The 72,089-nt window shown below is 36.9% G+C and overlaps 2 protein-coding genes across 2 annotated transcripts; one reads left to right on the forward strand and one right to left on the reverse strand.

Moving 5' to 3' along the window:
• Positions 1–15,735: 15,735 nt before the first annotated feature.
• On the reverse strand, positions 15,736–23,880 carry LOC107785023 (UPF0481 protein At3g47200-like). The gene is made up of 5 exons (XM_075226915.1): positions 23,785–23,880; positions 23,597–23,666; positions 22,647–22,727; positions 18,593–18,682; positions 15,736–17,326 (listed from the first exon to the last, which is right to left on the reverse strand). The coding sequence occupies exons 3-5, from the start codon at positions 22,701–22,703 to the stop codon at positions 15,905–15,907; spliced, it is 1,569 nt and encodes a 522-aa protein (XP_075083016.1). The 5' UTR covers positions 22,704–22,727; positions 23,597–23,666; positions 23,785–23,880; the 3' UTR covers positions 15,736–15,904.
• Positions 23,881–58,219: 34,339 nt separating this feature from the next.
• Positions 58,220–62,445, forward strand: LOC107785024 (putative late blight resistance protein homolog R1A-3). The gene is made up of 3 exons (XM_016606243.2): positions 58,220–58,788; positions 59,465–61,837; positions 62,172–62,445. Exons 1-2 carry the CDS (start codon positions 58,360–58,362, stop codon positions 61,820–61,822), a joined length of 2,787 nt encoding a protein of 928 aa, XP_016461729.2. The 5' UTR covers positions 58,220–58,359; the 3' UTR covers positions 61,823–61,837; positions 62,172–62,445.
• The last annotated feature ends 9,644 nt before the right edge of the window (positions 62,446–72,089 follow it).

A 72,089-nucleotide genomic window follows, 5' to 3' on the forward strand; every position in this document is an offset into this window, starting at 1 on the left:
TATTTGATATCGGAATTGGATAATTTATATATTGTTGAACTTGTAGCAGAACGGGTGTTCGGATTTTGCGAGTTTTTTGGGATTTGAGTTGTGGGTCCCACTGTCGAATATTTTAATGAATTTCAAATTTTTATACGAAAAATTAGTAAATTCATATGGAATTAATTCTTATGATTCGTATTGAGTATATTGAATTGTTTATGAATAGATTTGAAGCTTTTGGAGACAAATTTAAAAGGAAAAGTTGTGGTCGAGTAATTGATTGGAATTTGCAAAGCGAGGTAAGTGTCGTGGTTAACCTTGACTTGAGGGAATAGAACCCTTAAATTATTTGTTATGTGAATTGTATGTGAACGACGTATAGGTGAGGTGACGAGTGTCTATACGTCGTTAAATTAATTATTTGCCTGCTTACTTGAAAAATCATAAATTATTTTTAATCATGAATTAATTATTATAATAATTATTTTTCTCCTATTCTTTTGTCAAATATTATTTCTAGAATTCCTGCATTAAGTGTTACATGCTATTTGAATTATGTGCCTTATTTATTATTTGACATTTAGCATATTAAATATTAAACTGCATATTTTCTATCTGATTTTCATAATAATTTGCTATTTGCCTTTGTTTGTTTCATAATTAAATCATAATTATTGTATGCTTGTTGTCTTATAATTTTATATTAATTGTTGCATTTATTTGGAAAATTTCTTCTAAAAGAATTGGTAAACGGATATATTGGAGGATCTGGTTGCACGCCGCAACAGACTTAATAAAAGTCCATATTGGAGGATCGGGTTGCATACCGCAACTGACTTATTAAAAGTCCACATTGAAGGATCGGGTTGAACGCCGCAACAGACTTATTTAAAAGTCGATATATATATATATATATATATATATATATATATATATATATATATATATATATATATATATATATATATGGGGGATCGGGTTACACGCTGCAACAGACTTGATTAAAATGAATATATTGGAGGAGCGGGTTGCACGCCGCAATGGAATTGAATGTAAATATATTGTGAGAGCGGGTTGCAAGCCGCAACAGAATTGAATGTGAATATATTGTGAGAGCGGGTTGCACGCTGCAACGAAAATTGATGGAAATAATAATTGGTTATGACTGCTGAGTTGGCTTCAATTATTATAAATGAGTTACCTGATATAATTTTATTATCTGTTGTTGTTACTAATATTGTGTACAGGTTAATGTAAGTGATCTGCCTTAGCTTCGTCACTACTCCGTCGAGGTTAGGCTCAGCACTTACCAGTACATGGGGTTGGTTGTACTGATACTACACTCTGCACTTCTTGTGCAGATTTTGGAGTTGGTCCCAGCGGCGTACCATAGACTTGCTCGGATTTCAGCTACTCGTAGGAGACTTGAGGTATAACTGCACGGCGTACGCAGTTCAGAAGTCCCCGTCTATTTTACTTTAACTGTGTGTTTATTTTCAGACAGCTTTATTTTATTCAGACCTTTATTTGTATTTATTCTAGAAGCTCGTGCACTTGTGACACCAATTCTGGGATGGTATTTAGATACCGTTGTTTTTATGGATTATTTCACTATATTTCAAACTTTGCTTCTGCAATTGTTTCTTTGATTATTAATAATTTAAAGATGTTTTAAAAATTGGTTAATGTTATTCTAACGTTGGCTTGCCTAGCAAGTGAAATGTTAGGCGCCATCACGGTCCGAAGGTAGGAATTTCGGGTCGTGACAGTTGGTATCAGAGCACTAGGTTACATAGGTCTCACGAGTCACGAGAAAACTTAGTAGAGTCTGAAGGATCGGTACAGAGACGTCTGTATTTATCTCTTAGAGGCTATGAAGTTTAGGAACAATATCACTTCTTTCTTATTCTGTCGTGCGATTTTATTCTATCATCGATGATTGAACCATTATACTCTTATTCTCTCGCAGATGGTGAGAACACGTAATACCTCTACCGATAGACAGGGACCAGAACCCCCGGTTGCAACTATGGCCAGGGGTAGAGGTCGAGGCCGAGGTCATGCTAGAGGCCGAGGCAGAGGTCGAGGCCGAGGTAGAGCTCAGTCCAGAGCTCGAGCAGCTGCACCTATTGAAGAACCTCAGGTGGACCTTCAGGAGGAGGTTCCAGTTCAGAATGTACCAGCTGGACCAGTTCAAGTCCCGGAAGGATTCATAGCTACTCTAGTACTTCAGGACGCTCTAGTTCGTTTGGTGTGTCTTATGGAGGGCGTGGTCCAGAATAGTACATTTCCAATGGCACCAGCCGTTTCACAGGCTGGGGGAGGAGCACAAACTCCCACTGCTCCTGCTCCGAAGCAGATGGCTCTCCAGAATCAGGCTCTAGCAGCCTCGCCAGTTGGGGTAGTTCAGCCAGTTATTGCGGCACAGATCGGTGATAGGCCCTCCATGTCTTTTGAGGCCTTATTGAGACTGGATAAGTTTACCAAGCTCTTTCTAGTTCACTTCAGTAGTACACCTTCTGAGGACGTACAGGATTATCTTGAACGCTGCCATGAGGTGCTGCGGAACATGGGTATAGTTGAGACCAATGGGGTCGATTTTGCTGTATTTCAGATGACGGGTTCCGCCAAGAGGTGGTGAAGAGATTATACATTGACCCGACCAGTCGAATCGCCTGCACTTACATGGGAGCAGTTCTCTCAGCTATTTTTGGAAAAGTTCCTCCCTATCACACTGAGAGAGGAATTCCGCAAGCAATTTGAGCGTCTACAGCAGAGCAGTATGACTGTTACTCAGTATGAGCCCCATTTTGTGGATTTGGCCCGTCATGCTCTCCTTTTACTACCTACGGAGGGAGAGAGAGTGAGGAGGTTTATTAAGGGACTCACTCACCCTATCAGACTTCACATGGCCAAGGATACCGTAAGTGAGATTTCTTTTTAGGTGGCTGTTAATGTCGCAAGGAGGATCGAGATGGTTCTTGCACAGGAGAGAGGGCAGAGGTCCGATAAGAGGCCTCATCAGTTCGGTGGTTTCAATGGTGCCTCGTCTGGAGGCAGAGGTAATTTTGGTAGGGGTCATCCTCCCAGACCGTTTCATTCAGCACTTCATGTATCTCCCAATGCTTCATGGAGTCACGGTCCTATTATGCCTTACTCTGGGCAGCCAACATTCAGCTCCTATCAGTGCACCACCACTCCAGAGTTACTACATCGGTTATCCGACCCATTTGGGTCAGTTTCAGCTTCAGCAGCCACGGTATCAGGATGGGGGTTATGAGTTTGGGAACATTGGTCACATCAGGAGATATTGTCCTAGATTGGCGAGTAACAAATCTCGGCAAGATTCTCGTGCTATCATACTGGCACCGATTGCTTCACCGCCTGCTCAACCAGCTAGAGGTAGGGTTCAAGCAGCTAGAGGTAGAGGTCAGGCCATTAGAGGTGGAGGTCAGACCATTAGAGGTGGAGGCCAACCAGTTAGAGGCCGTCCCAGAGACACAGTTCAGAGTGGTGGGGCCCAGCCCCGATTTTATGCTTTTCCAGCTAGGCCTGAGGCCGAGTCATCTGATGCTGTGATCACAGGTATTATTCCAGTTTTCCATAGAGATGCTTCAGTTCTATTTGATCCAGGATCTACTTATTCCTATGTGTCCTCCTATTTTGCTTCATATTTGGTTATGCCTTGTGATTCTCTGAGTGCTTCTGTGTGTGTATCTACACCGGTAGGAGACTCTATTGTAGTAGATCATGTCTATCGTTCGTGTGTGGTTACTATTGGTAATCTTGAGACTAGTATGACTCTTCTACTTCTTGATATGGTAGATTTTAATATCATCTTGGGTATGGATTGGCTGTCCCCTTATCATGCTATATTGGATTGTCATGCCAAAACATTGACCCTAGCTATGCCGGGGTTACCTCAGTTAGAGTGGAAAAGAACTCCTGGCCATTCTGCAAGCACGGTTATTTCTTATATGAAAGCTCAGCTTATGGTAGAGAAAGGGTGTCTAACCTATTTGGCTTACATTCGCGATCCCAGTGCGGATGTCCCTTCTATGGACTCAGTACCAGTTGTTCGTGAATTTCTAAAAGTATTTCCTGTAGATTTCTCGGGGATGCCACCCGACAGAGATATTGACTACTGTATTGATTTGGCTCCGGGCTCTCAGCCCATTTCTATTCCACCATATCGTATGGCCCCGCCAGAGTTGAAAGAATTGAAAGAGCAGTTACAAGACTTGCTCAATCAGGGATTCATTAGACCCAGTGTCTCACCCTGGGGTGCACCAGTATTATTTGTAAAGAAGAAAGATGGCTTTATGCGGATGTGTATAGACTATCGGCAGTTGGACAAGGCCACTATCAAAAACAAATATCCGCTACCAAGAATTGATGACTTATTTGATCAACTTTAGGGTGCCAAGGTATTTTCGAAGATCGATTTGAGGTCTGGTTAACATCAGTTGAAGATTAGGGCATCTGATGTCCCTAAAATAGCTTTTCGTACTCGGTATGGGCATTACGAATTCCTAGTGATGTCATTTGGGTTAACAAATGCCCCATCAGCATTTATGGATTTGATGAATCGGGTGTTCAAGTCTTATTTGGATTCTTTTGTGGTTGTATTCATTGATGATATCTTGATTTATTCCAGCAGTCGAGAGGAACATGAGTAGCATCTTTGAAGTGTGCTTCACACCTTGAAGAACAATTAGTTATATGCCAAGTTTTCAAAATATGAGTTTTGGTTAGACTCAGTTGCCTTTTTGGGGCATGTTGTATCGGCAGAAGTCATAAAGGTGGATCCTAAGAAGATTGAGGCTGTTCAGAATTGGCCTAGACCTACTTCAGTTACAGAGATCCGGAGTTTCCTAGGTTTAGCAGGTTATTATCGTCGGTTCGTGGAAAGGTTTTCATCTATAGCAAGCCCATTGACCAGATTGACCTAGAAAGGTGTCCCATTCAGATGGACAGACGAGTGTGAGTTGAGCTTTCAGAAGCTCAAGACCGCTTTGACTACGACGCCAGTGTTGGTATTACCCACAAGTTCAGGATCGTATACGGTATATTGTGACGCATCTCACATTGAGCTTGGTGCAGTATTAATGCAAGATGAAAAGGTAATTGCATATGCGTCGCGGCAATTGAAAGTTCACGAGAAGAATTATCCTGTCCATGACTTAAAATTGGCAGCCATTGTTCATGCGCTGAAGATTTGGAGGCATTACCTCTACGGTGTCTTGTGTGAGGTATTTACTGATCATCGTAGCCTTCAGTATCTGTTCAAACAAAAAGATCTTAATTTGAGGCAGAGAATATGGTTGGAGTTGTTGAAAGACTATGATATCACCATTTTGTATCACCCCGGAAAGGCCAATGTGGTGGCCGATGCTTTGAGTAGAAAGGCTGTGAGTATGGGCAGTCTTGCGTATATTCCGGTTGGTGAGAGGCCATTAGCTGCAGATGTTCAGACTTTGGCTAATCAGTTCATGAGGTTAGATGTTTCAGAACCCAGTCGGGTTCTAGCTTGCACAGTCGCTCGGTCTTCTTTATATGAGCGCATCAGAGAGAGGCAGTATGATGATCCTCACTTACTTGTCCTTAAGGACACGGTGCGGCACGGTTATGCCAAACAGGTTGCTGTGGGGGAAGATGGGGTTCTGCGAATGTAGGGTCGTATTTGTGTGCCTAATGTGGATGGGCTTTATGAATTAATTCTTGAAAAAGCACACAGTTCCAGGTATTCTATTCATCCATGTACTGCCAAAATGTATCAAGATTTGCGGAAACATTATTGGTGGAGGAGAATGAAAAAGGATATAGTTGCATATGTAGCCCGATGTCTGAATTGTCAGCAAGTTAAGTACGAGCATCAGAGACCTGGTGGTTTGCTTCAGAAGTTAGAAATTCCTGAGTGGAAGTGGGAGCGTATCACTATGGATTTTGTTGTTGGGCTCCCACGGACTCAGAGACAATTTGACGCAGTTTGGGTCATTGTGGACAGGCTGACCAAGTCAGCACATTTCATTCCAGTGGCAGTTACCTATTCTTCAGAGAGGTTAGCTGAAATTTACATTCGTGAGATTGTCCGCCTTCACGGTGTGCCCCTGTCTATTATTTCAGATCGAGGTACGCAATTTACCTCACATTTCTGGAGGGCTGTACAGTGTGAGTTAGGCACGCAGGTGGAGTTGAGTACAATATTTCATCCACAGACAGACGGACAGTCAGAGCGCACTATTCAGATATTGGAAGATATGATCCTCTCTTGTGTTATAGACTTTGGAGGTTCTTGGGATCATTTCTTGCCACTTGCGGAGTTTGCTTATAATAATAGCTACTAGTCGAGCATTCAGATGGCTCCATATAAGGCATTATACGGAAGACGATGCCGATCGCCAATTGGTTGGTTTGAACTGGGAGAGGCTCGGTTGTTGGGTACCGATTTGGTACAGGTTGCCTTGGATAAGGTCAAGATTATTTAGGATCGACTTCGCACAACTCAGTCTAGGCAAAAGAGTTATGCCGACCGTAAAGTTTATGATATTGCATTCATGGTTGGATAAAGAATATTGCTCCGGGTTTCACCTATGAAAGGTGTAATGAGGTTCAGAAAGAAGGGCAAGTTGAGCCCTAGGTATATCGGACCCTTTGAAATTCTTGAAAGGGTGGGTGAAGTAGCCTACAGGCTTGCATTACCACCTAGTTTATTAGCGATTTATTCGGTATTCCATGTGTCGATGCTCCGGAAATATCATGGTGATCCGTCCCATGTGTTAGATCTCAGCTCAGTCCAATTGGACAAAGATTTGACTTACGAGGAGGAGCCGATGGCTATTCTAGCCCGGCAGGTCCGACAGTTGAGGTCTAAGAGTTATCCTTCAGTTCGGGTGCAATGGAGAGGTCAGCCGGTAGAGGCATCTACCTGGGAGTCCGAGTCGGACATGCGGAGTGAATATCCACACCTTTTCTCCAGCTCAGGTACTTTTTCTAACTCCGTTCGAGGACGAATGTTTATTTTAGAGGTGGAGAATATGATGACCCAAAATGTCATCTTTAAATTTAATGAGTAATTCTGTGTTCTAAGACCTCGAAAAGCACCATTTATCATTCCTCGACTTGCGTGTGCAGTCCGTAAAATTTTTCGGAAAGTTTTCATGTGAAAAATGGATTAAAAATGTAAAATAGAGCTTTAAAACTCAACTAAGTTGACTTTGGTCAACATTTTTAGCAAACGGACCCTGATCAGTATTTTGACAGTTCCGGTAGCTCCCTATCGTGATTTGGGACTTGGGCGTATGCTCGAAATTTAATTTGGAGGTCCCTAGCTCAAGTTATGACCATTTAACAGAACTAGCAATTTAAAGGCCAAAGACTTCCAAGTTTGACCATGGGGTTGACTTTTTGATATTGGAGCCGGAATCCGATTCTGGAAATTTGAATAGCTCCGTTATGCCATTTAGGACTTGTGTGCCAAATTTGAAGTCATTCCGGATTCATTTAGTATGTTTTGGCACGAGATTTGCAAATTTAAAAGTTTAAAACTCAAAGTTCGAATCAGGGTGTGAATTGTAATTTTAGCGTTGTTTAACGTGATTTTAGACCCCGAGTAAGTCTATATTATGTTACGAGACTTGTTGGTATATTCGGACGGGGTTCCGAATACCCCGAGTGTGATTCGAATCGAAATCGGAACAAGAATTGGACTTAAGCAAAATCTGAAATTTTGCCTTCTGTTGTAATCGCACCTGCGGATTTTTGACCGCAGGTGCGAGCTCGCAAAAGCGAGCCTTCCCTCACAGAAGCGGCCTGGGTAGGCTGGGAAAAGGTCCGCATGTGCGGAAACTTGCACGCACCCGCGCGTCCGCAGAAGCGGACCTAGCAATCGCAGAAGCGGAAGGCAGCGCAGGTGCACATTTTTCCTCTGCAGGTGCGAGGCCTCGCCTGGCAGCCCCATTTCGCAGCTGCAAGATTTTTCTCGCAGATGGGAGCTCGCATGTGCGAGTCCAGGCATCGCAGGTGCGAAAATGCCTGGGCAGTGTATATATCGAAGAGTCCGATATTATTTTCACATTTTGGTAGTTTTGAGCTCGGTTAAGGCAAATTTTTGGGCGATTTTCACGGGAAACATTGGGGTAAGTGTTCCTTATCCTACATTGATTATATTTCATGATTCCATACTCGTTTATATCATGAATCCGTGAATTTTTTTCACGTATGGTTGAACTCGTAGCGGAACGGTTGTTCGGATTTCGTGAGTTTTTTCGGGATTTGAGACGTGGGTCCCAGTGTCGAATATTTTAATGAATTTCAGATTTTTATCGGAAAATTAGTAAATTCATATGGAATTAATCCCTATGATTCGTATTGAGTATATTGAATTGTTTATGAATAGATTTGAAACTTTTGGAGATAAATTTAAAAGAAAAAGCTGTGGTCGAGTAATTAATTGAAATTTGCAAAGCGAGGTAAGTGTCGTGGTTAACCTTGACTTGAGAAAATAGAACCCTTAAATTATTTGTTATGTGAATTGCATGTGAGCGACGTATAGGCGAGGTGACAAGTGTCTATACGTCGTCAAATTAATTGTTTGCCTGCTTACTTGAAAAATCATAAATTATTTTAAATCATGAATTAATTATTATAATAATTATTTCTCTCCTATTCTTTGTCAAATATTAATTCTTTAATTCCTGTATTAATTGTTACATGCTATTTGAATTATGTGCCTTAATTGTTATGTGATATTTAGCATATTAAATATTAAACTGCATATTTTCTCTCTGATTTTCATAATAATTTGCTATTTGCCTTTGTTTGTTTCATAATTAAATTATAATTATTGTATACTTTTTATCTTATAATTTTATATTAATTATTGCATTTATTTGGGAAATTTCTTCTATAAGAATTGGTAAATGAATATGTTGGAGGAGCGGGTTGCACGCCGCAACAGAATTATTTAAAAGTCGATATATATATATATATATATATATATATATATATATATATATATATATATATATATATATATATATATATATGGGGGATCGGGTTGCATGCCGCAACAGACTTGATTAAAATAAATATATTGGAGGAGCGGGTTACACGCCACAACAGAATTGAATGTGAATATATTGTAAGAGCGGGTTGCACGCCGCAACAGAATTAAATGTGAATATATTGTGAGAGCGGGTTACACCCTGCAACGAAAATTGATGGAAATGATAATTGGTTATGACTGATGAGTTGGCTTCAATTATTATAAATGAGTTACCTGATTTAATTTTGTTATCCGTTGTTGTTACTAATATTGCGTACAGGTTAATGTAAGTGACCCGCCTTAGCCTCGTCACTACTTCGTCGAGGTTAGGCTCAGCACTTACCAGTACATGGGGTCGGTTGTACTGATACTATACTCTGCACTTATTGTGCAGATTTTGGAGTTGGTCCCAGCGGCGTACCATAGACTTGCTCGGATTTCAGCTACTCGGAGGAGACTTGAGGTATAACTGCACGGCGTCCGCAGTTCTGAAGTCCCCGTCTATTTTACTTTAGTTGTGTGTTTATTTTCAGACTGCTTTATTTTATTCAGACCTTTATTTGTATTTATTCTAGAAGCTCGTGTACTTGTGACACCAATTTTGGGATGGTATTTAGACACCGTTATTTTTATGAATTATTTCACTATATTTCAAACTTTGCTTTCGCAATTGTTTCTTTTAAAATTGGTTAACATAATTCTAACATTGGCTTGTCTAGCAAGTGAAATATTAGGCGCCATTACGGTCCGATGGTAGGAATTTCGGGTCGTGACAGTTGACTTTTGTTGACTTTTTGGAATAAATTTTAAGTTGACATTTTATTAACCGGAATCGTTTCCGATGAATATTAATGTAGTTATACAATTAATTTGGATAGATTTGAGCTTTCTGAAGGTCAATTCAAGCAAGAAGGCTATTTTGGAATATCGGCCTAACTTCAAAAAGGTAAGTATCTTGCCTAACCTTGAGTGGGAAAAATTCTCCTTAGGCATTGAGTCTTATGTGTAATCTCTGTAATTGAAAATCATGTACGCGAGGTGACGAGTACGTACTTGGTTTATATGTGCATATTATATCGATTGAAATTCGTAGATGCCCTTAAGTATTAAATTGGAAAATTGTTGTAACTTATTAAATCCCTTATTTGTCATGCCTCATTCCTTGTTTGCCGATGTCGTTTTTATATGATAATTTGGTGTGATTGCCACTTGACTTTTATGTGAACTCTGTGTTTGTTTGAGTTGCCATTTTTATGGAAAACACTTTCATTATTGATTTTTACCTACAGATAATTTAAATGGAAAATTTAGTTAATAAGATGAATAAATCTAATTATTTCTTAAAGTTGTGATTTAAAGGAGGTGTTGTTCCTTGATGAATTACTTCTCAGTTCACGTTGTTGAAAATTTGGTATTGAATTATAAAGGTCGTGAATCATATTGAGGCAAAGTGTTAAATTGTGAATTATTATTTTATTGAGTTTTTCACTCCCGGATATTTTGTTAAGATTTTTGTGCGCATTATGGCTGAGCCGTGGGCTTCTTATTGTGGAAAAATAATGTATTGTTGATTTCTGTAGAAAGTTATAATATTTGGGCACCTAATGTGCAATTTGTGATATGTTATAATATTTGAGCACTTGATGTGTAATTTGTGATATGTTGTAATATTTGAGCACTTGAGGTGCAAGTTGTATTATGCTGTGATATTTGGGCACTTGAGGTGCGATTTGTGAAATATTGTGATAATGATACGCATGCGGTGAGATAAGGGTGGCTTGAAATGCGTGGCTAGTAGGAAAAATACTAGAAGTCATGCGGTGATATAAGGCCATGGTGTTAAAATGCATGCGGTGAGATAAGGCTTGAAACGCATGGCTAGTAGGGGAACTACTAGAAGTCATGCGGTGTGATAAGGGTGGCTAAAACGCGAGATGCTATTTCGGAAAAAATAATTTCTTTAAAAATTAAACGTGAAGGCTCCCGCAGTGATATAAGAAAATGAGATATTGTGAATTTACGTATGATTTGGGACTACGAGGCGGTACATCGGGAGTGGCCTGTTGATATTTCTTTATTTATGTTCTTGTCTTGGGTGATTTTGTTTCACTAAATATGTAAATTTTTGTCTTTTTCCGTGATGTACTAGTTGACTTTATTATTATGTGTTTTGTGCTCCTAGTTGTATTATTTTTGCTTTGGCTTTTTAGCACGAGACTATAAAGAAGTATATTTCTGATTTTTCTTACTGATTTTTGATGATTGAGTTGATTTAAATAAAAGAATTTTTTATTATGTTTTAAATTAAATAGTTTTACATCCAAATCAGTAGTTGATATGATACTTTAATTTAAGTAGAATGTTATTTTCTTCACCCAAATAATTTCTAGAATAAATTCATTTCTTACTTGATTTAAAACAATGTAAACTCACTTTAGTGGAATAAACTGATCATGTGGATCTTATATACATTGATATTATTGGCACGTGAGCTGTCCGTGCAGTTGTGTTAGAAATATGGGCACGAGGTGCCGTAGAAATATGGAAGTAGATTGAGACCCATATTTTTATGATTATGAAATGAGGTGTCATAAGGCGACTTTTATTTGAAGGAATTATATTCCAAAAATATTATTTGAAAGATTTATACTTGAAGTACTTACATTGGAAAGGCGTATATTTGAGGGACTTGATTGATTGGTTGTATTCGTGTTCCTTATTCGTTTGAGCAATATTTATTTATTCTTGTTGCCATCATTGCCATTTATTTCTATTATTATTATTATATACCGCTACACTGCACAGGTTAATTGATTAGTGAGTGTCTTGACTGTACCTCGTCTCTACTCCACTGAGGTTAGTCTTTATACTTACTGGGTACCGACCATGGCGTACTCATACTACACTTATGCACATTTTTGTGCAAAGTCAGGTAATATGGAGTCAGTTGACCGCTTGCTAACGGTACGAATCTGGCTGTGGAGACTCAAGGTAAACCTGTTGCTGCGTTCGCAGACTTTGGAGTCACCTTCTGAATTTGTACTTGCAATATTTTATCTCTATTTTAAAACAGTTATATTTATAGGCTTTTTAGTAATTCAGTAGAGCTTATGGCTGGTACTACCGGTTTTGGAAATTATAAATTTTATGGAGGTTTCCATTTCAAAGATTGTTAGATGTTATTAAATTATTATTGTTATTAAATAAACTATAGACTTACCTAGTCCCTAAGACTAGGTGTCATCACGATACCCAACAGAGAAAAAATTGGGTCGGGACAGGGTAGTGTGTACGCAGACCTTACCCCTACCCTTGGGTAGAGAAGCTGTTTCCGATAGACCCTCGGCTCCCTCCCTCCAAGAACTCCCCACCTTACTCTTGAGGTGACTCGAACTCACAACCTCTTGATTGGAAGTGGAGGATGTTCACCACTAAAACAACCCATTCTTGTCTAAAATAAAATAAACAATGGGGGTCAATAACCTTAAATGTAATTGTACACGGAGAAGGATCGATTGTCTATTCATATTAGGAAATAATTTATATAATAAATGTCCTAAGTATTAGGACATCATATATACGTTAAAAAAATCAAAATTTAGTTGATTTCAAAGTAATAAAATATTAGAAAAATAACTAAATGATATTGTATCAAAGGTGAACACTATCTATACATAATTTATTATTACTCTTTCTAACAATTCAAGTTGATATGGTTTTAAAGTAGATATTTCAATATTGTCTTAACATAAATTTAATTATGTTTCATTTAAAATATTCGAGTTTCAATTAAGTAATATTTTGATTCTCTTAGTATATATAGTATTTAGGTTCACTTTTTACGTGAAAAATAAATAAGGAAATATAACGTGAAAAACTCCTAAATATTAGGATTGGGCAAAAGTAACATGGAATGAGCTATGGTTAGAATTGATATAAAGTAAATTTTTAATTGATTTTAATGGCTTGAATAATGTAGGATTTTTTACTTATATAACCTAAATTATAGTTGATTCAAAATCCTAAATATTAGGAATATACTTTAAATTATAATTTTGTCCAATGTAGACTCTACTTTTAAAGGGTAAAAAAGACGTACGACATTTCACTAATGAGTTTCGTGCTTTTAATATAGTACTAGTATCCATGTTCATGCGATGCACGAAATATCTTACCAAAAATATTAAACATTCAGTTGCATAAATATTCTAAAATTACTTGTTACTGGATATGTGAAGGTCAATAATCAACTCCTTAAAATAAATAAGAAAATGTAACTCAAACCAACTCAGTAATAAAGTTTTAATAGTAATCTAAGAATAATGGAACTAAACAATCTGAAAGTTATGCTAAAAGGTGTAAAATCATTTAAATAATGCAACAACACTTAATAACAGAACAAGTATATACAAAACGTATGGTCAAACCATGTAATTATAATATTTAACAATTCAGATAATCAAAGACATATTTCTTTAGATTAAGATACACTAATAATGGAGACAATAGAGATAATCATTCTTACCTTTCATGACATTACTTTTTTGTTGTATTGCACGTTATTTATATCAATTATTACAAAGCGCATACATATCATGATTCTTAAGGATGGCAGTTATTGAAATTTTATCATTAAGACAGCATCACATATCATGTATAAGGATTGACTCATACCTGTGCATGATTCAAATTTTGTAGTCGCATTTATAACCTGCAATTTTTATTTTAGTTGGATTGAATGATTAACTCAAGCCTCTAATCACTTCTCTTCTAAGTATGAAGTAAAACTTTCTATATTAAAATAAAAGTAAGCTTTCATGTGATAAAATCTAATAATTGCAGTCGTGTTATCTAAAAAGGTTATTGAGAAATGAACTCAAGCAAATTTAAACTACAAAAGAGAAATCTGAATTACTAAAGAAATTCATCATTTGGGCATAAACCTAATATTTGGACAGGCAAATAATCATAGAATATCCTTTTAGCCATGTTAAGTGCGGCAATGGTCTTTGAACAATAGAAAGTTTGAAATACATCTTATTTTATTCGATGAAAAAGTATTTTATATGAAAAATAAAACGTGTGATTAAAACAATATAGCTTTTTTTATAATATTCATACCCCGAGTCAACCCCAAGCGTGCAAAATCTTATAACCAAAGTGCTGACCTACAGAAAGACAAGATAATATTAATAACCATTTAGAAAAGAACTAAACAATAAATTAAATAGACAAAACCAAAAGAACACAAGGAAAAAAAACCACCTTCGGGTAGTTTCTAATACATAGGAAACTAAACATAATCAACATACTATTAAAAGCAAGAAAGAAACCAAAAATTACAAATCAATTCTATTTTTCTACATTGATCTCCAAAAAGTTAAGAACTCCCTTCCGTACCGTTGTTTCCTATTAAAGATAAAAACTGTACAATAACACAAAATATTAATTCCTTAATATACTTTAATTTCTCCAAAAGAAACAAAAATACTTTTCAATTTTGCTCTCCAACATCCCAAGAATGTGTGCCGCTTGACGTAGTTGCAAGAACGTCCATGGGTCTATCTCTGCGTTATAGAAAAAACCAACACCTAAAAACTAAATAATAGTAGATCAAAGGTAGTCGAAACAAAAAAAAAATGGGGACAACATGCTTGATCACCAGCGAGGATGCAATCGTCTCTATTATCTATATAAATCTGCAAATATATGAAGGTTGAAAAAATTATTAACATTTGTGCTATATAATTTGATGAAACAAAATTCTAATTAAATTATACTCCTTAGTATTTCCTTACCGTTCTTAAACTACACAATTTCTATCACCAAGTGAATTAATAAAAAAAGATTCCTTGGTCTTGTTCAGCCGTGTAAGACAAGGGTTAGTTTGATGTGCCGGTGATTAGCCGTCCACAAATTATATTTATACCTGATATCAATTTTGTAGGGTTTCCATGTGTAATTTAAATTGGAAAAGAATTTTACCCTTGGATAATTTACAATTACATCCTTAAATTATATAAATATTTAAGGACATTAAAGTACATCAATGTTATGAGAATATTTTAGTCGTTCAATATTTAACATAAAATATTCGTGCTTATATATATATATATATATATATAAAAATAGATAAATATAGATATAGATCATTATATTATTTGGGAGTTTGTTGTTGCATAGGACTATACCTTGAAACAAGACACGGTAAGAAATAGGCTTAATTCATATTTTTGTTCAATTTTATTAGTTGACTTTGAAGGATTAATCACAATCTTATCTTACATAGTTATTTTTTAATTTTAAAAGAGTATAAAAGTCAATTAATACTACAAGAATGTTTTTTTTGTTCAAATTTAACGTTTAATATTCGTGCTTTTAGATATAGATATAGATATATATTAATATAAAGATATAAATATATAGTATTCACCCTCTCGTTAATTTATTGCGTTTGCTTTCTACCATGCTGTCCCATGAGGAAATGGAAAAAAACATTATTAATTTGAGACATACATAAGGAGTAACAAGTAAAACCGAATTTGTAGTCTTATTTCAACTAAAGCTCTTGATTATGGTTACAAAATCGATTTAGAATTATACGATATACTAATTGTGTAAATAGTTTTTACACTATTAGTATAACTTAACCAAAACTAAGTGGGGTATTAGGATGGTAGTGTATCTACCCGAGAAGGTAGAGAAGCTGTTTCCAATAGACCCTCGGCTCAAGAAAGTACAATTTAACTATTATTTTTTAAAAAATAAATAAATCCATAACTTTAAGTCACACTCACCCTTGGTCCATAAGAAAATCATCAGTGCACAAACTTAGACTATACAAACTCGGTAGATCATAGTATATGATTACAGCGACTACTTAAGAGTACTTATGAAAGTTAATACTGTTTGCATAACTGTGAGCGAAAGGAGGATTACTGCAGCTGCAGTTGAAAGTCCCACCCAAGGACCATTAAAGTAATTGTGCCAAAAACTTGCCTTCCTTTCACTACATGGTTTTTCACAATGCTCAACCACCTTTTTGCATGCTTCTTTGTAATAGAACTGAGTTGAAGGGATCACTCCTTCTCCAAGTCTGTTAAAGATGCTAGCTGCTTCATTGTCATCGCCTATTCGGTTTCTGATTATTCCCTTCAAGCGAAACAACTTCACATCTTTTTCAGAGTTGATTAGACGATCCATAAGAATTACATAATCTGTGAAATATTTATGATGTACACCAATAGAGTGTTGCTCGTAAGCTATCAAATTTCTCAAAACGGTCTCCGTACTATCAACCACCTCAAAACAAGGAATTTCGATCAATTCCTTGTCGTACTTGATATCAAATAAACTTATACAATCCTCCTCGTTGTCCTTGTTCAACCTTCTATAAATTTTCCCAGTTCTTGAAAATTTAATTCCTGCTTCCTCAAGCTCTGTTGCACATCGCATGCGGTCGTGCCATATGTCGTCATCCTCCTCAATTTGTTGCTTTTTGTTGGTCCAAATTAGTTGCGAAGGCCAGTTAAAACTTTTCTTGCCATGTTTTAATTTATTGCTAGCATTCCCAGTTAGGCTAGCATTCATTCCTGAAGGGCAACAACACATGTGTATTACTTGAAGTAAATGTTTGACTTCTTTGGCATTCCCATCAGTTTCCCTTATGAATTTAGGAGTCACCTTCGGTAAACTAGTAGCAAAGTTGTATTTCACCATCTCTATGAATGGGACGTCATGATCCGTAGTCATCTCATGAAGTTTGGCGAGGATAAAAAAAGGGAGTTGGTTTTCTAGTAGCAACAAGTCACGATCTACAAGAACTTCCATCCAAGCCGCTTTGATAATTTTGTCTTCTCCCTCCGGCACCATTTTACAGAACTCACGGATATATTCAACCACAAAACAGCCATCAAGCAACAGCATTTCCACAAATTTCCTACAACTATCATTGTTAAAATCCTCATCTATATCATCATAACACTTAAGTGCTTCATCCTTCAGTCCCTCCAATTCTCTAATGCAACTTTCCAAATCAATCGTCTTTTTCCTGCGGAGAAACCGTTGTCGGTAACGCAGTTTATACTTTTCCATCGAGCGAAGTTTCGGATTGTTTTTATGGTAAGGACCGATGGAGATCAACTTTGGCCTATACGCATTTGGATTTGATTCATGTAGTCCCGCATTTACTTTAAAGATGGTACATGATTCGGTAGACAATCCTTCATCAAATACTGGATTTTGAACATCTGCTGTCTTTATCTCGATCACATAATCCGCTTCCCTGCCTTCTTGTATCTGTAATTAGTAGAACAGAGTAAGAGGATTTTCTTAATTTTTGCTTTTTGAATGTTTTATTTTCTTTTCACATAGAATTGTCACAATGCAGTTAGTACAGTAGTACTAAGAGCCTGTTTGGATTAGCTGATTGTAAATAGCCGATAAGTTTGAAGTGCTGAAAAGTATTTTTAAGTGCTGAAACTGATTTTTTAAATAAGCAATTACGTGTTTGGATAGACGTGTTGAAACTGATAAGCAGTTGATGTGTTTGGTAGAAAAAAACTGATAAGTAATTCTTTTATTAAAATGATCAAAATATCCTTAAAAACTTTACAAAAGATTATAAATTAAAAAGTTATTTTGTAAAGAAAAAGATGCACAAAGAATATGGAATGAAAAGAAAGTTAGAAAATTTATTTTGGAAAAAATATTTTGTGAATTAGAAAATATTATTAAGAATAAACTAGTAAAAGCCTTGGTCAAACTAAAAGTGCTTATAAGCTAAAAAGGCATAAGTTGAGGGTGACCAATTTATGACTTATGGCTGATTTTAGCTTATAAGCACTTGGCTTATAAGCACTTTGGGTATTTACCAAATGCGTAGATAAGTCAAAAAGTGTTTATAAGCCAGTTTGACCAGCTTATAAGCTTAACCAAACACCCTCTAAGTCCATAGTTATTATGTATTTTAAACAATAAAAACTAAAGAAAAGAATGGTTGAAGTGGGCAGACCGCGGACCTAGTATTTTGGACAAAGGAGTTCAGCCAAATACTAAGGTAGAACTTCAGCGATGCACGACACAAACAAGTTATTTTTAATGTCATTTTTTTTATAAACGGTACAATATATGTTACGATAAATCTATATACTTTAAAACAAGAAAATTTAGCAATTTAACTTTAACCTAATTCATAGAAACAAACCAAATTACAAACTCTATATTAGCATAGAAAAAAATCATCAATATATATAACCATACAAATACATTTACAATAATCAAGTAACTATAAAAACCCACACAAAGAAAGGAAAGACAACTATCCAAGTGAGATGAATTTTGAGATAGAAGAAATATATAAGGGATCGATCTTTACATCTACATGATCATTTGTATAATTAAACTAACACTTATTTAAATTTGAACTGACATTTGTCATCTAACTAATACTTACTTGAATAAAAAGTAACATTGATTTGAACTAATTCAATGTAATCATATAAATCACGTATATTAGTATATCATATTATCTTCAAGTAAGAAAGGGAGAGAGAGAGAACTAACCGCTCGAGCTCGATGACTGGCAACGACAAAGGCGAAGAAGGAAGCAGCAACAGCGGGTGAGGGGCTTAGCAACTGCGGGCGAGATGGCGACTGATCGAGAGAGACGAGTGAGAAGAGAGAATTCTTCGTAAGTGGCATGTGTGTTTTAGGATTTTCTCATTTCAATATCATTTGATTATAATTTATGTGTTTTTTATTTAAAAAATTATAGAAGACCACAAAACAGAAAAAAGGCAACAGTTGGGTTGGACATAGGGCTTGAGACTTCATGAAATTTGTTCACTTTTGCTATTATATATCCCAAAGACATACAAGTTATTGAAGGATTCAACACAACTTGCATACGGACAACTCTTTCACCTACATAAACGGTGTTATTTTTCGAAGAAGGGTTCCGAGGGTTAGTATCTCTCTTTTGTGTAATAAAGCATTACTTCAATTTGAAACACTAAGGGGTCATTTGATATGATGGATAAGCAAAAATAATCCTCGAATAAAAATTTAATACCGCCTTATCACTTGTTTGGTTACTAATTCTGGGATTCCCAGAATTAAAAATAGTACCGGATAACTTATATCTCCCAGAGAGTGGAATAATAATCTTACGACAAGTTATCCCAGGATAAAGTAATAAAATTGAAAATCTCAGGATTAATACAGCATACCAAACAGTCAGTAATAAATAATACCAGAATAACTAATCTCATCATAACTAATCCCGGTACAACTTGTCATCAAACCAAACGACCCCTAATAGTACAAATTTTGGAGCTAACTTCCATAAGTTTGAGTGTGACGGCCAAAAAAATAATTATAAGGAGAAAGTCCCGACTATAAAAGGATTGGGTTAATTTCATGAAAGGTTACTTAATTTTCATTTTATTGCACCAAGGTTATTAAATATTTTTTGTAATGAAAAAGTTATTCAAATTTATTTATGTATCATTTAAGTCACTAAACTATTTATTGAAACAAAAATAAAATCACTCGATTTTGCATAATTCTTTCAGAAACTCTCTAGGAGAACACAAAGGAGACATGTTCTATATATGATACTTGGGTCAACTTGAGTGACTTTTAGGTTACAAAAACATTTAGGGCTCGTTTGGTATGCGGGATAAGGGATAATTAATCTCGTGAATAAATTTGAGATGAGTTTATCCCATTTTTTATTGGGATAAAATCGTGGTATAACTAATCCCGGGATTAGTTATCCCGGAATTATAGTATTTTTTATCCTTATGGGAAAGTGAGATAACTAATCCCGTGATAATTAATGATGGGATAACTTGTTTCCCAACCAAATGACCCCTTAGTGGCTTTCCATTATATTTAGGTAAAGACAAGTAACTTTTTTGTTGTAAAATATAATTTAATGACTGTGATACAATAAAGTAAAAAGTTGAATAACCATCCATGAATTACCACCAAATGGATTAAGGAGCAATAGTACATATCCGTATTACTAATAAAAAAACTAAAAAAATGTTAAATATATTTTTTAGGTGAAAACAAAAAAATTTATTAATCACCAGTACCCCAATAAAAAAACTGTACAGAAAAACAATCATAACCAAGCCAAAAACAAGGCCCCTAATTGCCTATACTACAGCAACAGTAAATAAGCCCCTCCTATCCTCCATTTCCTTTATCCTAAGTTGCTCGGACACGGGTGCGGGTGTCCGACACGGGTGCGGATCTAGAGGTCGGATCCTTCGAGATGTAAATTTTAAGATTCGGGGATACGGATCCTAGTACGGATACGGGTGCAGGGATCCGACTAAAAATAATTCAAAAGAAAAAATAAAAATATCTTTAAATTATGATAAATTTTGTGGAATATTTAAGCATAGCTTGTAAAGTGTCGATTTTTTTTTATTCTCAAATTATAGATAAGTAAAGGATTGATTTCTTAGATAAGGTATGTTATTTTCTTCAAATTTATCCTAGTTTTGGTTCTGATTTTGGGAATCAAATTGTATCTCGTGTCAAATATTTCCGTCCGTTGTGATCAAAGTACCCAAAATTATTTGACCAGATCTGGTACGGATCTCATACCCACACCCATACTAGTGTCGTGTCGACACGGGTGCGGCACCTAAATTGCCATGTCGGAGCAACTTAGCCTTAATCATTGTTTCTAATCTACTCCTTTCAACTCTTCCTATACAATTGGTCTATCCATTCCCACTCAATCCTACTACTCTTCTTATTCAAAATTGTTACTACTCTAATCTTACAATCTTGTTGGACTTGTTCGTATATATATCACGCAAGGAGTTGGGACTTTGTAGTTTCACAGGGCCTCACTCCTTGCCCTCCATATTCTATATATTAGCGCAGCCACCATTGATGTGACAAAATCCCTACAGATTTTCCCTTTAACTGCTCTTACTACCCTTCACCAAATCCCCTTTATATTTGTTTTGATTATGCCGCTATGCACCCATTGCAACAGTAGTTGAAGACATGTCTGGGAGAGTGTGTGCTCAAAGAAAAGATGTTCCACAGTCTGCAGTTGATTTCCACATATTAGACACCAGCTATCTTGGCTAATCCTCATCTTTAGCAGCCTGTCCCTCATTAACAGTCTCTTATGGATAGCAAGCCAACTGATAAAGCAGTGCTTGGGAACATTCAGCCTGCTCCAAACTCCCCTGTACCATGGCCAATCTTCTATAGTCCCCTTCCTCCACTGGTACCCACTCCGCACTGAGTATCTACCATCCTATTTAAGCCAGCCATTGTTCACAAGCCCCCCGGCAAATTTGTATCTTATTGAACAAATGTTTTTCCAGTACCAACAACCGTCAGATGGAGGAGAGTATTGCCACCATGGTCTATCCTTTATATACAAGTGGTTTACCCACTTAACCCATAAAATGTTGAATATATGGACTATATGTAATAAACATTTGCTAATACATTTATTTATCTACTTATAACTATTTAATTTCTAACTTTTTACGCACAAGATTGTTTTACACTGATATGATATTAAAGATTAATGGAAGTAGAGATATTTTAGCGTCTGACAAAAATAATTTTGTGTAGTAAAAAAAAACTACGATTATGACACTTCTTTTCTATTCTTCTTAGAATAGGAGTTGTTTTTTTACTTTTTCTTTTTGGAAAAAAATTATTTGTTTAGTTTGTTGCAAAAAGATGGAAGTCAGCTGATGAAATCCAAAACTGATAATAGTGGAAAAAATTACGTCATACTATATTTATGAAAAACATACATCGATCGACTGAAGGCAAATGAAAGCTCTCAAAAATGGCGAGGAGAATCAGTGGATTTGAAACCTTCGCTCTTTTACTGAATAGAGGTAATAAGGACAACATAACTTTATTTCCCCAATTATCTAGTCTTTATGATTGAGTCTATTCTTCGTCTAGATCAGCTGTAGCAGTTACTTTGCTACAAGAGAAGGATAAATTGCTATTCTGTTACCGAGTCTGATCTTGTTTGGTTGCCATTTTGTGCCACAAGCTTAAATTTAAAAGGACAATCAAATTGTCCATGTACAAATTTTAGGGGATCATATCTCTCTAACCACGTTAAAGCTAAGACTCTTTTATATAATGACAACAACTACAACCCAGTATAATCACACTAGTGGGGTTTGTGGACTATAGTGTGTACGCAGACCTTACCCCTACCTTGGGATAGAGAGGTTGTTTCCGATAGACCCTCGGCTCCCTCCCTCCAAGAACTCCCCACCTTGCTCTTGAGTGACTCGAACTCACCACCTCTTGGTTGGAAGTGAAGGGTGCTTACCACTAGAGCAACCCACTAATGAGAAAGCTATAAATAATGAATACCTCAATAAAACATCTTAAGATTTAACTTGGGATGACATGTTGCTGTGTTGGTTGTGCTAAGATCCGCCTTTAGCCTTAAACTTGTTTTCATTTCCCATCAAATCCGTTAATACTTCCTATCTTATTTCCTCTTGTCAAAAATAGTACACAAACAGTGGGGAAAAAAACAAAAGAGATTCTGTGTTTGTGTGTGTGTGTGTGTCTTGTGAGAGACAGAGGAGAGAGAGACCTCATCCTTCGGAGGAGTTTGATCGAGCAGTCGGGTAATCTCAATATGTTGTGCCATCGTCTTAGATAAACTTTGTTGAAACTGCAAAATTCCACGGAGAGAGAAAGAGAGTACTTTATCAAAATCTTTTGCTCAATTCATAGATGATCATTACAATCAAACCAATTCATTGATGCAGAATTCAATTGGAAAAAAACGGCAAAGCAAAACATGGGATTTTTTTTTTTTGTGGGGGGGGGGGGGGGGGGGGGGGGGTCAATGTTTCATTATTTTGTAGTGTCATGTTCCCAGACAGAAGTAATTTGAATAAATAAACAGATTCGGAAGAGCACACTTTGGGTGTGTTTTGTACAAGGAAAATCTTTTCATTTTCATTAGAAAATGTTTTCCTAAAAAAAATATTTTTTAAGTGATTTTCTTTTATTTTTTTGTGTTTGGCTAGATAAAGAAAATATTTTTTGAAAAGTATATAATTTAGACAAATATTATGGGAGACTAAATGAGTAAGGGCAGGGAAGGTGGTAGGTCGAGATCTAGGGGCCGGAGGAGGGGTTGGCAAGGGTAGATGGTGGGGGGTGAGGGATGGGGGTTAGGGGTGGTGAGGATGGAGGGTGGAAGCGGAGAATAGGTGCAAAAAGCTTGAAAAAGAGTTTAGAAACCTCCACTCAGAGGAAATTAGATTCACGAAAAAAACGTTTTGCAAAATATTATCAAACATGAAAAAATTAAAAAATATTTTTCAAAAAAAAATTTCTTAGCAAACACACACTTTTTCATTAATTGAAAACAATTAAGCTTGTCCGTGTCTTAGAAATCGAACAAAAGGCTAAGATGAATGGTTGATATGAACAGTAATTTCCATAAGGAAACAATTATGTAAGCTGAGGTAGTAAAAATGTAATTAAATTCTTGCCATGGATGGACGAGCAATTGAAATTGAAGAAAGTTACCTCTTTGATTTGGCTATTTCTTCTTTGCTTGTGTCTCTTGCTTCTCCTGAACTTGAAGTATGTCTGTACTCTGCAAAAGGAATGAAATTATATACATAGTCAACAAGGAAGAAAATGCTGAAGAACTCCCCCCCCCCCCCCCAAAAAAAAATACAGGTACCCGGCTCCAGCGCGGAGATGTTTCCTACCCTTGCTCTGTCAATCCCAGAACTTCCCCTTCAGCTACAATATGTTGCCAAAAACCTTTAGTGGTTATACAAGTCAAGCCTGTTTGGTCAAATAGCATACCACCCAACTACTTAAACAAAAAATAGACGATGGAGATATAATATATATATATATATATATATATATAATTTATGTATTATATATGTATAATTATATATAATCAATATATAAATTAATAAATATGACTAGCTATTTGTATAAAGATTCTTTTTAAAAGTGGTTTTCTCAAAAGTACTTTTGGTGCTAAGTAATTTGTGGGCAGGTTTGGCTAAGCTTCTAAACTCAACTTATTTTGAGAATTATTTTTCTCACTAAGTATTTTTGACGAGAAACAGTTTGTGTTTGGCCAAGCTGTAAAAAAGTGTTTCTAAGTATATTTTTCTCAAAAGTGTTTTTTCAAAAAAAATATTTCTGGAGATAAGCTATTTTTTTCTGTTTTTCTAAAACTGCTTTTGCTTCTACTCAAAAATATTTTTTTACTTTAAAAGTTTGGTCAAGCACTTCAACTTTGAAAAAAAATAATTTTTTGAAGAAAAAAGTGCTTTTGGCATTGGAGAAACTTGGTCAAACATGTTTAAAAATACTTTTGAGCAACATTTAGTCTTTGTCATGTTATTAAAAAATATTTCTAAGTGTGTTTTTTTTAAGAGTGCTTTCAGTTTAGTGCTTTTAGGAAAAAACTATTTTTTTTACTTCTTTAAAACTGTTTTTACTTCTACTCAAAATTATTATTATTTTCTTCTAAAGCTTGATCAAACACTTTAACTTTTTTAAAAAAAAAAAATTGACTTTGAAGATGGTTGGCCAAACGGGCTAAGAGATCGATTGGTTTGATGGTTAATTCTCACCCTTCACAACTTTGTAAAGACTTCAGTCTGGCGTGTGTTTGAGTGTGTCAATTCGCACCAATTGGTGTTACGTAAATATTATTCCATCTTCTTCAATTTATATGACCTATTTTGTTAATCAAAAGTTAATTTGACTAATATTTAAAATTAAATAGGATTACCTCAATTCAGTATTTTAAAATTAAAATTTAAATAATTAAAAACTATACAAAAAAATACTATAAGTTGTACTTATTATCATGTCAATATGACAAAAAATACATTTCAAATATTAATCAAACTACATATAGTATAGTTCAAATCTCGAAAAGTGAATGTGTCACGTAAATTAAAATTGATAAGAGATTCTTATGAAGTAAAACAAAAAATAATGTTCATGAGAAGCAGAATTATCAGCTTCGAAAAAATGGTGTCGTACACTAAATTAATCTCATGTTGTGGGTGAGAGTTCGATTTTTTACCTTGTAATTCTTCTCCCGTTTTCTTTTATTAAAAATTTATTTTAAAATCATAATCTCATGTACTAGGTTTACAATATAGGTAATAGGCAAGTTAATTAATGAATTATCGCCCAATTCTAAGCTAGATATGTGTTTACCCGAAAAACTAATAGAGTTGAATTTGTACGTAGTTCTAAGGATATGTGGTATAGCTTAATACAAATCGTAAGGATAAATAGAAATATCAAATATGGATTGTAAAGAATACAAAATAGACAAGGTTGGAAAGAAGATGATTTATAGGACTAAGCAAGATGAATCAATTTATGAAGCTTAAAAGAATAACTCTTCAATATAGGAGAATATGGTGCTTGAATTACAATGTAAGCAAAAGAAAAACTGTCATTTACATAACTGTAGCCATCCTCTTTATAGTGGAGGATCCTACTTTTAGATATAATTAAAAATACATAGTGAGAGACCCATGATAAATCAGCTTTTCCATGATTCCTGCCAAAATTATCTTCTCTAGTGGGATTGTAACGACTCTTGTATGTGAGCTCGATATTGACTCGAGTTTTTGATTTTGACTCGGGTCTCTGTATTGATTTGAGGTCAGTGTTGGTCAGTCTCTGAATCATAAGCTTAATAACTTTACTTTGCATCATAGTTCGATTTGGATTTGAGCTTGATAATAACATCGAGCTTGACGTTGATCGGTCCTTCGGGCTCGAAGCTTGGTGACCCAACTTCAGACCTCAACCTGATACTATGAAGTCACTTTTCTGATCCAATGTATTACCATGTAAACCAGTCTATACGAAGGACTAACCGATTTTTACCGTATACAGATAGTCCCCTCATTTCTCGAGAAGGATGTAGCGAGAAACGACATGATTTTACAATGGCCCGATCAGATATAAGCTGACGTTTGCATTGAGCCCGACCATGACGTATGTGATAGTTGTCTGTCGGTTTAGATTCCCAAGACATTTAATGTGTGTCAGAAGGTGGTCGGCCACCGCAGATATTGAACCGTCATTGCTTCAATCTATAAATAACCCTTCCTTTCACCATTTATCACTTTTACGTCTTCAATCTTCCAAATTTTCTTAGTTCATTTTCTCTCTTCTGAGTTCATTCGTAGATCTGTGATTCTTTTCTGCAACATTCTTCTTAAAAACCACCAAATCTTTATCAACTGAGGAGTGCGTTCCGGCGTGTTCTTACCTTCGATTTCAAACTCGATAAAGGTTCGTCGGTTCCCTGCCGATGTAAGCCCATATCGAGATATATTTATTCGATAACCGGGGGGGTATATCGAGCAGATAAAAAAGATTGTAACTGGGGGAACAAAGAAGTGGTAGTATCGTCTCCCGAAGAGGATATTACTACTCATGTGAAAGGGTTTTTAAGTGTGTACACTTACCGTTTCACGTTAGGTCCCATCGACCCTATTATCATAGATTTTTGTTGTAAATACCTAATAACCCTAGGCCAGATTCACCCTTATTTTTGGCGGATCGTTATTTTGATCCGATACTTCGTGAACAAAATCAAGAGGATGCCTTTCACCCTTGATCATTTATCCGATTGTACTACCCTTACCTTTTTCGGGGAGGGTTAATAAAACTTTAGCATCAAGCTACCAAGGCTCTGTTCTCGAGCATAGACGAGGACAAAGATCGAGGATGGATGGGCAGGTTCGTCTGAGTAAGGACTTCGGACCTGATTCCGACTGAAAAGATGCTTTTTCCCGAGGAGTGGAACATGAAGCGTAAGTGTAATTCTGTTGTTATCTCCTACTATTTTGCCTTTTCATTTCTTTTCTTAGTGATATCCCCTTTTTTGTGATGCAGCGGTTCCCTGGATGTCCGGCACAGTTCCCGATCTCAAGAACTGGGTACGGAATTTGGCTTTGACTTCCACATATGCCAAGCACTCATGGCGTGACTTATCGAAGGGCCGATGGGAGGCCAAAAATCATGGTAAGCCATTTTCTCGTATTTTTTGGCAGTTTGAACGAGATGTTTTCCATATATTTTTAATAAATTTTCCTGTATGTGGGTGTGGGAAAAGATGCGATTTTAAGGCCCTCGTCCGTCGAGGAAGAAGCTTCGGCCTCTATTCCAAAGTCGGTGAAGGAAAATAAGAGGAAAAGGGCCTATGTTCCCGAAGATCAAAAACCGAAGAAGAGGACAGCTCATAAGCCGAAGAAGAATATCATTCCTTTGAGTATAGAATCAGTTCTGCGTCTAAGGGATGAAGACGAAGAAGAAGAATAAGAAGACGGGTCTGCGTTGGTGGTCTGAATAAAGAAAAGCATTGATGCCCCAAAGGCGGATGAATCGACGGTGATTCATAAGGCTATGCCTCGAACATAGGAGATATCGGAGGAAGGTTCAGGCAAATTCCCCGAGTCACTAGAGATCAAGGATGCTTCCTACTGAAGTCAACAAACGGTGGGTACATCGGAAGGGGCCGGTCTTGAAGCTCTCCGAACTGAGGAGAATGCCCCAATCGAGTCGCCTGGGGAAATAGTAATCGGAGATTCGCCCACTCTTCCTGCCTTTTCTGAAGGGGCTATTTGGGAAGCGCAAGCTTTGGGGGCCCTCGAGATGAGTCGGTCTCATAAAAGGGAGGACCCTTTCCGTGATCTGTTTACCGTTGTCGAGGACGTTGATGGACCTAGTGATGTGTCGGGCCTTCTCTGTGAAGTGCAACTAGCTCTGAATCGGGTAAGCTCTTAACTCTCTTTGTTGATATTATTTTTCATGTTTTGCTATTCTTTCCTAACTTATTTTCTTCCTTCTTCGTAGGCCGTGGCGGTTCATCGAGAACTATGTTCTCGGTTTCGAGCTGAGTTGTATCGGTTTGAGATCGATCTTCAACGGGTCACAGAGAAGAGGAACTCCCTTAAACTCTTCTTAGGGCAAAGGGGAGAGGAAATCAAAGACCTCCGAGTTGAGTTGGCCAAGGCTCACCAAGATTGATGTGATAAAAGTGGAGTCCTTGAAGTGGAAAGAAGGTATGGATTGCTTTGCTGCAAAGAAAGAGGCTGCTCGAGCCCAATTGTCATCGGCCGAGACCCAGCTTCAAAGTATGAAGGAGAAAATCTCGGTTCAAGAAAGAAAAATAGAGGAGCTCGAGGCTCGGTTGGCCTCTGAACTCACTAAGGCCGAATCCGACGCCGAAAAGGCAAAGGCCAAAGCGGATGCATTCGAGGCCATTTACTAGGCCGATGTTGAAGCTTCTCAGGTACAAGAAAGAGAGCCAGCCGAGACCGCCAACACTCGAGCACATTGGGTTGCTGAGCTCGCTAAGTGCCGATCTCGGAGGGAGACCCTCGAGGAGATCCACGCTCGAGGTTTCCATCCCACTGAAGAGATAAAAAGGGCTAAGGAGCTCGAAGCCGATGCTGAAACCTTGGCTTCCGATGATGAGAGCGAGGAGGATCCCGATGGAGAAGAGACTGCCCCCGGGGATAACCAAGAAACTCAGTCCCTTAGTATCTATTTCGGATGTTGCAAACAATCATGTAAACAATCCTGTAAATATATACGAATATCTTTTCTTTTCCCGTCTTGCCTCTGTTTTATTTTCTGTCTTGTGAAGATTTCGTTATATTCATGCTTTATGAATGTTTTCATAAGGCTTTAGGCAATTTGATCGAATTCGAACTTTGTAGCCTTTATATCCGAGTGAGCGTTTTCGAACTCGAAGTGATGTAGCCCATAGGCTTAGTGATTTCGAACTTGAAGTAATGTAGCCCGTAGGCTTAATAGTAGAGTGAGTGATTTCGAACTCGAGGTAATGTAGCTCGTAGGCTTAATATTTGAGTGAGTGATTTCGAACTAGAAGAAATGTAGCCCGTAGGCTTAATGATTGAGTGAGTGATTTCGAATTCGAAGTAATGTAGCCCGTAGCCTTAATAATCGAGTGAGTGATTTCGAACTCGAAGTAATGTACCTCGTAGGCTTAATAGTCGAGTGAGTGATTCGAACTCGAAGTAATGTAGCTCGTAGGCTTAATATTCGAGTGAGTGATTTCGAACTAGAAGTAATGTAGCCCGTAGGCTTAATGATTGAGTGAGTGATTTATCGTACTCAAGATAGGAGTAGCCTGTAGGCTTAGTATTCGAGTGAGTGCCTTGCTCGAACTCTAAGTAATGTTGCCCGTAGGCTTAATGATTGAGTGAGTGATTTCTCGAACTCAAGATAAGAGTAGCCCATAGGCTTAGTACTCGAGTGAGTGCCTTGCTCGAACTCGAAGTAATGTAGCCCATAGGCTTAATATTCGAGTGGGTGATTTCGAACTCGAAGTAATGTATATCGTAGGGTTAATTATTAAGTGAGTGATTTCTCGAACTCAAGATAGGAGTAGCCCGTAAGCTTAGTATTCGAGTGAGTGCCTTGCTCGAACTCGAAGTAATGTAGCCCGTAGGCTTAATGATTGAGTGGGTGATTTCTCGAACTCAAGATAGGAGTAGCCCGTAAGCTTAGTATTCGAGTGAGTGCCTTGCTCGAACTCGAAGTAATGTAGCCCGTAGGCTTAATGATTGAGTGAGTGATTTCTCGAACTCAAGATAAGAGTAGCTTGTAGGCTTAGTACTCGAGTGAGTGCCTTGCTCGAACTCGAAGTAATGTAGCCCGTAGGTTTAATGATTGAGTGAGTGATTTCTTGAACTCATTGAGTGGGTGATTTCTCGAACTCAAGATAAGAGTATCTGTAGGCTTAGTATTCGAGTGAGTGCCTTGCTCGAACTCGAAGTAATGTAGCCCGTAGGCTTAATTATTGAGTGAGTGATTTCTCGAACTCAAGATAACAGTAGCCCGTAGGCTTAGTACTCAAGTGAGTGCCTTGCTCGAACTCTAAGTAATGTAGCCCGTAGGCTTAATGATTGAGTGAGTGATTTCTCAAACGCAAGATAAGAGTATCCCGTAGGCTTAGTATTCGAGTGAGTGACTTGCTCGAACTCGAAGTAATGTAGCCGTAGGCTTAATGATTGAGTGAGTGATTTCTCGAACTCAAGATAAGAGTAGCCAATAGGCTTAGTACTCGAGTGAGTGCCTTGCCCGAACTCGAAGTAATGTAGCTCGTAGGCTTAATGATTGAGTGAGTGATTTCTCGAACTCAAGATAAGAGTAGCCCGTAGGCTTAGTACTCGAGTGAGTGCCTTGCTCGAACTCGGAGTAATGTAGCCCGTAGGCTTAATGATTGAGTGAGTGATTTCTCGAACTCAAGATAAAAGTAGCCCGTAGGCTTGATAGTAGAGTGGCAGTCCCTAATTTGTGGGGTAATGGTCGGTCCTTGAACCTGTTTGCGTAGTAGATCATGAAATAGGTGATGGATTGTAAGACACGAGATATGGGCAAAGAAATTTCTTTTCATGTTGTTATACATGTGATTATGTTTTGTACAGTGAATCGAGCAACCTAGGCGAGCATGGTTCGTTTTGACCATTTCGCTCTTATAATTTTTCCTATCGAAACACTATTGTTATGAAATAACTTTCTTGTACGGACACTTAAAATATTTCGGGGTAATGCCCCGCCAGTATTCGAGGTTGATTGTAAAGAGGCCTTGGATACTGTTGAATTGCTCTAAGTTAGCACGATCAATTGTTGCCTCATTAAAAACCTTGCCGAAAAACCTATTTGGGTTAAAACTGGTCTAAGGGAAAAAGAGTGCAACGCGTGCTTTCAGACCTAGGGCTTTGTAGTGAAGGATCCATCCTAGCTCATGATCGGACTCCTGCAGAGGTTAGTTTCGAAATATAGACAAATATGGGAGGGTCGTACCTTAGCAGTAGTATCATTTTAGGTGCGACACATTCTAATTTCTTGATAGTTGTTTGCCGTTTATAATACCGAGCTTGTATGATCCTTTTACGACATTTTCGAGAACCTGATACGGTCCTTCCCAGTTCGGTCCTAGTTTTCCTTCATTTGGATTTCGGGTACTGAGAGTGACTTTCCTTAGCACTAAGTCCCCGAGTTTAAAATGACGAAGCTTGGTTCTTCAATTGTAGTATCTTTCGATTCGCTACTTTTGGGCGGCCAATTGGACGAGAGCAGCTTCTCGTTTTTCATCCGATAATTCTAAGCTAGTGTTCATAACCTCGTTATTTGACTCTTCTGCTGTATATCAAAACCTGGCACTGGGTTCCCCGACTTCGACTAGAATCAAGGCTTCGGAGCCATATACTAAGGAGAACGGGGTTGCCCCCGTACTAGATTTTGATGTTGTTCGATATTCCCAAAGAACTTCGGGTAGTATTTCTCTCCATTTTCCCTTAGCGTCGTTCAACCTTTTCTTTAGGTTTTGAATGACAATTTTGTTCGTTGATTCAGCCTGTCCGTTCCCACTGGGGTGGTACAGTGTTGATAATATCCTTTTTATTTGTGGTCTTCGAGGAATTTCATCACTTTTCAGCCGATAAATTGTTTCCCATTGTCACACACTATTTCGGCGGATATTCCAAACCGGCATACGATATGATCCCAGATGAAGTTTATAACCTCTTTCTCTCTAACTTTTTCGAACGCCTGTGCTTCAATCCATTTAGAGAAATAGTCAGTCATAAATAAGATGAACTTAACTTTACCTGGGGCCGATGGCAGTGGGCCGACGACGTCCATTCCCCATTTCATGAACGACTATGGGGCTAAGACTGAGTGAAGTTTCTCTCCAGGATGATGGATCATCAGTGCAAACCTTTGACATTTGTCACATTTTCGAACAAAATCATTTGCATCTTTGTCCATATCGATCCAATAATATCCAGCTCTAATTATTTTTCGGATTAATGAATCGGTACCAGAATAATTTCTACAAGTACACTCGTGAATCTCACATAGGACGTAATCGGTATCCTCTGGTCCTAAGCATACTGCCAATGGTCCATCGAATGTCCTTCGGTATAATATTTCATCTGCAGTCAATATGAACCGAGCATCTTTGGTTCGTAAGGCCCTCGAATTTTTAGGGTCCGATGGGAGCTTTCCGTTCTTCAAGTATTCAATATACTTATTCCTCCAATCCCAGGTTAAGATTGTAGAGTTTATCTCGGCGTGAGCTTCCTCGATCACGGATCTCGAGAGTTGAACGACAGTCCCCAAGCTGATCTCATCTTCCCCGACCGATGATCCCAAATTTGCAAGTGCATCGACCTCACTATTTTGTTCTTGAGGTACATGCTATAAGGTCCATTCTTTGAAACTGTGCAAAGTTACCTGCAGTTTGTCCAAATACCTTTGCATTTTATCTTCTCGAACTTCGAATTTTTTTTTTACTTGATTTATCTCCAGTAAAGAGTCAAATTTGGCTTCAATGACTTCTTCTCCCAAGCTTTTAGCTAGCTCGAGATATGCAATCATGGCCTCATACCCGGCCTCGTTGTTAGTCAACCTAGTGGTTTTGATAGATTTCCTAATAGTGTTACCCATGGGTGGCTTTAAAACGATGCCTATCCCAGACCCCTTCACGCTCGAAGCCCCGTCTGTGAAAAGGGTCCATACCCCGATGATGTACCCGATTTCAATAAGAGTTCTTTTTCATCTACGGGTATGAGGGTCGGCGTGAAATCGGCCACGAAGTCCGCTAAAATTTGAGACTTGATGGTCGTACAGAGTTGATATTCGATATCGTACCCACTGAGTTCGATGGCCCATTTGGCCAATCGGCCTGATAGTTCGGGATTGTGCAAAATTTGACGAAGTGGGTAAGTGGTCAATACGCATATAGGGTGACATTGAAAGTATGGTCTTAACTTTCTAGAGGCGCTTATCAGTGTAAGTGCCAATTTTTCTAAGTGTGGATATCTAGTTTCTGCTTCTCCTAAGGTTCGACTTACATAATAAACGGGAAATTGCGTACCTTGCTCTTCTCGAACTAGGACACCACTTACCGTGATTTTCGATACTGCCAAGTACAAGCAGAGTTTTTTGTCTGTTTTTGTAGTATGAAGCAGTGGTGGGCTCGATAGATATCGCTTTAATTCCTCTAATGTCTGTTGGCATTCCGGGTTCCAAGAGAATCGTTATTCTTTTTAAGTAGAGAGAAAAATTTGTGACTTCGATCTGATGACCTTAAAATGAATCGGCCTAAGGCAACAATCCATCTCGTTAGCCTCTGCACGACTTTTACGCTGTCCACGATGGTGATGTCTTTGATGACCTTGATTTTATCGGGTTTAATCTTGGTCTCCAGATTTGATACCATGAAGCCGAGGAACTTGCCCGAACCGACCCCGGAAGCACATTTCTCGGGGTTGAGCTTCATATGTTGTATTTCCTTAAAATCTCGAATGTTTACTGCAAATGAGCCAAATGGTCCTCTGCGCGCAGGGACTTAACTAGCATGTCATCAATATGAACTTCCATTGATTTACCTATTTGTTCCTCGAACATTTTATTTACTAGGTGTTGATAAGTAGCTCCTGCATTTTTTAGCCCGAAGGGCATCACATTATAACAATATGTTCCATACTTGGTGACAAATGAAGTATTTTTCTGGTCTTCCGGGTTCATTTGGATTTGATTATACCCGGAATAGGCATTGAGAAAAGTAAGGATCTCGTGGCCGGCCATGGCATCGATCATGCGATCGATGTTAGGCAGTGGAAAAGAATCTTTAGGACATGCCTTGTTTAAATCCTTGTAATCTACACACATTCTATGTTTGTTCTCTTTTTTAGGGACTACAACTACATTGGCTAACCATTCGGGATATTTCACCTCCCGAATGGACCCTATTCTAAGAAGATTAGTTACTTCGTCATTTATGAATGCGTGCTTTACCTCAGACTGGGGTCTTCTATTTTGCTTTATCGATTTGAACCTAGGGTCCAGGCTTAGCCGATGCGTCATTATATCCGGTGGGATCCCTATTATATCTAAATGGGACCAAGCAAAATAATCTATGTTATCGATAAGAAATTGAACAAGTTTTTTCCTAAGTTCAGGGGTTAATCCAGTTCCCGGGTATACCTTTCGTTCGGGCAAATACTCGATTAGTATGACTTGCTCTAACTCTTCAATCGTTGATTGGGTAGCGTCGGAATCATCGGGAAGCACGAAGGATTGATGGATCCTTTGATCATCATCTCCATCGATCTTCTGATTTTCTGGTTGGGGTTAAAGCTGATGTTTGTGATTGCTATTTAGCATCTCGTTCCCCTTTTGAGTCTGATCCCCTTTTTGGCGACGATGAGGATATCATATTCGCTTCTTCGACGGAAAACATTTCTCTTGCGGCCGGTTGTTCTCCGTACACTGTTTTGACTCCCCCCGATGTTGGGAATTTAAGAACCTTGTGTAGGGTCGAAGGTACAACTCTCATGTTGTAGATCCATGGCCTTCCAAAAAGGGCGTTGTACCTCATGTCACCTTCGATTACATGGAACTTCATTTCCTGGATGGTCCCAGTCACGTTTATCGGCAGAATTATCTCGCCTTTGATGGTTTCACATGCCATATTGAATCCGTTTAGAACCAGGGTTGCGGGTATGACCTGGTCTTGTAGACCGAGTTGTTCTACAACCTTCAATCTAATGATATTAGCCGAGCTACCTGGATCAATTAACACACGCTTAACTTTAGTTTTACTCATAAGTACGGATATTTCCAGTGCATCGTTATGAGGTTGTATGACTCGTTCTCTATCTTTATCATTGAAGGACAAAGTTCCTATGGGTGCGTAATCCTGTGTTCGAGATCGCTTTTCCCTCACAATCAATGTCTTAGTGCGTTTAAGCACCGGTCTTTGATGTATCGACGCCACCGATGATCATGTGGATGACGTATTGTGGTTCTTCTTGTTCATTTTGTTTGTCGAAATCCCTGTTTTTGAAATGGTTCTTAGCCATGTCGCTTAAAAATTCTCGAAGGTGCCCTTTATTGAATAACTGGGATACCTCTTCTCTTAGTTGCCTGCAATCTTCCGTTCTGTGGCCATGAGTGCCATGATATTCGCACATTTGATTGGGTTACGTCTCGATTCATTGATTATGTTGTTTCCACTATACGGTCGGTATCGGTCCCTGATCGGACCTTGTTCTCGATTGATATCCCTTCAAGCAGCTGGTTCAGACCCCAACTGATCATCTTCGACTCTAATTTTTGATTGGTACCGATTGTGCACGTCGGCCCAAGTGATAGTTGGGTACTCGATCAGGTTATGCTTCAGTTGCCGTGATGCCGTTGAACTTCGTTCGTTTAAACCTTGAGTGAAAGTCTGAACATCCCAATCGTCTGTGACTGGTGGCAGATCCATTCGTTCCTTTTGAAAACGAGATACAAATTCTATTAGCATCTCGTTATCCTTTTGTCTTACCTTGAACATGTCCGACTTCCTGGTCTCGACTTTTATGGCCCCAGTGTGTGCTTTTACGAAGGAATCTGCAAGCATAACAAAAGAATCGATAGAATTAGATGGTAAATTATGATACCATATCATTGCTCCCTTTGATAGGGTTTCACCGAATTTTTTCAATAATACGGATTCGATCTCATCATCCTCTAGGTCGTTCCCTTTTTTGGCACATGTGTATGAGGTGACATGTTCATTCGGGTCGGTAGTTCCGTTATATTTAGGAACCTCATGCATGCAGAATTTCTTTAGGATTGGTTTAGGAGCCGCGCTTGGGGGAAAGGCTTTTGTATGATTTTTTTGGAGTCTAAGCCCTTCAATATTGGTGGTGCCCTCGGGATATGATCAACCCTGGAGTTGTATGTTTCCACCTTTTTCTCGTTTGCTTCGATCCTCCTTTCTCCCGATTCTATTCGTTTGGTCAGTTCTTCGAACATCTTAGCAATTTTAAGATTAGTCCCCGACTCCTGCTCATTTGATTTCACTATAGTTGGTTCCGTTGTATAGGCGATTTATCGGGGTTGACTGGGCTCTGGTCTACTCGGTATCTGGGTTTTATTCTGCAACTGAGCTATTGCTGCATATTGAGCTTGTAACATTTCAAAAATCATACGCAAGCTGATGCCGTTTTCCTTGACGTTATGGGTATCTCGAGCTGCAGACCGAGTGTCACCATGAATGCTATTTTCAGGTTCAGAATGTAGGTTTACCTCAATGGCCACATGCGAATTGATGTCTATTGGCACTTCGATTCGAACTCCGACGGCGTTAACAAATGGTCTTTCGGTACCAGGTATCAAGTTGTTGTTCTAATGATGAAGACCATCTTCGTTATCAATAGGTAAGGCCATTTGATTGATAGTTGGTCGTTGCTAATCCAAAATCCAAGATACTTTCGAAAACACGCGCAAAACAGTGTTTTTTGCATATTCGTATCAAATAACCACTGTTATCCTTAGCCCCACGGTGGGCGCCAAACTGTTTATCCGAAAAACGGATAGAGTTGAATTTGTACGTAGTTCTAAGGATATGTGGTATAACTTAATACAAATCGTAAAGATAAATAGAAATATCAAATATGGATTGCAAAGAATACAAAATAGACAATGTTGGAAAGAAGATGATTTTTAGGACTAAGTAAGATGAATCAATTTATGAAACTTAAAAGAATAACTCTTCAATATAGGAGAATATGGTGTTTGAATTACAATGTAAGCAAAAAAGAACTGTCCTTTACAGAAATGTAGCAATCCTCTTTATGGTGTGAGCTCGATATTGACTCGAGTTTTCGGTTTTGACTCGAGATCTCGATCTTGACTTGAGCTCGATTCTGACTCGGATCCCTGTATTGATTCGGGATTAGTGTTGGTCGGTCTCTGAATAATAAGCTCGATAACTTTACTTGGACCATAGTTCGATTTGGATTCGAGCTTGATAATAACATCGAGCTCGACGTTGATTGGTCTTCCGGGTTCGAAGCTTGGTGACCCAATTTCGGATATCAACCTGATACTATGAAGATGCTTCTCCGTTCCAATGTATTACCATTTAAATCAGTCCGTACGAAGGATTAACCGGTTTTTACCGTATACAATATGGATGATGTGCATGTCTCAACTCCCATATCATGCAGTGACTTCTAAGGGCCTATTCAGGCAATGTGAATTTTTCCTTTTATTAGTTTGGTAAACACGGGCAAATTTATCTAGTATTTCTTTTCTTCAAAGAGGCTATCTTTTCTTGTCAAGGTGAAAGGTTTAATGAAGAATTTCTTTCATCTAACTTATTTTCTAACTATGATAAAATATCCTTCTCTCTTTTGACGTACCGTAAATGTACATAGTACAGTATTGTATTATGAGGAGAGTCTCTCTTATTTATTTTTTTTAGGTTCTTTGTTAAGGGAGGAATCCTCCAATATCATATTCTTGCTAGCTAGGTAATTTAGTGTTTATCTTAAATTATGGTGACTGATTACATATTTTAGTAAGGATATGAACTAGAGAATCATCTAATCTAGTTTAACGGGTCGGGTTGATCCGGTTCCGGACCGGCCCAGATCGGTACTAAACTGGATCGGCTCAGACCGGTGGAAGAGGGGCGGATAGGGCTGGATTTGGGAGGTTAGGGGGTTGGTCCGTATATATTTATGTTATCGGTTAACCGGACCGGTCAAACCCGATCAATGAAAATTACTGTTGAACTGGTTAATCGGCACGGGCCGATTCAATGGCTATTTTTTTAAAATTATTTTTTTTAATTCATTTGACCGTTGGCAATGGTCAGCTTCCAGTTTGAACGTTGCCCAACAGATATTTTTGCAAGAATAACTCTTTTTGGAAATTCTTTTTTAAAAAATAACACTTTTAGTAATTACTAATTTAGCTCTTTGAAAAAATATAAATACACACCCCTTTTCTTCATTTATTCACTCATCTCTCATTTTTCAAACTCAAATTCTTAATTGTCATTCTCTCATTTTTCACCTAAATTGCAATAAACTATTTGGCTCTTATTTTTTTTGAAATTTAATTTATCGTAATATTTGAGGTTTGAACTTTGAACAATTGACGTTTTTTCGTGGTAACATTGGAGTTGCGAAAATCATCAAGTGTTCAATTTATTACGGAATTCGGTGCACTTCCTCTAACTTACTAAGGCAATGCAAAATCTTTGAAGTTCTAGATTTATATTTAATAATTAAACTTTGAATATACTCTTTTTTCGTTAATTTAGTTGTTGTTAAATGTAAACTTTAATGTGATAGTTTGAAATAAGAATTATAAGTGCAATTTTTTTTCATTTTCATTGTATTCTATTATTTAAATTCTTAATAAAATATTCAAATATTAAAATTTTAAGGCCTTCGAATCCTTTATTCAAACACTCTTTTTAGAAGATTGTTTTTTTGTTTTATATTTTTACTTTATATTAATATAAATTACGATAGTTATACAAAATATAGAAAAAATGCATAAACCCGACCCGACCCCTTAGTCCTGGAACCGTTCCGATTCAATTGTTCACCGGATGGGTCCGGACCCGTTAAGCCCGATTTGTAAAACCCGATAATCGGCCCGAATTGGTGACCTACCGATCACTATTTTTCTCAACCTGGCCCATCCCACTCTTTTGTCACCTTTAGAATCATCTCAGAACTTGGAGGTTAGGTTATTGTACCTTCCTTCTGATTTTGTTTGTTTTTGTATTAAATAATTAATCTAATTTAAATGAAACTATCAACTTCTATAATTTAATTTGTTGCATCCTTGTATTAGAGTGTGCAAACGGTAAGATATGGCCTAAATTTGTCCATAGCAAACTTGGAGCCAAAAAATTCTAGCTTTGAGCAAAAGAAGAAAAATATTTTCTTTTATTCTTTTTTCTTAACTTGGGGACCAAGAACTTTGCCCGGTAAGTATAGGTCATCTTACATCATTTGAATCATCCCATATTTTTATTAGAAACTCATTTTGAGTATTCTTGTAATAGAGAGTTTTATTATATTCCATAGAGTTAGTGTTGGAAAACACTTTGAGTGAATTTCTTCTTTGTAAGTGTTAGTTTTATTATTCTCTTGTGGATAAAATTAGTCTTTTACTATGTATCCAACTATATATATTAATACATATATAATAAAAATGTTTTAAAATAATAAATTGAACAGGCTTAAATCTTTTAGTAGAGTGGTCCTATAATTTCAAAAAGATAAAAATAAGAATATACTGGTTGTGAAAAGTAGAAATATAGAGATTGGAAGAAAGAGAGAATATATACACATGAAGAAGATTTCAAAGAAAGTTGCTAGGTGTCTCTCTCACACCAACCTTGTTACTTTTCGAAAAAAGTGTGAAAATAATATTTGAAAATTAGAGTTGTGTTTGTACATGAATATAATTTTAGATTGTTTTTAGATTTTTTTTAGTAATCAGAGTGAAATTTTTTGAAAAACAGCATTTCAAAAAATTCTAAAATTTATTTTCAAGTGAAAATTAAAAAATTTATGACTAAACAATAATTTTTAAAAAAGTAAAAAAAAAATCGAAAAAAGTTGAAAAAGTTTTCCAAACGAATTTAGTAAAAAACCATACAGGTAAAGGACGAGAACAGGAGCAAGCAACGAAACTTCAAAAAGTTAAAAACGTAGCTACAGTAACTTTCATTTGTTATGACACACGTCACTTTCAAAAGGGACAAGTTGGTCAGTAGACCCAAAGATTAAAATAGTAGATACAGTAACTTCATTTGTTAGCCAATAGAATCATTTTATTTTCATGTATTACAGAAATACCTTTTGACCCGAGTTGCAACGGGATGCAGCTCAGTTTCCTTATTAATAGTAGGAATTTTTAATTACTTTGTTATTTTACTAGTAAAATAGATAGTTCTTAAATCAGCAGTCTACTCCTAATTGTCTGCCAAGATGAATTTTGGAATTTGAGAATTTTCATTTGTTCTTCCTCTATTATATCACCCAAAGTCCTCTTGATCCGGCGGATGCGACTCAACATCGTTGGTAGCCTAAAGTCAATTTCGATGAGAGGCTTAATTTTCTTATAAAAGAAATCCTATATATTTTTATTTTAAATCTAAGTTCCTAACTTCTTGAATGTAAAGATATTATAAATTCTTTTCAACTGATAAGCTAATCCATGTAATCTTTCATGAGATATTGATGATCTTTTTCTAAAATAAATTTTATCAATTTTATCCTACGTTAAATTTTATCAATTTAAGTTTAGAAACACTTCTTTTTGCAAATATAACTGTTATAAAAATATTATTCTATAAGGAATGTAGACATTTGAAAAGGAATTAAGTCTTATTATATGATTCAGTATATTGGTTAGAGTTTATCTTCTACTTGTAGTATTTCTTTAACAATTTTAGCTCAAAAAATAAGTCAATGTTGTCAATATCAAAAGTGATTATTATGTTTAATCGATGTTAAGGTAATATCTTTTCAGATTCTTATCATCCAATGATCTTAATCTTTTCTATTAAATAGAAAACTAAAATATTTTCATACGCTGTTGAATATTTAAATCTCAACTGTTAGCATCAATAACGAATCAAAGTTTCTTTTTTTTTGATTAATTTATAAAATTAATAGAAATTGCACGGGGAGTCCTATTTGGTCGCCCCCATTTAACTTATACCCATTTTTTTTAAAAAGTTTTAACATGTACCCACTGTTTAAACAACTTCAGCTCCTCCTTCGTTTTCTGAATGCTTTAAGAGTTCTAATTTTAATTGCTACTGAAACACGAAAGCATCGAGTTGATTCCTTGTGCTTTTACTAATGGTCTTGTTTTATATGAGTATTGCTTTTCAAATTTCCTGATAATTTCATTATTCTAAGGCTAAAATATATAATAAATAATAGTTAGCAACTGGATCTTAATGACAACTTGTCATTGTTGTTTTAGAACTTCGCAGAAGTTCAGCAAATATAAACAAAAATTTCAGCTCCTAAAATGCTGAAGTTCAACAAATACAAAACAAACTTCAGCCCTGAAGTTCATCACAAACATAACAAAGTTTCAGCTAAAACATGCTGAAATTCAGCAAATATAGAACAAAACTTCAGCTAAAACATGCTGAAGTTCAGCAAATACATAACACAACTTCAGCTACTAGAATGCTTAAGTTCAGCAACACATGATGTTGTTTTATTGAACTAAAGTTTGCCATTTGCACTATGAATTGGAGTTTGCGTGATAGCCTTTGCAAGTCAGGCCAAACTTCATGCAAAAATATCTGAAGTTTTGCTACACTCCAGGCAAAATTTTTTGCTATTTCAGGCCCGTCTGCCTGAAGTTACGCGAAAAGTGGGTACACTTATAAATTTTTTTACAAAGCGAATAGAAGTTAAAACGTGACCCAAAAAACGAGTATAGATGTTAACGCCCCATAAAATTACTACTAGAGAAAAATGGGGCACCTGCTTTGGCTGCCTTACCCTCAATCTGACATTGTATCTAGCCGATAAACGTGGGAAATGGCTACTGATTATAAAATGACTTGGGCATAATTAATAATTGAGCAGAGTCAACTAATCGTTAATTCTACCAAGATTAGCTGGAGCGACCTGCTATAATGCGGTAAAATATTACGGCAACAGGTATTTATACCAAACTGAACTAATTTACCATGATTAAGAGAGAAATTAACATAAAAATATGTAATAATTAATTATAATTTAATAATAGCCATATTTGTAAAGACATGTATCATATTTTAACTCTATATCTTTTATCATATAGTGAGAAATCGAATCTAACCTATATATATAATATTTCCCTTTCCTTTCCCCTCACCTCACCCTAATTGTAATAAAAACTAAAAAATAAAAAAGGAAAAAAGTAGAGACCTGCTAGCTAATAATAATAATTATTATTATTTCAAAAAACTCCTTCTAGGTTTGGCATTGTAACACTAACTTCTATGGTGATTTATAATATTGCACTTACCTCCTCTATTTTGATTTTTTTGTAACTATTATTTTAAACTATTTATTATTAATGCAAACTAATTAGTATTTGGCTCATTTGCCCTCTAATATTATACTCTTTTAATTAATTAAAAGATGAATACCTCCAACAAGATCCTAACTTTCCTATGAGTTCACTGTCTCTGTCTTGTCTAGTCATGTGACGACCCAATAGGTCATTTATAGTTTTACCTTTTATTTCTGTGTTCCGAGACCTCGAATGACTCTGTTTAGCCTTTCTCGATTTACGTGCGCAACCCGTATCCTTTTTATGGGAAGTTTTTATGAAAAAATTGATGAAAATGTAAAATCGTGCCTTAAAAATTACTTGAGTTAACTACGGTCAACGTTTTGTGTAAACGGATCCCGATCAGTATTTTGACGGCCCCGATGGGTCCGTATCCTGATTTGGGACTTGGACCTATGCCCGAAATCGAATTCAAAAGTCCGTAACTTGATTTAACGTAATTTGTTGAAAATTAGTAATTTAAAAGTTTAAAAAAATTCTAAATTTGACCGTAGGTTGACTTTGTTGCTACCAGGTTCAGATTTCGGTTCCGGTACTTGCTCTAGGTTCATTTCAGTAATTATGAATTGTCTGCAAATTTTGGTGCAAAACGGAGTTGAATAGACGTGATTCGGACGCCCGGTTGTAAGGTTGCATATTTGTGAGTTTTTTTTGAAAATCCCATTCGTTTTGGTGTCCGATTCGTAGTTCTAGTTGTTATTTTGGTGTTTTACGCTCGAGCGAGTTCGTATGATGTTATTATACTTGTGTGCATGTTTGGTTTGGAGCCCCGAGGGCTCAGGTGAGTTTCAGACGCGTGACAGAGTGTTTGAAAGAGTGGTACTTTGCTAGTTTTGGTGCACAGGTCTCAGACCTCGCATTTGCAAGGTCAGGATCGCATTTGCGATAGTAAAGGGGCCTATCAGGTTCGCAATTGCGAATAATTGCTTCGCATTTGCGATTGGGGGCTGGGGGAAAGTTGGTTCGCATTTGCGATCAAATTGGTCGCATTTGCGGAAGGTCCTAGTCCGCATTTGCGAACAAAGCGTCGCATTTGCGATGCCATCAGAGGTGGGGGAAGTTCGCTTTTGCCAGAACTTCTTCGCAGTTGTGGGGTTCGCAATTGGGACATCTGCACCTGGACAAAAAGTTGAGAAAATAGGATTTAGCTCATTTCTTTCAAACTCTCAACCTTAAACATCCTAAAGGCGATTTTTTCAAGAGGTTTTCTTCTTAAATTCATTGGCAAACAACTTTAATCTATTTCTTTTCAATTATACATTACTTGTTTTCAACATTAAATCTAGGATTTTCATGGTAGAAATTGCGAGTTTGGGTAGAATTAGGAATTTTTATAAATTTGGGATTGAGACATTGAATTGAGGTAGGATTTCGAAAAATATAATTACATAACCGGGCTCGGGGGTGAATGGGTAATCGAATTTTGGTCTGAATATCAGGTTTTGACCAAGTGGGCACGAGGCTGACTTTTGTTGACTTTTTGAAAAAGTGTAAAGATATTAACTTTATGTATTGTAATTGAATTTCCTCACATTGTTTGTTGATATTAAGTCGATTTTGGTTAGATTCGGTTAGTTCGGAGGCGAATTTTAGAGGAAAGGCCCCGATTGAGCTTTGATTTGCTTGCGGAGCGAGACAAGTGTTGGGTCTAACCTTGATTTGAGAGAAATAGGAACTCTTGAACTATGTGTTATGTGAATTATATGTGTAGTGGAGTATATGCGAGGTAACGAGTGTATATACGCCGTCAAAGTAATTGTTTCCATGCTTTCCCGTATTTCAATAATTATTTTATTCCATGTCTTAACTGTTGCATGCTTTGAATTGCTTCTTATGCCTTAACTTGCTACTTGTCACTTATTATTCTCGTATTAAATTGTTCGTTTCTCCCATGCTTCCATGATTAATTGCTACATGCCTTAATTGTCTTACTTGTATACTTTAACTGTCTTGTACTTGGCTTGTCTTGTTGCTTTGTAGTACTTGTAGCATTCCATGACTTGGCACGAGGTTCCTTTATGGCTTTGCTTTCATATTCTTTAATCGTAGCGATTCTTGTGAATTGAGTTGTTGAGTTGATTTTATTTATTGATTTTGTTTATGGATCGGGTTGCACACCGCAACGGGCGGAATAAGTGAGGTTTAATACTGATATAGTGGGACCGGATTGCACGCCGCAACGAATTTTATATGTGATTTTGATATGGTGAAAAAAGAGAGGATTATGATATTGATTCTGAATATATGGTGGGATCGGGTTGCGCGCTGCAACGGATTTTACTTGTTATTCTTGATATTGAAACGGTGAAATAAGGGAGGATATTGAGTTTATACGGTGGGATCAGGTTGCGCGCCTCAACGGATTGTGTGTTTGGTATTCGTTGTGCGTTGTATTAGCTTTCAGTGTTTTCGTACGAGGTTCTGAGGACTGATATTTCTGGTTTCACTGATTTCGACGAATGAGTTTAAATTTCGTAAGTTAATTGCCTTACTTTTCCTACGTTTCTTTCATGTTATTATTATTATATTACGTGCAAGTTATTGTAAGTGACCGCCTTAGTCTCGTCACTACTTCGTCGAGGTTAGGCTCGACACCTACAGAGTACATGAGGTCAGTTGTACTCATACTACACTCTGCACTTCTTGTGCAGATTTTGGAGTCGGTCCTAGTGGTGATCATTAGATTGCTCGAATAGATTGTGTGACGGAGACTTGAGGTACAACTGCTCGGTTTTCGCAGCCCTGAAGTCCCCTTCTACCTTATCCTAGATGTTTATTTTATTTCAGACAGTTTTACTTTTATTCAAACCATTATTTGTATTATTCTCGTCGCTCGTGTAATTATGATATCAGTTTTGGGATTGTATCTAGATATCACTGATATTTTGGTTTATTCACTCTATTTCAGTAATTTCAATTTTTTGATTATTATTTAATTTGAACTGTTAAAAATGACTAAAAACTATTCTAACGTTGGCTTGCCTAGCAAGTGAAATGTTAGGTGTCATTATGATCCCGAGAGTGAAAATTTCGGATCGTAAACAAGTCATTTTTTGAACAGCCTATTGGAAGGAAACTGATACGAAATAGAAAATAAAACACTGGTTAAAGACTAAAGAAGAGAAAAATGGAATGTGCTTCCGCATTCTCTAAGCATACCTGGCCTCAAGCACCAAATGGGATGCGCTTTCGCATCAATTATGGAGCAAAGCCATATAATCGTGATATTCACCTTGCCCATTTTTTTTATTTTATATCCCAAATTTAGGCTAAAGATCACATTCTCTAACAGATAGAATGAGTGAGAAACAGTAAGGGATCGGAGTTCACCAAGTTTCATCTTGTCATATGGGATATTCTTGAAACCAACTAATTGAGGCATAGTAATCACGCACAACTATCTATATTCTATATATTATTAAAAAGCGAGGAAAAAGTCCTCTCTTAAGCTAAGTGACAACCATAAAATTAGCCACATGTAGGGTGTGTTTGGTATTCCAAGAAAATATTTTCTTGGAAAACAAGTAGCAGTTTTACTCATTTTTCGGTGTTTCATATGCAAATTAAGGAAAATAACTTCTCAAGAGTATTCATAAATAATTTAGATACAATAAACAAGAAGCCATGAACTTTCGAACCAACAACCTTCCGAACCCACAAATTTCATAAACTTTCGAACCGCTAAACTTTCGAGCCCGTAAACTCTATAATTTCTAAATTCGCAAACTTCCAAACACATAAACCTCCGAACGCTTAACTTTGGGACTCGTAAAATTTCGAACATGTAAACTGAAAAGCGAAAAAACAAAAAATTTAAAATACAAAAAAAAAGTAAAATAAATAATTTTTTTTTTGGGGAGTGGGGGTTAGCAGGGTGGATGGTGACGGAAAAGAAAAAAAATTAAATCCGAAAGAAAACCTATTTGGAGATAGGGGTGAGAGAGGTGGGGTATGGGAGAGAAGGGAGAGGGGGTTGGGGTTAGATGTGAGAGTAAGTGGAGTTTTTGGAAAATATTTTCCTACTTTTTTTAGGGAAGTCATTTTCCTCCAATTTCACGAAAATATGATATCTAGAAAAATATTTTTCAAATTATTTTGTGCAACCAAATAATGTAAAATGGGAAAATATATTTTCGCGTCATACCAAACACACCCGTAATGTATTAACTAATAACTAATTCAGCTACATGGTATAACTAGAAAAAATCACATATAACTTATTTTTAACTAATTAATAATAAATAACTAAATTAAAATATTGGAAATTTGAATAAATGTCTATCTATAATTTAAAAAGAATATAAAAAAACATTCCAACGATTTCATTTTATTCCAAATTTCAAATCACAATTATCCATTCAAATTGAGTACATCTCAGCAGTTGATAAGCGTTGTCAATCACGTTAAAAGTTATATATTGATAAAGAGTTGGGATAAACGTAAAAAAAAAATTAATTGTTCTAATTGAAGATTTCTATTTGAGAAATGGCATTGGCTTTCATATATTCAACTGCAATTCATGGTTCTCTTTCTTTATCTTCTTATGAAAAACAACCCAAAAATTCACATTACCTTTTTCTCTCAAAATATCAACTTTTTCACTTAAATATGTCATTTTTATGAAGATTGGAGAATTTTCTCATTTTTTTTTCTTTTTTGGTTCTCAAAGTTCCCGTATTTGCACTTAAACGTGTAAATGTAATGAACATCAACAATTTTATCATCTGGATTTTTTTTTGTGTGTTTTTTTTTTCTCCCGGATCTCATTTGCCGATTTTTTACATTGTCACTCAGCAAATTTATCGGCCTCAAACTTCATTAAAAGTATTGAATTTTACTTCCAGTAAGCTATTAGCCTTACTGATATCTGGCCTTTTCAGTTTTTTACTAGCTACCCATTTTTCTAATATATATAAATAGGCTAATAGCTAGGGGCTATAGCTTCTAACTGTAATTATATCATTCTTAGAGTTTTTTTCGATTCACGTTCAAAGAATTGTACTAATTGTTCAGGTAAAATAGTGAATATTGTTTATTGATCTACTATTCCCGCCATCAATATTAGCAACTACTACAATCTTTACTGCGTTGCACTCTCAGTGTGTCTAAGGAGTAGAAAAAATATGTTTGGGTAGCTTTTTAGTGTTGTTGGAGTATACAAACAAGATATAGTAAGCAAGATGGGAAAAAGCACTGCAAAGTTATGGTATGAAGAGAACCGTAGTTGTCCATTTTGAAGGTTTAGAGTAAAAGAGTCCTCTTGGTAAGATTTTTTCCCCTGTTGTATTGTGTATATAAACTTGCACTTGGCTTTATCAATCATGCAATGTGAATTGACAGGACCTGGAGCAGTCCTTGATGTTACACCTGAAAAGATTAAAAAAGAAAAAATTCTTTTCTAACCAACGTAAGAATCTTTTTTCTAGACAAGAGTGAGTTGCTTTAGTGGTAAACACTCTCCACTTCCAACTAAGAGGTTGTGAGTTCGAGTCACCCCAAGAGCAAAGTGGATAGTTCTTGGAGGGAAGGAGCCTTGAATCACATGATTAGCACTTAGCAAATCATCTTTTATAGATAAAAGTTATATATACTGATAATGTAAATAAATTTAACCCTTTAAACGAGTATTTAAGTTACCATATTTCAGACTTGCTATGAAAGATTACTTGTTATTGTAAATCAAATTAAGCTGATTTCCTTTGATACTTATTGAAACACATAGTGTACAAGAATCAGTAAAGATGCTCAACTAGAGTATGTAAGGATAAGATTATTGAGCTATTCTCAGAATTAATCCTCTGGTAATTTGCTGGATCATTTGGAAGCATAGATCAAAGGCTTTACAATTGGGCGTCAACTGGTGCTTCGACAATGGTTCAAGAAATTTCTAAGGGGAAATTGTCTCTCCTACAATTAAAAATATGGTAGTGGGTGTTTCTCCTACCAACTATAAGATACTCAAGAAGATTGGGTACTCAATTCTATAGAAGGATCTCATGTCTCTGTTGTGTAATCAAAGAGCTAACCAAATATTTTGCGTACTTCACTTAATTATTTTGCAGATATTTGATTTTCTGTTTGGGATATTCTTTTTCCTTTTTTAAATTTGTGTACGGTCAAAATCGATTATCGGTCATAAAGACTGACCAAAACGATGACGTCTCGATCAAAGGGTATCCACATAACCAGCTCGGAAGAATTCCGAAGTAAGGACGTCGAGTTTCGAGCTATAAGACCGATCGACGGCAAAACTCGGTATCATTATCGAGCCCGTATCCGAATCGAACTACGAAGCAACTCCGACCGGTACAGGCCCCGAATATCGAAGCCCCAAGGCAGAACGAGCTCGAACCAAGACCAGGGGTTCGACCTAACACCAAGCCCGAGCCACCACCGAGCTCGCCGACAAAAGCCATTATAACTGCACCGAGGGAGAGAATCTTGGCAGGAATCAAGGAAGAGACAAATCATTATGGGTCCTCCACTATATGCATTATTTTATTATGTGGTTATAGATAAAGTAGTGACCTTCTATTATAAAAAAGGACATAGATTATAATAGAATCATCCTCCCCAAGATACATTAAGAGTTCATGTTGCTCATTGAGCCTTCCGATTGATTATTCCCATTTTATAGCAAAATACCGGTATTGTCATTTTTGTATCATAAGGAATTTATGTATCCTTAGAATCACACCTAAATTCAACGTTTCCCGATTTTCGGGTAAACAGTTTGGCGCCCACCGTGGGGCTAAGGATAACAGTGATTGTTTGATATAAATCTGCAGTACACTCCAGCTTACAACCTCAAATCAGCAATGGCTCTACCTATCAACCTCGAAGCCGGCCTTCAAGATGAAACAAATAACTTGATGCCCGGGGCCGGAAGGCTACCGACAACGGCAACGAGGCTCCGATCGAAGAACCCAAAATTCGAGCCGAAGTACCATTGGATATCAATTCACAAATAGCTCTAGAAGTGAATCAACGTTCTGAACCGAAAAGAAGCGTTCAGGGCGGTGCTCGATCCGTAGACCGAGACACCCACATTACGGGGGAAATCGGGGTAAGCTTGCGTATGATTTTCGAAATGCTACATGCCCAACAAGCAGCGATAGCTCAGTTACAGAGCCAAACTCATATGCAAAGCAGGCCGAACTTCAATCCACTTCTTCGAGAAGTCACCTCCGTAACGGATCCTGCCGTAGTCAAATCAAACGAGCAAGAATCAGGGACCACTCCTGAAATTGCTAAATTACTCTAGGAACTCACAAAACGAGTCGAAGCCAACGACAAAAAAGTGAAAACATATAATGCTAGGGTCGATCAAATCCCGGGGGATCCACCGATGATAAAAGGTCTTGATTCGAAAAAATTCATACAAAAACCTTTTCCCTCGAGTGCGGCCCCAAAACCAATCCCCAAAATATTCCGTATGCCCGAAATTCCCAAATATAACGGTACAACCGATCCTAACGAACATGTCACCTCCTACACATGTACCATCAAAGGCAACGATTTGGAGGACGATGAAATCGAATCCTAGTTGTTGAAAAAATTCGGAGAAACCCTCGCAAAAGGAGTAATGATTTGGTACCATAATTTGACGCCAAATTTCATTGATTCTTTTGCCATGTTAGCAGATTTGTTCGTAAAAGCACATGTTGGTGCCATAAAGGCTGCAACAAGGAAATCAAACCTCTTCAAAGTAAAATAAAGGTGTAACGAAATGCTGAGGGAATTCGTATCCCGATTCCAAATGGAACGTATGGATTTGCCGCCGGTCACAAACGATTGGGTCGTACAAGCTTTCTTTCAAGGGTTGAACGGGTTAAGTTCGACAGAATCACGTCGGCTGAAATAAAATTTGACCGAGTACCCGGCAATAACCTGGGCAGATGTACACAACCGGTACCAATCAAAAATCAGGGTCGAAGATGATCAATTGGGATCCCCGTACGGACCCGCACATCAGAATCGCACTGCCACTAAAAATCAAAGGGAAATCAACAGAGAACAAAGATCGAAAAGAGACTGATACCAACCATACGTCACAGATCAGATGGATAACGGTTCAGCATGTGATATGGTTCAGAACAAACCGAATGACTGATCGGGGGTAAAATTCTCGGGGACTTATGAGCAAGAGCGGTTTTGATAAATATGCCGATCCTATAGAAGTTCCTCGTTTATCGGAATATAACTTCAACATTGATGCATCCGCCGTCGTGTCGGCTATCGGACGCATCAAAGACACCAGGTGGCCTCGAGCCATGCAGACCGATCCTGCCTAAAGGAATCCCAATCAAATGTGCGAATATCATGGCACCCATAGCCACAGAACGGAAGATTGCAGGCAATTAAGAGAGGAAGTAGCCCGCTTATTTAACAAAGGGCACCTTCGGGAATTTATGAGTGATAGGGCGAAGAATCATTTCAAGAACAAGGACTTCGGCAAGCAAAACGAGCTAGAAGAACCGCAACACGTCATTCATATGATTGTCGGCGGCGTCGATACCTCACAGGGACTAGTGCTTGAACGCACTAAAACATCGATTGTGAGGGAAAAGCGATCTCGAACTTAAGATTACACAGCCATAGGGACTTTGTCTTTCAATGATGAATATGCAGAGGGAATCATCCAACCCCATAACGATGCACTGGTAATATCCGTACTCATGAATAAAACTAAAATTAAGCGTGTGTTAATTGATCCAAGTAGCTCGGCCAATATCATCAGATCGAGGGTCATAGAACAGCTCGGCCTGCAGAACCAGGTCGTACCCGCAACTCTGGTTCTAAACGGATTCAATATGGCATGTGAAACCACCAAAGGCGAGATAACCCTACCGATAAACGTGGCCGGAACCATCCAGGAAACAAAGTTTCACGTGATCGAAGGCGATATGAGATATAACGCCCTTTTCGGAAGGCCATAGATCCACAATATTAGAGTTTTACCTTCGACCCTACACCAGGTCCTCAAATTCCCTACATCGGGAGGTGTCAAAATAATGTATGGAGAACAACCGGCCGCAAAGGAAATGTTCGTCGTCGAGGAAGCAAAATCAATATCTTCATCTTCACCGATAAAAGGAATGGGTTCAGAAGGAAATACAATCAAAGAACAGAACGCCAAATAGCAATCACAGACATCGGCTTCGACCCAGTCAGGTAAGCGAAACATTGAAGAAGATGATGATCGATGGATCCCTCGATCCTTCATAACCCTCAATGATTCCGATGCCACCAAATCAATAATTGAGGAACTGGAGCAAATTATACTGATCGAACGCTGGCCCGAGCGAAAGGTATACCTGGGGACGGGTTTGAGCCCCGAACTCAGGAAGAAATTCATTCGATTTCTTATTGATAATATCGACTGTTTTGCCTGGTCCCATCTAGATATAACAGGGATCCCGCCGGACATAACGACGCACCAACTAAGCTTGGACCCTAGGTTCAGACCTATGAAGCAAAAAAGAAGACCCCAGTCCGAGGGAAAGCACGCATTCATAAAGGATGAGGTAACCAAACTTAGTCGTGAACGGACGGTTCCGTCGGCGCCTTGTCATCAAATGACCGTGAAGAAGAAGCTTTCTCCTTCTGAGGTACGATTTTGGAAGTTTTTGCCATTGATATGAGAGGAAAGAATGCAAAGGAAGGTGAAAAGATGGACAACGCCAAAAATCCTGGTATGAGCGGCCCTGAAGTAGCGAAATAGAGAGAATAAATGAGAGAAATTGAAAGAAGAGAAGGCGCAAAAGTGGTATAAGTTGTATGGAAAGACTATTTATAGGCTAACGCATGACGATTCGGTATTAGCGGTGGCCGATCACCGTCTGACACGCATTAAAAGCCTTAGTAAAACTGAACCGATAGGACAGTTATCACGTACGTCATGATCGAGGTCGATAGAAACGTCGACATAAATTTGATCGAGCCGTAGAGAAATCATATCGTTTCTCGATACATCCTTTCTGAGAAACGAGGGGACTATCTGTGTACGGTCAAAATCGATTCTCGGTCATAAAGACTGACCGAAACGATGACGTCTCGTATCCAAATCGAACTACGAAGCAACTCCGACCGGCACAGGCCCCGAATATCGATGCCCCAAGGTAGAACAGGCTCGAACCAAGACCAGGGGTTCGACCTAACACCAAGCCCGAGCCAGCACCGAGCTCGCGACAAAAGCCATTATAACCGCACTGAGGGAGAGAATCTTGGCAGGAATCAAGGAAGAGACAAACCATCATGGGTCCTCCACTATATGTATTATTTTATTATGTTGTTATAGATAAAGTAGTGACCCTCTATTATAAAAAGGGACATAGATTGCAATAGAATCATCCTCCCCAAGATACATCAAGAGTTCATGTTGCTCATTAAGCCTTCCTATTGATTATTCCCATTTTATAGCAAAATACTGGTATTGTCATTTTTGTATCATAAGGAATTTACGTATCCTTAGAACCACACCTAAATTCAATGTTCCCGATTTTCGGGTAAACAGTTATTTTAGATAAAGTAGTGACCCTCTATTATAAAAAGGGATATAGATTGCAATAGAATCATCCTCCCCAAGATACATTAAGAGTTCATGTTGCTCATTGAGCCTTCCGATTGATTATTCCCATTTTATAGCAAAATACTGGTATTGTCATTTTTGTATCATAAGGAATTTACGTATCCTTAGAACCACACCTAAATTCAACGTTTTCCGATTTTCGGGTAAACAAAATTATCATTGAGAATTAATTCATGTTACCTAAATATGACGCCCGTTGAGCATTATTATGCATATGTAAACAAATCAGTTTTCACAAACAAATAAATATTACTCTTTGTTCAAGACATTGCGATGCCTTCTGATGGTGTAACACTTGACGGGGTTGAGCATACTTTATCTGTTTTCTAGTGATAATGCATCAAAATTGCATTTTTTGGGATAGAAATTGTTCTGATTATCAAATTACATAATATTTTTTAATAATTTAAACTTGAATTATATGAGATCAAAGAAGCTTTGGTGTGTCTATACAACATCAAAAATATGTAATATGAGTAATTACTAGAGCCTCGAAAGGTGATCATATCTCAGGTGTTTGAGATAGAAAGGAATATAATGTATATCTTTACTTTGTAGACTACCAAAAAGGGAGAAAAATCTTTTTTTAATTAATCGTAGAAGAGAGGGAGAAAAGGAAAGAAGGAAGAAAACATGCAATTTAGGAATTGACATAAAAGAGGTTTATTTGAAAGATGAATAATAGACAAAGATTACTGAATAAAGAAAGAAAGAATCGTATAATAATGTCCCTTACACCTTGATAATAAAATATGCAGTTTACCTTAGTTCTAATTTTACTAAATATATTTATACTTTTGTTAATTTTATTAATATATAATTATTCGATTGCAAATGTTTTTCCATTTTTGCATAGAATCAGTACTATATGTAAAATTAGTTTTATGAATGGTAAGCCAAAACTAATTAAAAGTAGTATTATATGTCTTTACTATTTTTTACTTATATTATTTTCTGCCGTTTATTTTCTAAATATTATCCGCGCATCGCGCGAGTATTTATACTAGTACCTTATAAAAAGGACTAAGCGGTCATTGCAAATATAATCTGGTCTAAGAGACCGGAGTCGAATCCCACAAAAAACTAAGGTTTCACTATAACTGTTTAATATTACTAAGAAATACAAGTTCAAATAATTTTCTAACTATAAAGATTATAATTTTTATTTTAAAATAATTAATTAATAAATGCTAAAAGCAGTAAAATTATCAACTAACAAGACTAAGGGTTGGAGATAAGATTGGAAAGGTCTAGGGTTATGACTTTTCTAATTGTTGGAATCCTCCCCACTACGTCTCCTATAAATCCACCTAAGTATTCTCCACCGATCGTGAGTACTTTAAGTGTCGTAATTCTCTTTCGAGCAACTACTATAATTTACTAGACATATTCTTTCGAACTACGCTAGCTGACACTAGTTTACCGCTCAGTAAAATTGCACCAAAGTTTTGTTATTCCTAGTCTCACCTTTAAACCTTCCGTATTGATTCCTCGTATTCGTTAAGAGTAATATTGTTCAACAACTACCTAAATATATACCCTTTTCCAAGTAATACGTAATAAATAGGCACAGTTAATTGAGAGCTCTTCAATCAACTGAAATAAGCACGTAGTTAAACAAGTAGAGAAATTCAAAGGCTCAATTATATAAAAACGTAACAAGAATTCATCCTCCAAAAGGTTTCATCAAAAACCTAGATGAAAAATTAGCTAGTCATGCTAGTATGTAAAAATACAACACTAGAATTCATAACTATGGAAAAATAGGAAGAAAAGGTAAAAAATGTAAAGTTGAATCATTCTCCTTATTCCAAGCATGTTCTTGCCTCCCCAAAGTCTTTTCTCTCTTCAAAAAATGGCTAACTATCATATTTATATGAAGTAGGGTGAGTTGGGCGAGTTTGGCTTCTCCTAATTCAGATTGGAGAAGTTGATTTCTTCTTCCCCGGTCCCGGTCTGGCGAAGCGAACCTTGCTTCGCTGTGTTACGCCAAGAAAATGAACCCTCGTGTCAAACATTTCATCAAAGGCCACCGGCATTCTATGAAGTGCAAAGAATATGTTCGGAAGGATAAATTAATCAAACCATAATTTATATATATTATTAATAATAAATAGGTTAAAATTATTATTAACCCCCCCCTCCCCAGGATAAGCATAATATTGTATGGGGTAAAATCGGTTCATATTAAATGTTCGCATGATAGCGTGACATGTGAAACTGGGGGCAGATGGAAGATGAAGCGAGTAGAAACCAAGTTCGAGGACAACAACTTCAGTTGGCACCGAGAAGATCCTGAAGGGAAACAGTGAACTGGAGCAAATGAATGTTTGTCACCAAATGACATTTAATGAAGAATATTTCTCAGTATTAAATACACAACCGTTGTAAGGAATTTTGGCATTCATGACCTGCCGTTACATATTTATCAATGAACCCCATTATTATCATTTAAGAGGGGCTTAATCTTAGGAGCTTCTTCCCTAGGTATAACTATAAACAGTGACTTCAAAAACTATTGTAACACACAAAATATCATGCAAAACTTATGTTACACACTATTCCCAAGCCAAATAACACTTATTTTCTGTCTAATATTGTTCTTATCACTGTCTTCAGAAGCCCTGCTCCCGGAACCAGGCTACTTGTTGTTTATTTCGATTTCAACGCTAAGTTTTATACTTTTCATTTAATTTATTTATCATTTTGGGATCATATCGATTCGCTTGTCTATAAACTACACTATAAATTCAATTGTACCATTTTATGGATAAAAAAATACTATCATAAATTACAAGAAATATTAGTGTTTTGAAGCCTTAATACAATAGTAATTAAGGAGGAGGAGGAGGAGGCATATTTTTGTTATTTCTATCTTGCATTTCAGAAATGATGATGTCTAACTTGTGACGTGAGCATATAGTAATAAGGTAAACTGGCCTTACTATCTATATAGTTAGAGGCATATTTAGTATAGAAACTATGAGTTCAATTGAACTTATAACTTTTGCTTATATATTTTATTTTTACCCAATAAATTATTAAATAAATATATATAATAAATTTTGAACCCATTAAATGAAATGAAATGTGGTAGAATCAAAAAAGAACCCATAAAATTTAAATCTTGAATCCGGCTATTTATATAGTCACCCGCAAATTTCTATGATCGACCATAAGTCATTGGGTGATTCACATCACCCGTTACGTTGTCACTTAATTTGTGCATTATTGATCTTGTATGAAAATAAAGATGAAAAGAATCTGCATTGAAAATAAATAGTTTAGTCGCGTAAAAGAAAAGAAGTCTAGGTCAAATAGTGTGATGAATGGAAACAAGTGAACGTGAACATCTCATATTCTCATTTCTATTTTTCTACTTCTTTATCAGATATAAACAATATGTTGTTGACTATTTTAAGTTGAATTATTAAAATCAATTAATCCTTCCGTTTCAATTTAGATGATATAATTTGATTTGATACAAAGTTTAAGAGAAAAAATATATTTTTTTAAACATAATAGACTTTTGTTCCTCCAGCCAAAATTAGCTTATATCGCTTCTTCAAAATTATCTTGTTGTAGGAACTTCCTTGCTTAAGTCAATTCTTCCACCTTGGCCTTCATTCTCATGGTTGCTGTACTAGTGAAACAATTGCTATACTAATTCATTTTATAGCTTTTTGATTTTCATCTTGTTGCACGGCCACTTGCCTCGTCATATCCATACTACGAGGAACACATTCCATATCCTCCACTTTCTTGTTCCTATCAAACTCACAAATATTATTAGAAAAATCATAATAAGAGCTTGAAAAATGATAAAAATAATTAGGACATCCAACCCAATGACCACCTTGACAACCACACACATTCCAAAAATTCCACTCATAAGATTGAGATAGTACACTAACTCGCTCCGAAAATATTTTTATAATTTTGCCACAAGTGCGATTCTACATAATATAGACATGGATTACCAAAGTAAGAATAACCACTCTTCAACCAATTTTCATTCCAACATGTCATGTACAAAATAATGATAATTACAGAAGTACTACACTAAACTAAAATTAAAAACTTGAATAGAAAAAAGTAAAAGTCTAATATAGTAAAACAACCAATTTCAAAGTTCCCACCAACGACACCAAAAACTTCTTGCTCCCAAAGGACACACAAGTATACGTGGTCGATAAGTAATAAAGTGATAAGTAGAGTATCGTTCCCACAAGTACTTGTGATTAACTACCAACAAAATTAAACTCAACAATCAATCTATTCAAGCGATTCCTAAGGTGTGATTATTTAATTAAAACTAATCTAGGTAGTAAACTAAGAAATTAAAGGAAACAAGTCGGCAATCTTAGATATGAATTCAATGGGAGAAAATATTTCAGAGTTATGAGTTAGCTAACAATCCCGTTGAGTCTTCCACTCAAATTGTCTAATTAATTTATCTGTTTCATTGATTGACAGAGTTAATATTACACGTAGTATTCTCCCGAAATACTACTCGCATATTCAAGCCAACCTAACACCTATACTCTTATGGAATTAGGATTAACAAAAATGCATTAATAATTCATGTATAGTAACCAAGCAAGGCGATTAGGTATATCCCTATCCTAACCGTGAATCTATTTTTCGATGCCAAGGTTTAAGATCTTGCTCTACGCAATCTTATATGCAATCTTAAATTCCCTCTCCCGAGTTCAACCCTAGATTCCTAGATGGTATTCAATTGAAGATCAAACAATTAAATAATTAGGCGTAGGATTGGATAAATAAACAAATATGGTAAAATAATAAAAACTATTCAAGCTTCAAACTACAATGTTCATGTAACACCCACAACTCTAGAACCAACAAACTATAAGGTTAAAGGAAGAGAAGAGGAGAAAAACTAATTGAAAGCTTGCTCCAACATGCCCACAATGTGAATTCTCCTTCAAAGAGGTGTTCTCCCTCCCAAAATATGCCCCAAATTAGGTTTAGGATCCCTTTATACAAGTTAGGGGGCGTCTAGGACCCAAAATGATCTTCTCCCAGTCGAAATAGGACAACTCCCGAGATTGGGCGCCCTGGGCGTCGTGCTAGCATATGCATTGAAAATTTTGGTCTTCTGTTTCTAGCGCCACAATAATGCGTGACACTTGTCCATTTTTCTTCATTTTAGCTCCAACTCATGCACATTCAATCCATTTCTCTCAACCGATTCCTATACATATAAACAAAAAAATTTAGCTCAACTCATTGCAATTACACATTACAACCAAAAAGAATAGAGCAAAATGTGAGGCGATTCAAATGCAAAATAAATAAAATAAACTTTTGGCCGAATATCATCAACACCTACTGTTAAGTTTAGTTTATTCATGTGACCAGGCTGTCACCGCAATTGTTTTTTCCTTCCCTTTCGCATTGGCGTTTCGAAGTGGGAGACGATCTCCAATTGGTCAACTCTACAAATAAAAAGAGGTTGAAGGTTGAAATTGGAAGTGCCTAGAAAATTAACTGGGAAAATATCAGGATATATGGTACCCACTTACTAATATTTTAGTGAGCTACAGCTGTCACTATGAGTGGTTAATAATTATATATATATTGTTGGTTTTGAATAAAACATATGCAGGAATATAAAAAGACCAGGTCTAAATAATTGAGATTAAGAGTCAACTTGATATACAGTAATAGCACAGCAATAAGGGTGAAAAAGTTGAGATAGTCTCTAAATTAAAGGTATTTACATCACCCAGAAATAGAGATGGGCGCAGATATGGCGGTGAATGGCGTAATACAGACAGTGTCGCAGCTATTAGATGAAGGTGCAAAGCTGATCGGCGTAGAGAAAGAGGTTTATGATTTGCTCCGAAGCCTAGAGTACTTGCTACATGAATTTTCCGGGAAGCATTTGGATGACGAGATTCGAAGTACATTGAATAAAATTGAGCGCGTGGTTGATAAATTCCTTAAGGATGCGAAGTTACACCAAGAGAAAAATCCTTCGGAGAATTGCTTCTGTTATGATCGCAAGATTAATTTAAAGAATCTTGCAGAAGAGTTGAAAGGATTCGCTAACGAGGTGGACCGAATTCCGGGCAAATATCGACAAGATGAAACCGCAAAGTCTGCTATGACTGATTATTATACGTGGAAATTACGTCTGCTTAAAAAAGGTGCCCTGGCGCCGCAGGTATACCTGAAGCCCATGAACAAAAGTAGTGTGACAAAACTACTTTTGAAACTTAACCATGAACAAATTTGTTTTTTAAATATCAATTTTATATTTTCTTCTATTTTGTTCATTGTAATTAGCTTACAACTCAGTAAAATTTACCTGGTGGGATTTGGGGAGGGTAGAGTGTGCAGATCTGTTGTTTCCGGGAGATTAGGCTTCCATAAGCTTTTTGCTGCTGTTTAGCTAGAAAATGATAGAACTATCCCCAGTGATTATTTCTTTCATTTTGGACAAATAATCCAACTTTCATATCCTAATTATTGAGAGTTATACATGCAATATGATTGTTAAGTTATTTTTTCGTTTCTTTCTTGTAATTGTGGATTTCAGGTCATGATCAAAGACTCTTCTACAAAACTCTAACTGCAAAATGGATCATTTCTTTAACATAAGAGCATTTGCTAATCAAGTACTTAGTCTATAGGAAATAAGCTTTTTTTAACACAAAAAAACCATATTTAGATGGGATAGTTATTTTACAAGACAAACCGATCGACTTGTTATCATAGGACATGTTTGCATAGAGTTCAAATTATGGCATCATTACATGAAATTAAGAATTCTTTTTAGGTTCTAATTGAAAAAAGAAGAAAATTTTCATCTGACTTTTGATATTTCATCTTAAATCTAGCATCTTACTTCGGATGATAACGAAGTTGGTGTTATTAAGGAGGTAGCGCAAAAAGTGATCATGCCACCCATTGAAGGGCCAGAGGATCAAGATAACGAAGTTGTTGGTGTTGTTAAGGAGGAAGCGCAAAAAGTGATCTTGCCACCCATTGAAGGACCAGAGGATCAAGATAACGAAGTTGTTGGTGTTATTAAGGAGGAAGCGCAAAAAGTGATCATGCGACTCATTGAAGGACCAGAGGATCTAGATATTGTTCCCATTGTGGGTATGATTGGACTTGGCAAAACCACACTTGCACGAAAAATCTATTATGATCCTCAAATTTCAGGCGAGTTTCCCAACAAGATTTGGATCAATGTCGGCCAGTCATACGACAAAAAGAAGATATTTCTTAATATTCTCGGAGGGCTCATGAAACGAAGCATCAAAGAATATCGAGATAAGGATGTGAAAGAATTAGCTACGTTAATATGTAATGATATGGGAGAAGTAGGCAGATGTTTCGTTGTCTTGGAAGATGTTTGGGAGACAGCAGTTGTAAATTCTGTCAAGGAAGTTTTTCCAGAAAACAAAAAAGGCCACCGAATCATGATGACCACTCGCCTAGAATACGTGGCTACTGATGCTAATGAGGATCCTCATTATCTGGAATTTCTGACTCCAACTGAAAGTTTCAAGTTGTTGGAAATGAAAGTTTTTGGCCGGAGAAGATGTCCTGATGACTTACAAGTATTTGGAAAAAGCATTGCATCAAAATGTAGTGGATTGCCACTTTCGCTAGTGGTAATTGCAAAAAAACTAAAACATCGTACGGACAGAAGTACTTGGAAACTAGTTGAAAAAGATGTGTGGCATCCTCTTTTAAATGAAGATGACCCTGAAAGCTGTTTGGAAGCTGTAAAGTTGAGTTACGATCACCTGTCCCATGAAATGAAGGTGTGCTTCTTGTATTGTGGTGCTTTTCCTCACGGATTTGATATCCCTGCTTGGAAATTGATTCGCTTGTGGATCGCTGAGCGCTTGATAAGGCCCGAAACGTCATACACGCTTGAGGAGACAGCAGAGCGCTATTTGAACAACCTTGTTGGTAGGAACTTGCTGATGGTGAAGAACAAGAGTTTTGATGGCCAAATAAAAACATGTCACATTCACGACTTGTTGCATGAGTTCTGCAAAGCAGAGTCTACTAGAAAAAGGATTCTTCAAGAAGTATGTCCAACACCCCACCAGGATATCCTTACTAGACAAGCGGTGTATACTTCTCAAGGATTGTGCATTCAACCCTCTGTTCTACACTATTTTCTCTCGGCAAAACCAGTTGCTGAGCCTGTTAGATCTTTCTACTGTTTTTCCTCTAAACAAACACAAACCAAGTTGTCATCTGATGACATCCAACTCTTTGAGAAAGCATTTCCATTGATCAGGGTCTTGGACATTGAATGCCTGAAATTTCATTTCATCAAGGAATTTTATCACCTAATTTATTTGAGGTATCTTGCTATTTCAGGTGACTTTAATGAGCTTCCAGTGGACGTTGGTAAATTTGGGAATTTACAAACTCTTATAGTTAATTCGAGTGCAGAAGTATCCAGTCTTGACATAAAAGCAGATATTTGGAGCATGTTAAAGTTGATGCATCTTCACACCAATATCCCTGTAAGATTGCCGCCCCCTCCTACCCCAACAGGTAAAATTTCAAGTGCTCTACAAACTCTTTCTGTGGTTGCACCTGAAAGTTGCACGAAAGATGTAATTTCAATAGCTTGTAATCTCAAAAAATTGAGTATTCGAGGGAACTTGGTGGAATTTCTTGAAATTAACGGGGGTGGCTGGCGCAATTTTGAAGAGCTAAAATGCCTAGAACATTTGAAATTGTTGAATGATGCTCTTTACACGGATGAAAAAATTCACCTTCCTCCATTATTCATCACATTTCTACGAACATTGAAGAAGTTAATTTTGTCAAACACAAAGTTTGATTGGAGTGAGGCAAATAGTTTGGGGGAGTTAGAAAGCCTTGAGGTCCTAAAATTGAAAGAAAATGCTTTCATAGGGAAGTCCTGGAAGCCAGAGATAGGAGGTTTTAGTGAACTCCAGGTCTTGTTGATTAAAACGACAGACTTGGAAACTTGGGAGGCTTCAGAATTTCATTTCCCAAGACTTAGGCAGCTTGTTCTTATATCTTGTGATAAGCTTACGGCTGTGCCATATGAGCTGGCTTATGTACATAGCCTTCGAGAGATGAGGCTGGTGAACGCATGCAGTGCAGCTGTCAGATCTGCAAAAGAAATAGAGCGCAAGAAGCTGGAAAGCATTAAATTCAAGCTCACCGTATTCCCTCCGGAAATTGATTCCTAGGCGACACACTAAAAGGTCAGTTGAATCATGTTTTTCTTATAATGGTTTGAATCCCCGTTATAGGCTTCACCAAAGTTGTAGCACTATATTCATGTCCAGTTGGTAGCATTAGGATTTGAGTTCCCTTTGTATCAGCAAAGTCGTCATAATCACTCTTTTCATGTTCTTTTACTTGAAAATATGTTTTGAACATGATTCAGAATAGAAAATACCCGATCTTTTCGTTATAGCTTTAAATGACTTTTATGGTACTATAATATATAGATGGACTATTGTAAATTGATCAAGTGAATTCCTCTCTTTCTTTCCATGCTTTGTTTACTACTATCTATTTTCCACCTTTCTGCAGGAATAATCAAGGCATGGCGTTTCTGTGCCAGGATCATGTACAAATCGAATGCTATTTGACATGGATGCTCACCCCATTTCATGTTTTCTGCAGTTCATTCATCTTTTATTATTCAAGCATTGTGAAGTTGATATTGAGTTTCTGTGTGGCTCTGTTGGCTTGAAACACTGTTTTTGTGTCTTACATTTCGAGATCCTCATCAGGCGTAGTGTTTGCTTTCTAAGTTGTAAAATTGTTCAAGCTGTTCAATCATGTTTTACTTCATTGTTGTTTTCATTGCTGAAGCATGGATACCACTATCATTGTTGAAAAACGGAGCATTCCAAACAGATAAACTGCCATGGATATTAAGGGTCAAGGTCATGGTTAAGTTGCTCATGAAACCCACTTCACGCAGAATTAATTTACTTCGTCCGTCCCATTTTATGTGAAGGCATTACTACTATTTGGGAAGTCATATAATTTTTTCTTGATTATGATTTTCTCAAACTCTTTTTAAGTATTTTGAATTATTAATTATGTTGACTTATAGTAGTACTTTTATGTAGTTTTAAAATTTAAAATTTCTTAAAGAACTTGAATTTATACTTGGGTTCACACCGAAAATTAGGTACTTTAACCTCGCACTTCGAATCCCTTCACATAAATTGATATAGGAGGAGTATATCTCTTTTGCTGGAAAAAGAATTACCAACTTTATATATGAATTCACTTAACATTAAAATTTAACATATAGTTGATTGATTGATGATGTTCTTTCATGTAATTTAGGTGTAATACGTAAGTTTTATGTGACTAGTTTAAAGTTGTCAAATTTGACAGACGTGGCGAATCTAAGATTTTAAGGTCGTAACTATTTAAATACGACAAATAAAAAGAGTTAATAAGAAGATTGCAATTATTAATATCATTAAAAGAAGACTTTCCATGGAGTATGCAATTATTAATATCATTAAAAGAAGACTTTCCATAACAAGTCACAATTGTACTCAACAACTTTTCATATTTTGACCTTTTGCACTACCAGATTCGGCATGTCAATGATATGTTTCCTAGATGGGTTCACCTACTCTTAAATCTCTACCACAATATCCTCAATGTCAATCTGAACTTCATCATGTACTTGAACATCATTTTGCGGGACTTCCTCCTGGATCATTGGGTTTCACTTGAGGTGGTGCACTTGTTACACCCCGCAGTATTACGTTGATGCTATACCCCGTAGTAAAATGAGGGTTTGTTATGATGTTAAAATAACATATGCTTGCATGTAAATATAGATAATACATATGATTAGCATAATATAGGTCCTATAATTAGTAAAAAAATGTTGAGGTGTTTATGTGTATATATGTATTCTTTGTAAAAGATCTATTGGCAAGTAAAGACAAACATTGCCACTTCCATCGTCCAAGGCACTTTAGCCATTACAAATTGATATATATCAAGTATAATTTTGGATAGTTACTATTATTACTATTTTCGGATATGCTTTAAATTATATACATGATATGAGAAAGTTTATAAATGAGATTTTTTTTGTTATAAAGATAGAAATTATTTTCTCATAATAATAGTTATCTTTATCCATTTTGAGAATTTATAGTACAAAAATTTGGACTTTTGAGGTTAGATGGGAAATATTAGAATTTAACATATATTTTTTTTTTACCATTGTCATAATCTTCACGTCTCTATGAAATATTAATGTATATTTTAACTTTATAAAATGCCATAATTTATTAATAATTGAATATTTCCAAAGTTCTATGTTAGGATGAAGACAAAATGATTATTTTCTTTAACTTTTCCAGGTAGGTTCACCACTTGCTACCATAATAGATATACATGTCATAGTATATTACTAAAGCTATATTTGAATAATTGGTGAGGGGACAACATCTCCACGTGTCACTATGAGGGAAAGTAACAAAGTGACTATGCATTTAATGGGTAATAAGTGACATATTTGAAAGAATAAGAGCTTAGCTTGCTAGGTGGACCTCATATCATATGGCATCATTTGAGAGTTCACTTCTCTCTTACTTTGTAAATATATGCAGCAATTTCTTGAATTAATTAGACAAGAGTTCATATGAAAAGTTGGTTGCAACTGCACGTAGAATGCAATGAAGGATTTTTCTCCTCTTTGTCTTTTAGTAACTCTTGATGTGCAGCATCTAAGTACTTAATAACAACAATAATTCCTTCATTTTATAGCAGCAACGTGCTATACAAATATAACAGTAGTGCTGGTTCTCCCTTTTGAGATCTAGTAACAATGTTTCCCTCTAATATGGACTACTTTAGCTAAACAATTGTGTTTCTCAAGAAAGCTAGAAGCAACGTTTGATTTCTTGAAGTGAATCCAAGGGTACTTCATTGATAAGTAATGTTACGGAAGGGTCAAAAGAGGGCAACCAAGGTTAAGCATATAATGGATAGGATTGGTTGTTGATGTTGTTGTTTGGTGCGGTTTCGAATTCGGGAAAGTAAGGAAATATATAGGGGAAGTAAGGAAATATATAGGGGAAGTACTGCCCAACTCTCCGTTGAAGTACCACATGCAGTATATATTAAGTCATTATTAGCAAAAATATGTTAAGATTATCCCTTTTTTTCTTTTGGCATGATCCACATGATACAAAGGAAATGAGCAATCGCGGAACTTTCACAAATAACTATATTCTTAAAAGTACTAGGGGTTTATATGTTCTTGATTCCCCATGTGTCTTATTATTCTATCATCTGTTCATGGGTCTCAGAAAATACGTAAGTTGATAAAGTTTATTTCATGATATTAATCGAAGGCATAATGATTTTATGACATTCCATGAGATCTTATTGACTTACTTCTCATGCATTGTGTGAGCACGTGATTTTTGCCCGACTAAAATATTCTTATAGAAATTCACAAATAGATTTTTGCTTAATTGTTTTTAGTTTTATAGAATTTGTAGGAAATTTGGTTAATTGTTGCTTGCATCTAGTTGCATATTTAACATTCTAAAATCATAAGAAAAATACCAAAATGTCTAAAGTATTTCGTGCATAACATTTTAGGTCTATTTGCATTTAGGATTTAATTGCATGAGTTAATTGCATTATTAAACGAAAATCATTTAGGATTTAATTTCATGAGTTAATTGCATTATTAAACGAAAATCAAAAGAAATATATATATGAGTCATTTTTATATTCTTAGCTTTAAATTACAAATTAATAATTCTTCCTTCATTAGTCTAAATTAATTAATTATGGTAAAATAGATAACTAGGTTTATTTCTACAAATTAAATTGATTTAAGACTTAATTTAGGTTTTAATTAATTAGGATTTAAAATCAAGAAAAAGAAAAGAAAAGAAAAGAAAGAAATTCCGTTTTGGTCTCGAATTTGGGCCAAAATAATTTCTGGCCCAAACAATCACCCCCAAATCCGCCAAGCCCAACCCCCTCACCCGGTCCAGTCTAGCGACTAATGCGAACGACGTCGTTTTTGCTGAATCGATCTCGACCCTTCAATCCATCTCCATCCAACGGACGCAGTCCACTCTCACGCCCCATATAAAAAGCCCATTATACGTTCCCTCCCCCAGAACCCTAAACCTAATTCCAGAACCCAAGCGGCGCCCCCCTTTTCTCTTCCTCCGCCAAACTCGCTTGAACTCAAGCGAGTTCACCTCCCCTCCATCTCACGCACGTGATTCCTTCACCCTCCCTCCTCCACGTCACCCGTCTTGTAACGACCTCTGACAGAAAAGATTCTTTTCTCCCTTAGGCTTCACGCGCTCTTGGTATTGAGAACGATTTCGGATGAATGATGGTCGTAGGATCTGAGGGATTCAAGATCCTAGACCTCCATTTGTCCGATTTGGTTCACAAGAAAGGGAATCAGATTTTTGCGGATTTTTCGGATGAAAAAAAAAGGAATCTTAGGGCATGACTTAGAGAAAAAGGTACGAAAATTTCTGTTTTGGGTATATATAGGGAGGTTAAGAGATTTCTGAGGAGGTCTTCTCTTGGGGGGGAAACAAAATTTCAGGGAAAAAATCGGAAAGGAAAGCTAGGGTAAAAAAAAAACGTTCTTTTTCTTCTCAGTGGTCGATCTCCATTTTTTGATTTTCTGGTTTAGTTTTAGAACAAGAAAAATACAAAAAAAAAAGAAACATGTTCAGTGTTCTTCTGTTCCATTTTTTTTCAATTATTGTCTAAACAATTTTCGAAAAAAAATATTCCGTCTCTTCTTTTCAATCTGGATTTTGAGTTGAAAACTAGAGTTCGATTGAGAAGTTGTTGAGTTCGCCGCTGCTCGAGAAGGTTTTGCTGAAGTTCTTGTTTGGACGTCGTTTTATTCATTGTAATTCTGCTTATCATTTAAGAGGTCACATTTTGAACTCTATTCTTCTTCCTTTCTGCAGATTCTGTGTCATGAATGTTGGCGTTATTTGCTTAATTTCTCTTATTTCTGTATCTTGGCGTATATGATGATGTCTTGAATGTTTTTGAACTTTGAATGGATGAGTTTATTTTCAACAGTCATGCCGTAGATTTTGATTTCTCTTATCGACGTGTTTATGCTGTTCATTTCTGAACTAGCATATTATAATGTGTTATTACTGCAAAATGACCATCACTGTAATGCCCAGAAATGACTTCATTCTTCATATGAAGGTTCATCCCTCTTCCTGTTATGTTTCCTTACCAAAGTTTGCGTCACTTTTGTTCTGTTCCCTGAATCTATAAAAGGCTGTTGAACCTCGAATTTATGGCTGTTTGTTGCGGTTCTGTACTGGAAATTGTTCCTTTTGCTTTGTTCGGTTAAGAGCTGAGCTCCTAATTCAAGTTACTGCTTCTCCTTCAAAGTTAGAGATTCATTTCTCCCATTTGTTTGTTGTGGCCAGGTATCATTTTTAACCGAATGATATAAACTTTTGATTTATTTGAATGAGAATAATGCAAATCTGTTCATACTTTGTGTTGTTTCAAATCTGCCAAATTGGTTGATATTCACCATGCTACCTCTTGTTTGGTTACTGTATTGAAACGTAGTTGAATTGCAATTCAAGTTTACTGCACTTGTTATGTCAGAAAAATGATTTTAAAATCTGTTTGTTTTTCCATTGAGTAATGTGGTTTTAGAAGATGAGAATTGGGTGAAAACATGTGGAGAATTGATCTGGACACCAATTGGCTTGATTTCTTATAGTATGAACCGGTAACTCAAGTGTTTTTTGAGTTTGATTCCGGTAGCCTGATTTCGTGTTGTTAAACTTTGGTTATTAATTAAGATGGTGTATGTTTATATTCCATTTTAAAGGTTTTCTCTTGTGTTAGCTGATGTTGATTGAGAAATTACTCCAACAAATGTGCAATAGTCATCTTTAATTAGTAAAAAAGGCATTTGATCCTTTTCTGGATGGAAACTGTAGCTAATGTTAAATTGTAAAACAAATGAAGAGATGCTGTCTGTGGCTTTTATGGACTCGCCTGTATGAGCCAGCAATTTTAACTTGAACTTTACATGCTCTTGCCTACCAAAAGTAAAAATTCCTTATAATCCCAGACTCTAAGAAATAGCAATTGATGAACATCGTAGTTTGCTTTAGGCGCGATTGAATAAATTGTCGTGACTATGGGTACGGTTCCCTTGGTATAGTTATGATACACAACCCCAATTCGAGTGTGCGTTTCACGTGACTCGACCACAACTTCAAACAATAATAAAATAAGCATGTTGTAAATCGCGGGTGCATTTCATGTGGCGCGATTTGCGATATGTGTCAAAACGACAAGTGTACGACATCGTAACTTGTTTCAAATAAATTCCATAAATATTAAAAGCGGACAGAAAGCTAAAAAGCACAATAGATTTTAAATCAGATAATTAGGCCAATTATTAATAGTTGAGCGACCGTGTTAAATCCACGGAACTCGGGAGCGCCTCATACCTTCTCTCGGGTTAACAGAATTCCTTACCCGGTTTTCTGTGTTCGCGGACCATAAATAAAGTCAAATTTCCTCGATTTGGGATTTAAAATAAACCGGTGACTTGAGACACCATAAATTATCCCAAGTGGCGACTCTGAAATAAATAAATAATCCCATTTCGATTAATGTTACTTAAATTGGAAAAACTCCCTCTCCCCGTTTGGAAAAAAGGAGGTGTGACAGCTCTGGCGACTCTGCTGGGGATCGAACCCAGAATCTCTGGTTCAGGGTTCAGAATTCGAGCTTAGAATAACTGTTATACTTGGTTTTTGTCTATTATCTGATTTTTACGTGTTTGAGCCTAATGTGCTAAATGCTGCTTTTTACCTCTTTGATATTGTTTGAACTGTATATAAACTGCTACGAAACCCTCCTTCTCTCTGAGTCTTCTAAATCTCCTGGGGAGCGTGCGCTTCGTGTGGCTTCTTTTCTGTTATAGTCATATCCTAATTTTAGAACGAGGTTCGGACAAGTTGTAAAGCCGGTGAAGCTTCTGTATTCCCGGTACGCTGCCTCCCCCTCCCCGGCTCGAGTTGTCCGCTCGGGTAAGCCAGGTCTAGAACAATACACCCAAGATTTAAAACTTAGAATAACACAGCCTCACGCCGGATCCCTAGTAGGTACGTTTACTTGCATCACGTGCATTTGACTTAGGGGACTCAACACAGGGGTTGGGTTCGTCTAGGATAGGTGCACCCGAAAATCAAAAGACCATCCTGATGCATTCTTTACGTGCTACTTGTGCATTAATTTGCTTGGCTTGTATGTTGACCGGCTTCTAGAGTAAAGAAAGAAAATTAAGAAAAAAAAAAAAGAAAAACCAAGAGTGAGGCAGGATAGAAAAATGCCCGGTTTTGATAATCCCGATATTCAAAAATCTCGTTACTCTGCCAAAATTTCAAAAAAAGAGAGAATCATTTCAAAACAAATCATATCTTTCTGTGCATCAAAATTGACCGAACTACGCGGGTTTGATTCTCACCGGATGTGAGATACGTAGGCAACCCTCATCGGGTCCAGACCCGTTTTTGCAAAAATAACCAGAAAATATGAAAATGCATCATTTTGTCATAAATAAATTTAGGGGATGTCACTTTCTGTCCAAATAGCCAGAAACGTCCCGACGGGACGCAGGAAGTTTGTTTTACCAGAATAGCCACCTATGGCTCTTTTCCTAATTTTGGTCACTTAGCAAGCACAACTTTAAAATCTTCATTTCTGAAGGGCTGAAGGGTCGTATTTGCAAAGGTGGCCTTGAGTTGTTTGAGTTTTATTTTGCACAAATAATCTGTCTTTTGGGGTCAAAAAACAAATCAAAAAAATCAAAAAAAAATCATCAAAAATCACTTGTTTTTAACCAGTCGCCTTAAATAAAATGTGCAGGATGAGCACTGTTGAAAATATACCTTTTCGAGTCGTAGACGAGATTCCACTAGGACTCCATATGTGGTGGAATGACCTGGGGGAGGTCAGCAAGCGTTCTGTGACAAAAGCTTTAGGTGGGCTCACTGGTCTTCTGGAAATTAAACCAAGGGTTGATATAATCGAAGCTTTGATACCGTTTTGGGACCCGACACACAATGTTTTCCACTTCTCTGATTTCGAGTTGACCCCTACACTAGAGGAAATAGCAGGTTATGCCGGTTTCAAAGGGAAGCTAAGGCATCAATATCCAGTAGAACCAAGAACTGTAACCCCTCATAAGTTTTTGGACCTCTTGAGTATTAGTCGGCAGGTTAAAGATGAAAATTTAGCCGGAGGATTCTGCACATTCTGTTTCTTATACAGCCGGTATGGGGACCCCCACGGATTTGAGGTTCCGGACACTGGTTTGAATCATCAGGGAAATAAAGCCAAATGGGAAGCACGCAGGGGTTTGGCCTTTGTGGTGGCATTTTTAGGCACTCTAATATGCCCAAGGAGTGACAGACATATAGAATTGGGGCTCACAGGAGTGGCCGACTTTATGGTCAAAAAGGCCAATGGCACTATCATACCGATGATTCTCGCAGAAATTTACCGAGATTTAACCGCTTGTCGAGCCGGGATAAAGTTTTTTGAGGGTTGCAACTTGCTTTTATAAATGTGGTTGGTAGATCATCTTTGTCATCGCCCAGGTTATATGAACTACGGTCTGACCGGACTCAATTGCATCGAAAAATATGAAAACCGAGTAAACGGTCATGAGTTGCCAGAAGGTACTGAGGCATGGTTCGCGTATTTGGGTTCTTTAAACTCAAATCGAATTGAGTGGACTTTCGGTTGGCTCCTGGCCGATGAAGTTATTTACATGTCCGCCGGAGTGTGCTTTCTTTTATTAATGGGTCTTCGGAGTATTCAGCCATATGCCTCGCATCGGGTCCTATGCCAATTAGGCAGATACCAAACAATCCCCTATGACAAAGATTTGAGTCCACAAGTTATTGAACTATGCCCAAAAGCCACATTTCCAGAAGAAAGGGTTCGTCAGATTTGGCACCAATGTAGGTTCTTGGAACCACATACTCAAGTACGAGATTTGTCCATGGGTGAAGTAGGATCCAACTACGCCATATGGTATGGTAAAAGAAGTCGGGTCGATCAAGAGCCAGAACAGCCCGTCAAAAGGCCCCATATCCAACAATTCACCGATGCAGCACGAGAGCAATGGGTTTGGTTAGCTAAAGAAAAGGAATACCGGACTACTATAAACAAACTAGAAGAACAAATTGAAAAAATCAAATTTGATAGTAGTTTGCAGGCAGCTGAAGATGAAGGGGAAAAGAAGAGGTTGGCTAGGGAAAATGAAGCCCTTCGAGCCCAAATCCAGAGAATGAAAATAGCCGCCGAGACACCGGTAAGAAGTGAGAGAGATGAGAAAATTATAACCAGCCTAAGGCGGAAAGTGCATGATTATGGTTTTGACTTGACAAAGGCCGAAAGAGACTTGTTAAATGCTCAAGCAAAGTTGGCCAAAGGTGCGAAAAAACAAGCTAGATTAGTCCACCAGTTGAAGCAGAAATATGACAAAGAAGCAGCAATTTTACAGAAAAGGATGGTTGCCCTTGAGAATGAAATGGTCAAGCAAACAAAGGATTTCAAGGCGGAAAGAGAGCATTGCTACGCATTGATTTATCAATTACAAGAAAGCATGCAGCAGTTACAAGACCAAAACAACACAGATGCACAGGTGTTGGAGGCTCGGGCCCAACAGATTGGACGTTTACTTCAAGGAAAGGGTGTCATCAGAATGAGGATTAAATAGGTAGCTGATTATGTTGTAATGAAATGCCATGAATGTGAAGACATGACCAGGTCTATGTTTTTTGCTTCTGTAATGACATTCGTCCGACAAGTGATGGTTGACCTAGACTGCCTTCAAGAAGATATTGCCCGCAGGCCTGTGCGGAGACCGGCTGATGTCCCGCAAGCCTCCGGAGTACCAGTGGAGGCTTTTATGTATTTTTGATTTCCTTTAGTAGTCTGTGTTTTACTTTCTCTGAGTCTTGTTCGTCTTTGTCAAGGTTGTCTATTACTTTATTTCGAGTCTGTATATTTTCCTTTTGCAGTCATCGCTACTTTAGTCCTTCTAATAGAAAATCCAAAAAGATGTCTTTCATTAATGAAATAAATTATTTCGGATCTATTTCTCTGAACTACGTAATGATCTGATTCATGCGGCGTCATGATACGTAGGCAATCCCCATAGGATTCGATCATAATCTTAAAAGAAAATAGAAAAAGAAGAGAGAGAAAAAGAGAGAAAATGAGGGAAGAAAGAAAAGAGGGGCCAAACTAAAGAAAAGAGGAAAGAATAAGTATTAAAAGAGCGAAACATAGCAAAGGAGAGAGGGAAAAATCAGGATTGGAGAATTTGGAAAAGCCGGGATGAAACATATGAGCCGTCGCAAAGCATTTAGAAACGTTTAACTGCTCAGGTGCATTGCATCC

The sequence above is a fragment of the Nicotiana tabacum genome, chromosome 12, assembly GCF_000715075.1.
Source record: "Nicotiana tabacum cultivar K326 chromosome 12, ASM71507v2, whole genome shotgun sequence".
In the NCBI taxonomy this organism is placed as follows: domain Eukaryota; kingdom Viridiplantae; phylum Streptophyta; class Magnoliopsida; order Solanales; family Solanaceae; genus Nicotiana; species Nicotiana tabacum.

Coding starts and splice junctions, on each gene's coding strand:
- LOC107785024 (XM_016606243.2), top strand. CDS start 58,360: ATGGGCGCAGATATGGCGGTGAATGGCGTAATACAGACAGTGTCGCAG. Junction 58,789..59,464: donor AAGGTGCCCTGGCGCCGCAG/GTATACCTGAAG, acceptor TCTTAAATCTAG/CATCTTACTTCGGATGATAA.
- LOC107785023 (XM_075226915.1), bottom strand. CDS start 22,703: ATGGCACAACATATTGAGATTACCCGACTGCTCGATCAAACTCCTCCG. Junction 18,683..22,646: donor AAACTCCTCCGAAGGATGAG/GTCTCTCTCTCC, acceptor TCTCTCGATCAG/TCGCCATCTCGCCCGCAGTT. Junction 17,327..18,592: donor CCAGTCATCGAGCTCGAGCG/GTTAGTTCTCTC, acceptor TACTAATTACAG/ATACAAGAAGGCAGGGAAGC.